The sequence below is a fragment of the Schistocerca nitens genome, chromosome 2, assembly GCF_023898315.1.
Source record: "Schistocerca nitens isolate TAMUIC-IGC-003100 chromosome 2, iqSchNite1.1, whole genome shotgun sequence".
NCBI lineage: Eukaryota > Metazoa > Arthropoda > Insecta > Orthoptera > Acrididae > Schistocerca > Schistocerca nitens.
The window spans coordinates 660,685,961-660,758,049 of NC_064615.1; positions in this window are offsets into that span (position 1 = coordinate 660,685,961).

Genomic DNA, 72,089 nt, shown 5'->3' on the forward strand with positions numbered 1-72,089 from the left:
ATCGGCCATAGTGATTCGAACGTGTAGATTTGACCCAACTGACACGTGGCCCATCGTTTTATACGTATTGCATGTGCAGACGTATGCAAGAAAGTCCAAAAATAGGATAGCATTTACAAACGGAACTGTTAGAAAAGAAATTTTGTGCCGTGGCTGTTTGGAAATTACATAAATAATGTAATTAGCAAAAAAGGAAATGACAATGTATAGGAGTATATAATCAAAAACTTCGGGAAACATATTAACAATGCCGTTTCATAACCGAGATACTGGGTAACAGATTAACGAGGTAAAAAGAAAGCATCAACTTGCAACAAAACTATTTTGTCCAGATCAAAGTGAAATAAGCAGCGATCACCGATAAACGCACCTTTAAGTTGATGAAAAGCTTCTTGCCACTCATCTTTCCAAACAAAGGGGACATTCCTGCGACGCAAGCGATGCAATGAAGCTCCGATTTGGGCAGCATTCGGTATGAACCGCGTAAAATAGTTTATTTTCCCTAAAGCTGACCGCAGTTCCCTGACATTCCCGGAAACTGAAAGATCACGTAGAAACTGGCAGATCACGTATGGCTATTAAATTTGACTGAAAAGAATGTACACTGGACCAAGATACAGCAACTCAGGTTGGCTCTGAGCACTATGGGACTCAACTGCTGAGGTCATTAGTCCCCTAGAACTTAGAACTAGTTAAACCTAACTAACCTAAGGACATCACAAACATCCATGCCCGAGGCAGGATTCGAACCTGCGACCGTAGCGGTCTTGCGGTTCCAGACTGCAGCGCCTTTAACCGCACGGCCACTTCGGCCGGCAGCAACTCAGGTTTAAGAAATTCACACTTCTCCGGGCTACATCTTAGTCCTGCATCAGATAAAACACGTAACAAAGCACTCAAATTTGCTGTATATTCTTCAGGTGTACGACCTGCTACGAGAATACGTCCAAAGAGTTTCTACAGTTGCGTACTTGAGCAGTCAGCTGTTCCAAATACTTTTGAAAAATCACGCGTGCGGAAGCAATGCCAAAAGGCAAACGCAAATATTTAAACAAGCCCAAATGACCGATTACAGCACACCCTCTTTGAGATTCTTCATCTAGTGCTATTTGAAGATATGCGCCTTGCAAACACATTTTTGAAAAATGGCGACCAGCGTCTAATCTGTCCGTGAGATCCTCTGGGCGTGGCAGTGGATAGGTATCGCAGTTCGTGGCTTGACTGTAGCCTTAAAGTCAACATAGAGGCGAATGCAGCCTGAAGGTTAGGAGAGCAAAACCAATGGACTTGTCCATTGACTAGCTTGTATTGGCGCAATAGCTCCACTACCTTGCAATTTGCAAGTTCAGCAGCTACTTTGTCCCGTAATACAATGGGAATAGTTCTGGCACGGCAAAATTTCGGCTGAGCAGTATCTTTAATAGTAATTTGTCTACAACAAAATTGTTAGCCTTGCCTAAACCTTCAGAAAAGAGTTCAGGGAATTCTTTCAGGAAGCGAGCTACTTTGTCGTCGGCATTGAATGCAGTCATTGACAACACATTTTCCTGAATTGTGAAGTCAAACAAATCAAACGAATCAGGTTCAAATAACTTCTCACAATCACGTGATTGTAGCACATTGAAAGTCATAGTTTGCGTATGCGAGCGATGAACGCCAGGCAAAGTACATTTTCAGAGAACAGGAATGTCTTGTCCATTGTAAGTCATCATGTGCGTGCTAGTTTTATACAGACGTGGTAAACCTAACAGTTCATATGTGTTATGATTGAGAAATGTAACAGAAACACCCATGTCCAACTGAAATTTCACACGTTTTCCAGTAATATGCAAATGAACAAACAGTTTGTTGGACTGGCATTGCACTGAAGAAACTGTCTGCTTGCAAGTTTTGCTAATGCCTGCAGCAGGCTTTGAATGCACTGCATTGATTACTTGGATCTTCTGACTACATTTTTGTGAGTGGATAAAATTCTTATGTTTGTTCCTTTGTAATTATATGGACTGTACATGACATTTCTTACCACAAGCATAGCACTGTGCATATCGGGGCGGGCAGCCTTGGCCTTTGTGCCAAAAAATGGTTCAAATGGCTCTGAGCACTATGGGACTTAACATCTGAGATCATCAGTCCCCTAGAACTTAGAACTACTTAAACCTAACTAACCTAAGGACATCACACACATCCATGCCCAAGGCAGGATTCGAACCTGCGACCGTAACAGTCACACGGTTCCGGACTAAAACGCCTAGAACCGCTCGGCACCGCGGCCGGCCTTTGTGCCATGAGTAGCCTCGAGGGTACGACTTAATTCCGTTCACCTATTTTGAGAATTGCTTATGTGGCAAGTAGAGTTGTTTACGTGTTGTGGCATGTGCAGACTGTTGCTACCCATTTGGCCGGTCGTGAACAAAGACGACTCGACAAGTTGGTGTCTGTTGAAATTTATTATTGCCGACCGGGGTGGCCTAGTGGTTCTAGGCGCTACAGTCTGGAACCGCGCGGCCGCTACGGTCGCAGGTTCGAATCCTGCCTCGGGCATGGATGTGTGTGATGTCCTTAGGTTAATTAGGTTTAAGTAGTTCTAAGTTCTAGGGGACTGATGAAATGAGAAGTCCCATAGTACTCAGAGCCATTTGAACAATTTGAACCATTTTTTAATTGTTTAGTCACGGTGGATGGGCGAAATAACAATTCCTGTAAACTTTCTCGTGTTACATGTTCGCTGTCTTCGAGAAACAGCGCCCGGGCCGGCCGCTGTGACAGAGCGGTTCTAGGAGCTTCAGGTTGCTGCTAAGGTCGCAGGTTCGAGTCCTGCCTCTGGCATGGGTGTGTGTGATGTCCGTTGGTTAGTTATGTTTACGTAGTACTTAATCTAGGGGACTGATTACCTTAGAAGTTAGCTACCATAGTGCTTAGAGCCATTTTTGAACCGTTTTGAACAGCGCCCTGAGTGACAGGAAGGAAGCACAACAATGAACTGAAAGCGATAGGCGTCGTGCCTGAAGGAGGCTCACATATGGGTGTTATAAAAGACACAATAACCAAGTACTTATCGAAATAATTGATACGACGAGCTTGCCTTAATAATCGATATTTAAAGCTTGAGTCATAGCTCATTGTGCTTCAATTAAGTATAATATAACGTATGGTGGATGACTAAGGTAAATTTGTCACGTTGTCGAATAGATATTGTAGCCCAGACAGTATTTGTGTGTTGTGTATCTGTAGTAGTGTTAGTGTTTATTGGTGCTAATCTTTAGTATTTAAACATGTTAAAGAACTCCTATAGGTTGAGATCTAATGTAGAGGATGTGGACCAAGATATGACTGATGAGCAGATGTATGGTAATAGGACAGCAAACATATTCCCTGAACACATGAATAGGGCAGGAGAATTAGAATCATCGAATGCATCCTATATAGACACGTTGTTTGTGACGGAAACACCGAAAGTAACAACGTCGGACTGTCGATACCCAATAGTGATCCCAAATATACGCCCTAGCAGAATGGGTAAAACTACAAATGGAATTAGGGTGGATGTTTTGTTTGACTTTTTCATTAAATTTAAAGAGGAAATACACCCTGGAAATTGAAATAAGAACACCGTGAATTCATTGTCCCAGGAAGGGGAAACTTTATTGACACATTCCTGGGGTCAGATACATCACATGATCACACTGACAGAACCACAGGCACATAGACACAGGCAACAGAGCATGCACAATGTCGGCACTAGTACTGTGTATATCCACCTTTCGCAGCAATGCAGGCTGCTATTCTCCCATGGAGACGATCGTAGAGATGCTGGATGTAGTCCTGTGGAACGGCTTGCCATGCCATTTCCACCTGGCGCCTCAGTTGGACCAGCGTTCGTGCTGGACGTGCAGACCGCGTGAGACGACGCTTCATCCAGTCCCCAACATGCTCAATGGGGGACAGATCCGGAGATCTTGCTGGCCAGGGTAGTTGACTTACACCTTCTAGAGCACGTTGGGTGGCATGGGATACATGCGGACGTGCATTGTCCTGTTGGAACAGCAAGTTCCCTTGCCGGTCTAGGAATGGTAGAACGATGGGTTCGATGACGGTTTGGATGTACCGTGCACTATTGAGTGTCCCCTCGACGATCACCAGTGGTGTACGGCCAGTGTAGGAGATCGCTCCCCACACCATGATGCCGGGTGTTAGCCCTGTGTGCCTCGGTCGTATGCAGTCCTGATTGTGGCGCTCACCTGCACGGCGCCAAACACGCATACGACCATCATTGGCACCAAGGCAGAAGCGACTCTCATCGCTGAAGACGACACGTCTCCATTCGTCCCTCCATTCACGCCTGTCGCGACACCACTGGAGGCGGGCTGCGCGATGTTGGGGCGTGAGCGGAAGACGGCCTAACGGTGTGCGGGACCGTAGCCCAGCTTCATGGAGACGGTTGCGAATGGTCCTCGCCGATACCCCAGGAGCAACAGTGTCCCTAATTTGCTGGGAAGTGGCGGTGCTGTCCCCTACGGCACTGCGTAGGATCCTACGGTCTTGGCGTGCATCCGTGCGTCGCTGCGGTCCGGTCCCAGGTCGACGGGCACGTGCACCTTCCGCCGACCACTGGCGACAACATCGATGTACTGTGGAGACCTCACGCCCCACGTGTTGAGCAATTCGGCGGTACGTCCACCCGGCCTCCCGCATGCCCACTATACGCCCTCGCTCAAAGTCCGTCAACTGCACATACGGTTCACGTCCACGCTGTCGCGGCATGCTACCAGTGTTAAAGACTGCGATGGAGCTCCGTATGCCACGGCAAACTGGCTGACACTGACGGCGGCGGTGCACAAATGCTGCGCAGCTAGCGCCATTCGACGGCCAACACCGCGGTTCCTGGTGTGTCCGCTGTGCCGTGCGTGTGATCATTGCTTGTACAGCCCTCTCGCAGTGTCCGGAGCAAGTATGGTGGGTCTGACACACCGGTGTCAATGTGTTCTTTTTTCCATTTCCAGGAGTGTATTACAGACTAATTAAGAATATGATCGAAAGGATCCAGAATTTAAAGAGGAAATTAAACAGACGATTAAATAGTTAGAGGCTCAAAGTAAGGGGAGAGATGATAGGGTGGCTAAGAAACCCGTTAAACTGAGACTGGACCTAAAATCAGCAAAAGTAAACATGATACCTTACAGGGATTTCTGAATACCTTAGAGAAGGATGTGAAAGAGATACGTAAAGAGCAGTGTAGAGCGTCGAATAGAATAGATGATCTACCGATCAAAGTAAAAGACCTATAGTTAAGAAGCCAATAGTATATTGACGATTATTTAATGGGTCAGGCGAGAAAGATTGATGAAAGAATTGTCCGAGTGGATAGAGACAAAATCAGACGAGGTACGATCTCAAGTACACAGCGATGTAGATTCAGTTAGCAAGTCGATCAAGCAAGAATCATCGGTACCCGGAAACACCGAAGTCATGAAGCCGAGTTTAAGAATATTAAAGAGAAGGTAACCTCGGAAATTCGCGCTTGACAGAGTCAAGTCAACAATCGATTGTTGAGTATGGAAGGCGAGTCACCCGAGATAAAAATTCCGGAGAGATTGTCCGATCAATGTTCGCCAATCAATCCAGAGAGAGAGACAAATGAGGTGGAACGAGTGCCGGAAGAAATCGGTTAGCAGTAGCGAAGATTCAGATTACAGGAATCGACATTTTGACCGTCTTACTGCCACTTCGTCGGCAAAGGTCGCAAATAGTATATTTAAAGCCAGACAGTTCCATATGTTTACATGAGAAAAAAATTTTGTTTCCCTATGGTGTTCATAAATAGTTTTTAAATATGTTAACCTGGACTGAGCAGGACAAAATTCGGTTTATAGTGTCGAAAATCGGTAGTGAAGTCTCGCTATGGGTATCTGAGGTAGCTGTGACTTGTACGTCATGCTATGAGTTTGGGAAAACTGTATATTGGAAAATCTGGTCCAAGAGTAAACAAAATTGGCTTAGAGGCGAGATTTACAGTCCACAACTTTTCAACCCGGAAAGGGCACACTTCAAAAGTACTTCGAAAGGTACATAAATTAGACCCCAGACTGTGATGAACGCATCAACCACAGGGAAGTTTTAAGTTTTAAGAATTCTCAAAGGGAATTTACCAATTCACCTGCGATAGAAACCAATTAATGTATCCGGTGGTGACTTAGATCAATTCCTGTAAGTAATAGACTCGCTAGATGTAAACCAAGAGGACGTTCGGCAGTTCTGATATCAGTTATATAGTGGATGTAATACGCATCCTTACAATGTATACCACGGTAACTGCTGCAGTGAAAACTATCCGAAAGGAAAGTCGCAATATAATAACGGTAAAACGAACAATCGAAATTACCATCGTAATAATAATAATCATTCAGGAACAGAAGGTCCAATTCAAATGATCATCAGCCGGGTAACAGCAATAACAAGAATGGTGCTGTGTACAACAATAATACTTGGCATTACAGGCAGAGAACAAACGACAGTAATAGCGGTTCATTCAACTATACACGGAAGCGAAACTATAACGATCATAACATGCCGCCGAAGAATATATAACATGAGACACGTCCAATGGGGTAACCAATCGATCGTCCTATGGACAGCGACTGCAAACGTAATAGAGACTTCGGGGCAATACATGCCACCTCAAATGATAAATGAAACTGAAAATAGTCCGTGTAATCAAGACCGCGAATGGGCGGCTCAGAACCGTGAAGTACCAATGTTAGTTGTAAAGGAAGGTATTGATAACAGGACAACTGAATCGATAAACTAGAGACAGCCTCTTTGTGCCTTCCGGAAATAGCTGGTTGTAAACAGGAAGGCGAAGCATCATTAGAAATAAGAGTGCTAATATACAACGATTGGATAGACATTCGAGATGAATTACTAGAAAATCGGAGTGGACGTCGAATAAAACCTATTGAAATGGTACAGGCAATGGTCGAAGTTTTAATAAATAACAACCTGTAAATTTCCTGCTCGATACTGGAGCGACTTTTAGTGTGATAAGAGTTTGTCTGTCTAAACAACTGAATAGTAACAAAAATTGCCTGTGTTGCCAGTTTCAAATTCTATGCTATCAAGTGCGTTGAGTGCTCATTCTCATTCTGTTCCTGTGAAGTCTCGGGTGCAGGTAGAAACTGTTGCAGAAGAGGAAACACTATAACTTCTTGTTAACTCCTACACTGTCTTACCCGTACATCTAGGGTTGGGACTTCCTGAGTGACAAAACTGCAATAACTGACCTCTTAAAACGGATATGCAACGTAGCCAATAACGGACGAATTAATGTTTTGAACCTGGAGAGGGAACTGGAACTGCACGGTAGATTCTGCCAGAGAATAAAAATTAATTATTTATGTACTACTACATTGTATTTTATCAACAGACAACTCAACGGACATTGAATACGTTATCAAGAATAAAGCAATCGAATCTGAGTACTGACCTGAAGCACGACAGAATGAATTAGCTACCTTGTTCAAGGAATATTTGGAAGTCTTGTATCAATAACCTGGTGTTATCAAGGATTATGTTTATGAGATTGATGTCTATCCACATCAAACTTATTTTACAGCCTCTTACTCCATTCCGTGGGCCAAGTCACTCCCGACTGCAAGGGGTAGATTTAAATATGTAATTTCCTTTTATGACTTGTTTTCAAAATACCGTAGTTAAAATGTTGCCAATAAGATTCAGCAATGTTAAGCCTATGTTGTATCACATAATTAAAGACAACATACCTAAGATTGGTAAGCCGAGTGCTATTCTATAAAATAATGCATGATATTGTAGCAGTAAAGCTTGGGAGGAATGTATATTAAAAATTAGACATAAAGTGCATCTTGATATCACGATATCACGCAGAAACGTCGCTAGTTGAACGTATATTTAGAGACTTTAACAGATTTATTCGCACTTACCCAGCTACGCAACAATATTAGTGGGTGGAGTACTAGTCTGTCTTTGAAGAGATTCACAATATCATGCCGCACTTATTCACCAGATATACTCCAAGGAGATAATATGAAGCACGCCGTGGTCTAATGAATGGATTAAACCTTTACCGATCTTGGTTTCTTGTAAGACGTGCGTGAATCGCTAAAGCTTGCTGCGTGACTGAGGAAGGCCAAATTCGATCGTAAATCGGGTAGAACTGAGACATATAACGTAGACGATAAGGTCTTATTAAGAAAACACTCTAAGTCATTGGTCTTAAGGGATTAAACAGGAGAGGGCAACAGCAAGTTGACATAAGAAGTTTCGATGAAGCTCAGGCACCATTGTCAAACCTTACATGTATGAAATAAGTCTGTTATTCATTATGAGAACCTGAAATATAAGTAAAATCTATATTTTACTTGTATTTCAGGTTCTGTTAATTTCATTCTATTAATTATACTAACCTGAAATATATGGCTCTTATAATTAATGGCAGACTTAATTCATACTTCTTAATTTGATAATGGTGTCCGAGCTAGTAATGTGAACTTTCTGTAACTTACTACGACTATGGCTTGACTACTATATTGACGTCAAATAAATTTCGAAAGAAATTATCGTACAATCTACTGTCCACCAGGTGGCACAATCCGTCATCAATTCAAAATTTAAGTCGTCCTTTCAGGTGTACTAATTTCTTTTTCCAGCAGTGTAGAACGATTGCAAGAAACTACTCGCGCACTGGAGCGTCAGTGAATACCACCAACAAAATAATTAAAGAAAATAAATTGACAGCAATGTACTCAGAGTAATTTCCAATAAGAAAACCTCTCAGATAGTGGTAAAAAAATTTGCAGGTTGGAATGGACCCCGCCCAATTGCCCCTGTAGACTGGAATAAGTTCAAACGCCTACCGTTAATCAACTTCAAATATTACAGCTTTGGTGCGGATCAGAAACATGATCACGTGTCATCACGTGGGTCAGAATTCAGGTCGCGTGAGTAAATACTGCCGAAATTTTGAGTAGAGAACTTCCTCCAGGCGGAGCCAGAAAGTTATTACTCACGAGCGTTAGTAATTTATAGTTCACGAGAATTACTACAGAATACAGGTAGACTTATGTCTCAAGACACTTGTCAGTATCGGATGGGTATCAACATAACACATCAATAATAATACATAAAACTAAAGTAAACAGGAAATGTATAAAAGTTTACAAACTTTACCAGAATAGCTTATGAAGATTTAAGGCAAATGCAACATCAGTGTTACCCACAGGGAGGAGGTTACAAGTGCCGTGCATGACTTCATAGGATGTTGCATTTAACTTTGGAGAGAGTATACCGGAGGAAGATACGAAATTCTAAATCTGGAGGATGAGCTGAACCACGAATACGGAGGCACGCACCTTGCTAATCCAAATTAACGACCAAAACAGAGGTCTGTACCTAAACAGAACGGTGTGCTGACCACATGCCCCTCCGTCTTCGCATCCGGTGACGCCTAAGGTCTGAGAATGACGCAGTGGCCGGTCGGTACCGTTGGGCTCCCATGGCCTGTTTGGACGGTGGTTGTTACTTTGAACCACAACAGGAGAGACACTAAAAACAGCAAACACAGAGACGTTGTCACCATTTAGAGATGATCCTTCCTATGTTGAAATTATTCCCGAAAAATACGAGTTTTCCCAAAGTGCTCACTGGGAAAACATTGTGACCTGTCAGCTGAAGATTAACTCTTGGTGTTGTCCGAAGCTCGAGGAGAGCAGCAAACGGAGTCCTCCCTCGAGCTTGCCCCAAGAGTTTGCTCACATCGATCCTTTGAGTTGCCTCCCCATGTCCTCCGGAAACACTTCTAGCGTCTTCAGGAGACAAATTGTGGAACGAACCGAGGGTTCGGCAAGACGAAGCGCCACGGCCGACACGCACGTCGATCGCTTCCCACGTGCCTTACGCGACCTCCGCCGGAATACGTTGGCCTCCCTACACCAAGCTCCAGCCTCGCCACTTCTCAATCTGGTCGTCGTGCTCGAAAAACAGGTCTGTATGGTGGTGTGGTACGACCTATTGATTCGCATAACGGCTCAAGGTGAAAGACTAAATGGCATTTTTTAGAACGGTTCAAACATTTCGAAAGGTTCACAGGGGTGAATACAGAGACTGAGTTTCTTCGAATGTCCGCCCCTAGTAGCTGGGTTGTCAGCGCGACGGAATGTCGTACCTAACAGCCCGGGTTCGATTCCCGGCTTGGTCGGAGATTTTCTTCGCTCAAGGTCTGGGTGTTGTGTTGTCATTATCATCATCATTTTATCCCCATCGACACGCAAGTCGCCGAAGTGGCGTCAATTCGAAAGACTTGCACCAGGCGAAAAGTCTACCCGACGGGAGGCCCTAGCCACAAGGCATTTACATTTTATTTCTTCTGGACGGGTGATAGAGTCACACAACATGTTTGGACCCAACCGATTTAGCAAAGTACAATCTGGTTATATGTATGTGTTGGCTGCACACGTATCACAGACTTCAGCGTTTGGATGTAGCCATCATGAAACCCCTTAGCATGTGTTACGAAGGTGCAATTTGTAAATGGTTGAGATCAAAATCTTGAAGATTATATTAGTTTAGAATTACGAAATTGTCTGGCAATGCATAGGCCTATTTGCACTTCCCAACAATGTTACGCGCTGTTAATGCCTTTCTAAATGGTTTAAATGGCTCTGAGCACTATGGGACTCAACTTCTGAGGTCATCAGTCCCCTAGAACTACTTAAACCTAACTAACCTGACGACATCACACACATCCATGCCCGAGGCAGGATTCGAATCTGCGACCGTAGCGGTCGTTTGGTTCCAGACTGTAGTGCCTAGAGCGGATCGGCCACTCAGGCCGGCTTTTAAATTTTAGATTTTTGTGATAGAAGGGAGCGCTTAAGTATGAGTAGTGTGGCAAAGTAGCATCTCTTGCCTACTGATATTCTCTTCCACCTCGCTGCCGATATCATTTACCTCTGTGATATTCGATCCAAGGTACTTGAAATCACTCAGTTTCGAACACCTTGTCGGCTTTCGTGAGATTTGGTAGGTTTCGTTCGTTGTTCAATGCCATATACACTGGTGTCCAAAATTAAAGCAACAACGGAAATTTTGCCAAGTTGCGTTTATTTTGCCACAAGACAGTATAAACAGGTAATGGTAAAGTAGAAACACTGTATCGAATACAAAATACAAACAACTGCATAACGGGAGACAAAAATTTTCTTCGTTTTTTCCAAATCAGATGCAAGTTGCCGTACAGTACTAAGGTGGTACCATCGTGCCCTTACAGCCAAATAATGTTCCTCTCTTTCTGATGTTACATGTTGTCTGCGGTGCCCTGCATTTCGGGATACAGTTTTACTCTCTATAAACTGTCACCACATCCGGAAAACAGGAGAACAATTCACATTAAGCTATTCGGCCACATCTGTTTGTCACTGTCCTGCTTCCATTCTACCTACTGCCTCCACCGCAGAGTCTGGTAAGCGTCTTCTCTGTACCATACAGCACTGTCTTTGACTGTGTCCACAGCGATTGTGGATGTGGGACAACCCGACAAACACTACCCAGTTAAACAGATGCCCAGAAGCCATCGCTGCCATGGTTGACCGTTGCCTGGAATGTCATATTCCGTGCAGAACACGACCATACAGACATCTCCTGACAGTTATCCACGTCTTCTCCTCCTGTAGTAACACGGCATCATAAGTCTGTCTGGGTGCTGCTGCTCGTGCGGCTGCTCGACGACTGATGCCATCTTCTGACAAACGTCACTTATATAGCACGAGATAAGGCTCGGCTGGCGCAGACCGCAGAGCGGTCTTATCAACTTCCGGTCTAGGACTCTTAGCCCCGGCGGGGCGTAGTAAAACTAAGAGGCCCTGCCGCCGGGCAACGTCAATATAGGCAACCCGCAAGAGCCGCATGAGCTGGATACGAGCGGGCCCGAGACTTAAGTCCCGTTCAGAGTCACGCTGTACCTCACGCGCAACAGAGCGCGTGACATAATACATAAGTGAATCAATGTTATTGTTTTTTTAAAAAAATCACTGGATAGATAAGGAAAGGATAAGAAAAATTTATTTAATTTCTGTAGTAATGAGTGAGATCAGCCACTACCTCAATTTTTGCACAACTAGCTAAACCTTTCACAAAAATACAGGCAGATTCACACTCACTTATTTTCCGACGGTTCCTTGTGCGAAGAACCAACGGCGTCGAAGACACATAACATGACTTTCCTCTTGTTCTCTCGAAAATTTCAGATATTTGAAAAAGGTGTGATTAGAAATGTCTGTTTCATTAAATCTCTCAAGCAGCAGCACCGAGACAGACTTACGATGCCGCGTTACTACAGGAGGACAAGACGTCCTCGTCTAACAGTTTATGAAGCTGTCGATGATGTTGAGCTTAATACTCAACCAGTAAGTGTACAGCCGTTTTTGCACGGTCCGTCAGTTTTTTGTGGAGCTGTGTTTAATTTTACTTTGGATAACATTGAAGCAAATGATCATGGAAATGGTTGGGTGACTAGTTATATATAGTACGGTACCCAGGAGACAAAGTGTCCAGTGTTGGAGGACTTGGAAGGAAACAGGACGAGGAAATAACGATTTGTTGCTTTAATTTTGGACACCAGCGTATTTGGTCTTTACGACATTGACTACCAAGCCAAGGTCCCTTGTACTGCTCTCCAGTTGTTGATAGTAAGCCATAACTTATCTCTGGAGCGATTAGTGTGTCGGCTCTTTCTTGTGCCTTTGCTTTGCATCGGTGCAATTGGTCGAGGTCGCCTGTTTAGGCGCGCTGAACGATTCGAAGGGAGTCGGCAGCAGCGACGAGGCGCGGTGTAAGTTACGCTGGTTACCACGAGGAGGGCAGTGACCCTGTCAGTCAACGTCGCTGCAGTCCTGGTCGTGCCGTGGTCCGTGGTGGGCCGTGCGAGCCCGGAGTTTGTTTTATCCGAGTGCGGAAGCAACGTTCCTGAGTGGACGACGTGGCGTTTACTGATATACGATTTTTTTCTAGGCAGAGGCTGAATAGCGGTGAGGAGATATTGTTATCCTGTCTCAGACTTTTCTTCACTTCCTCTTGTCTGAATATTTCACCCTTTATTTTCATTTTACTGTTGGTTTCACTGAGGCTCATCATAGTAAGTTTAACGAGCTTCTTAGCTTTTCTGTCGTCTTCCATTACATTCGGCAATGACACTTTTGAGATGCTATCATAGGCTTGTTTAAAGACGATATCAGGATGGTGTGTGTTTCTTTGATGTTCATAACATACAACATTTGTCATGTAGTATGGGCAGTGTGAAAATCTGGTCAACAGTTGACCTTTTTCTTCTAAAGCCACACTGTCCCCAATTCTCTCTTGCACAGAGGGTGCAAACCTCCTAATTAGGAAGATGGAAAACACTTTAAATGTAGTGTTTAACAGGGAAAGTCCTCAATAATTCTGCCAGTTTAATTTATCTCCTTTTTTATATAAGGGGTACATTACAGCCGTTTTCCACCCCAGTGGCATGCTCTCTTCCTATCAGAGGCTTAGTATTGCTTTATTTATTGTTTTCCACAATGATTAAACACCATATTTGAGAAGTTCCGTACGGATCTGATCTTCTCCAGGTGCCTTGTGTTTTTTCAAAGTCTTATTACCTGGCATCACTTCCACCAGTGTGGTTTCTAGTGTTAAGACCTCTGGTCCTATTTCCACGAGTTCTTCTCGTTCTAATTCTTCTACATCTCGGTTCAGAGAGTATTTTGTTTCTCTCACCTATCAAATTCTTTTCTTTACTCTTACAGATATTTGTTCTGGCTTATAACTCGGCCTTTCCTCCTTTAATCTTTTGGTATATTTCATGTATTTGCTTCTCTTCTTCTATCTGTTCAATTTCTTCCACACTGGCCTCACCCCCAGGCTTTATGGACTGGAGTGCGATAAACTACAATCCTCGTTCTCGTCCATCTTTGGTATATCTGGGGTGGAGTTGGGGGAGGGGGGGTCTAACAAGCAATGGGTACCTGAAGAGTGTGGCTAGATTGATTCTTTGGCTGTTGTTGTAAATGGAAGGTGATGAGTTGTACCAACAGGACAATGCTCACCCATACACTGCCCGTGAAATTCAACGTTCTCTGCAAGACACGCAGCAACTTTCCTGGCCAGCAAGATCTACGGATTTGTCTCTAATCGATGTCGTGTGGGATTTGGAGTGACGAGAAGTGACGCCTGCGATTCGTTAACCATTAACTCTTACAGAACTGCGTGAACAGGTCGATCAGGCGTGGGATAACGCGTCCCAGTACAGTATTCGTAATCTATACGTTCGAGTTGTAGGCTGACTCAGTGCCTTCATCGCTGCCTATGGAGGCTACACAACGTACTAATACGGTTGTTTCAGAATGGGTAGATACCAGGTACTCCAGAACCGCTTCTGCTACTGATCTGCCGGCCGGAGTGGCCGATCGGTTCTAGGAGCTACAGTCTGGAACTGCGCAATGTCCTTAGGTTAGTCAGGTTTAAGTAGTTCTAAGTTCTAGGGGACTGATGACCTCAGCAGTTAAGTCCCATAGTGCTCAGAGCCATTTGAACCATTTTTTTACTACTGATCTGTAAATGTAAACATTTCGTGGACTCCATATGCACTGTTGCAACAATAAATCTTGAGTGAATAGAAAACTTCTGAAAGGTGGCACTAATTTTTCCGTGTGTATAATTGATGCGCGTATTTTGCAGTTATCATGTAAGTCTCCATTATAACTAGCTTGATCATTATGGCGTTGAATGATGCACTCTCTTCTATCTTTCCTTTGATTTCACCTTGTCTAATTGTTAGTTATGTTGTGTACCTGCACATAATCACTTGTCCTACATGATCTCTATAACGTTAATCCGTCGATTTGTTAGCTGTACTGAGTCGATCCAGTGGTGGCGCCCACTTTGAATCAATTGGGTTTATATTATTATTTCAACAGGATTTGGTAATATTCTGTTGATCAGAGCTTGGTTCAATTGCGCTTTGGAGACTTTTGCTGTTCTAATTTATAACTTAGATGTCATGTTAATAATTTCAAAATTTTAACGTTAAACCTTTTTTGGACTGAACTTATTGGATCGCATGTTTTGATATTATTGAAAGTTATTAATCTTTCCAATTCATTTTTATGTTTTAATAAGTAATGAAGTTTTTCATTTTTAAAAGAACTCGCTTAAACACTTTGGTTAAATTACTTTCAGTTTCATTATTGGTAAACGTTAAACTGCGCTACTCAACTTTCATACTTGAAGTATTAACTTGGTATCTGTGTTTCACTATAGGTCTTCGGATGTTAATAAATGTCATTATGGAAAGTCGTCAATGTTTTGGACGATGTTCATTCCCACCCTTTCCTCCCAGTCCTTCGATATGCAGGCAGCCAGGTGTAGATTTTCTGATGCAGCACGAGCCAGGAGAACTGTGTGAAACTCCAGCCACGTCCGTTCCTTCGAGAAACGTAACTGGTTAGGGACATACATAAGAGATGCGGAACTGCAGGTGTCCACTGTCGCAATATCACCTCCTTCATCTGAGGTGAGAGTGCCCACTCGCCTCCGCTCTTTCGTATCGAGTCTGCTGGGCTGGGTTTACTAATATTCTTGTATCATCATCATTCAATATTCTATCCTCAGTAGGCTTGTACTCATCAACAAAGCTACCCACCAATTCAAAGAATGTGTCAGTTGGTGATGTATTAAAGCACATTGCTCGAGACGCTGAAGAAGCTTCTGGGTTCTGCAAACTCCGTTTTTCATCCCGCTTCAAAAATCCTCTTACCCACTCTATTTCTTCTATATATCTTTGTAATATGGATTAGGCAATTATTAAGATTATCCATTTCTTAGTTTCATCCTCGAAAAATAAACTTTAGTGACAATAGTTGGGTTTCAGTGTTACATATTCGCCTAGTTCAGCATCTTGATGTACAAATCTGAGCCATCATAGCTCTTTTAACACAACAGTCTTTGTTTTCAAATTTTTTCATTGCATTACACTGTAATATGGTTTGACAGCTGTTGAACTCAGTTACCGTTCCCTTATTGCCCGTTCTTCCAGTTTCTAAAGCTGCTACAGCCTCTTAAGTGGATGTATAGGCCAACGTTAACATTTAATAATACACTAAAACCACTCTGTACAGGAAATAGAAACTCCTTTACGTACAGATTACGTAATGTTCAAAGATCACCATGACACATACTTAGATTATAAACAACGAAATGAAACTGAAGATACAGTCAAGAGAATGGTAACGACTTAGTTTTACTGTAACTAACATACGTCTACTTACCTCTGAGATCTTAACACCTGAAGATTGCAGAACAGTGTTGGAGAAATGCGTCGACGTAGAACATGAAAGAACGCAATAAATGGTGGTGTGGATGCACTGTTAGATGGTTCGCCTCAGCCTCTCGATATCTAATGATATCCGAGAGATTTGAGCACATACAAAGCATAAAACGTCGTTACCCCATTCTGCTACAGTTTACCCCATCCTCTTTGCTGATACTGGCAGAACGTCGATGACACCTAATAGTGGAAATCTTCGGCCGCCGCTCCTGATGGCTTTTATAAAAAAAGGACGCAGTGGCTGTTGTCCAAATTCAGACATTTTCATTACTTTTTATTTGTCCATCCTTGAGACTGATGGTCTACGGGACTTCGGCTGTTCACGTGATGTTATTTAATTATGCTGCAATCAGTTTCGGTGACCAAACAGGTTTGGTACGCTCTATTGACGTAAGGTTACCTAAAAGTTGAAGGACTGAGCAAAATAAAGATTAAACATCATACATATCAAGATTTTTCTTAGCACTTTACCAGTTAGGTAAATAAGACATTGAAATATTAAGATAAAACTATGCAGTTAATTACCAATATAAAATAAAAAGCATAATCTTTTGAATGTGAAATCTTCTACTAGAGCTAGGATCCTGCGACCAGGCCTTTCTGCCTGGGATATTATCTCCCAACCTTGAGAAAATCTGAAAGTCAAATACATTAAATTATTCGTAGCGGTCGCATAGCTCGTGGAATCTGAAAAAAACCTTAGTGTCCTAACCGGCGGCACATCTTGAAGAGGAGCTGAAAGAAAATTACTAATTATTTTGTATTATGGCGCCTAACAATGGCCACTGTTCCGTTAAGGCCACGTCTACTCAGAACAAGTAAGCCTCAGGTTTACACGTAATTGCGCACCATACACAAATTTTAGTTCATGAACAACTATATTGTAGTATCGTTTACAACTTACATAGGCTGTTACAGCAAGATCAACATCAGACAATCGTTCTTTCCTCTTCGAGTCCAAGAACAGAAGACGACTAAAAAAGGAAATTTCAGTCACAGAATCTCGAATGTTCATTGAATATATTGCAAAACAATGCATTTGATTATTCTTTCGTGTACATCGCTAGCTATTCATACAATAGGTATCACTACATGACATTTATAAATTTCAAATTCATGACCACCCCAGGAGATACAGTACAACATTTACAGCTAATTTCAGTAATAAAAGCCAGATAATATTTCATTAATTGAAGTTATGTAACAATCTCTTCGAAGGTTCTAGGAAAACAGTCTTCAAAACAAGCAGGCCACAGACGTCTTTAGAATGTGTTTGACCAAAATGCAACAAATAATTAAGTTTTACGTGAAAAGGAGTTCATGAAAAGGAAACAAAAACGACTTAAGCTGGTTGTTTCAAAACACCATGCTTTGGGCAATGTGGTCCAGACGAACAGGTTCGAAATTACTTAGGGCAGACCCAATACGCTGTTCACAGCAGTCCTACTTTTCTAAACAACCAGTGGGAACACGTTCCAAGGCACAAGCATACAATAGCCTGAGGAACAGAGAAGTAATATTTAAGTGCAACAACTTAAGACTTAGGTCATCAGATTACACGCTAGATGCGTTGACAAAACAGTTGTGAAAAGTCACTAAAAGAAATAAGGTAAATGGCTAAGGTAAACCACCTCCACTTATAACTGATAGCAAAGAAGTTCAGTGGACAATTGAGATTCAGCTTCAAAACAAGCCATTGGGTGGAAATGGTAAATACTTAACCTTCGAACGGGACGGAAAATATAAGTGGAAGGAAGTAGCGAATGGTTGGCTGATGAACCTCACCTACGTAAACACAAGCTTGGGGTGTAAGTATAGCCCAACAAAATAGATGGAACAAGACTTTCCCCGATAAGATGCATAAGCTTGCGGGCTCCAAATAACTAAAGAAAACAACTTGGTGATTTAATGCACAACGTTCCAAAAAGAAAAAAAAAATTGCACGTCATGAATAATGATACAATGAACATAAATGAAATTTACAAAACACCAATTATTTAAAACACATAATAAAATCACAGTTCTAGGACAGTTACCAGATGGACCTATCAAGTTCTGATACGACCGATACGCTCCTCAGATCACATGGCAAGACACAGGAACAGACAACAACAACAACAGCACGTTGAACCGATTCTGATTTAGAAGCAGCAGAGCACAAACAAGAGCACGATGCAGACCAGTCACGCTTACCACACTCACAGTGGTGGGCAAGGTCAGTATTTACGAATGCTGCGTGGTCTCAGCACAAAAGCTCACCAAGTGTGCAAAGCCACTGTGCGAAAACAAACGGTGAGAAAACTTGGAGCCGCCATGAGATATATGGATGACGACGACCCATCGCTCGTCTCCAGACATGGTTTCCTGCGCACGTCTCTCGTGTCCGGAAGATGCTCATCCAAATCACCTTGGAATTCACACTGGCAGGAGAAGAAAAACCGGCCTGTTGACCCGCATACTTATGCTGCCTGCGATACTTCACTAACTGCCTCTTCCGGGAAGCAGACTCAACGGCTTTCGTGGTAAACTTGCCACGCCTCCTTCACGCGCAACTGTTCAACGCTGAGACGGTGACCTCCAATCGTATAAAAGTGGTTGTAATATAATAAAGTAATATCAAAAGGACGGCTGAAGGTGTTTCACTTTATTACGTTTTCATTACTAGTTACAGGTGATACGCCTTGATAACTGGTAAGAATCCGGCAGGCAAGTACTGATTCACGAAACCTGTAAAATAAATAACTGTAACATTAATTTTTAGAGAAAGTGCATTACAATTGCATTTATTTTTCTACTACTTTCAGGAATAATACCGAAATACCAGCTTACATGGCAACAACTGTTACTTTCGAAAATCAAAATCTCCTTTCACACCTATTATGGTTTGTTCTGTCAACTTATAAGAGTTTCGTAATGTAAATGCATTGTTAAAAGTTACTAACTAAGGACAATTTAGCAAAGGCAATAACTAAAAGATTTATGAGTTCCATGAGTTGATGGAATCTTGTGCAAGTCTGTCCATGTAACCACTTTAACCAAATTCCATCTAAATCTAGTCACTGTACATAGCTCACCGTAACGCAAAATATAAAGACAAAGCAGCCTTATAGTTTCACTCTTCATTTATAGAAGAAATGATTCCTAGATTGATACTGACTAACAACTCAAAAATCAAATTATATCACTCATAATCATCAGACACACCATTTGTTATTAGATCTGATACATGCAGGTCGAAATGGAGAGCAAGACCTGTTACCGGGCAAGGGGCAAAGTATGCAGTAAGGGACAGTGCATGGAACATTGTCATTTTAAGGGTGTGACGGAGCTGCTATACAGATGCCAACTTAACTACAATCTAAGGAGAGCGATCTGATGCTGGTGGTGTTTCTGGCAAAAGTTTCGACAAGGTTTTTGTCTTCAGCCGTATTGCTGTATAAACTTTGCAGCTGTTATTACCATCGCCTCCACATAAATTTCATTACACAACCACTCATCTGTAAGAATACATGCCACTATATGTGCCACCATCAATTATAAACAACTTTTTAGGGTAATTCGACTTTACTGCAAGTCAATATGTTGATAAGCACCAGCACCCTCATAAGTAAACTAAGCACGCAGAATTGCTGCTACTGTAACTTACCCCATTGCTTTGACGAAAGTCCACTTTGCATACAGCTCAACTTCTGCTTCCGACATCGCTCATACCATTCTTCATACTCGCGTCCCCACTGGATGGATAAAGAATCACGACATCTCAGAAGATATCGCGCAAAAGCGTGGCCGCTGACGACAGTTGCGATACAGAATCCATTGTGACAGCGCTGTGCCATTGTTTTGAAGGGAGGAAATGAAGCTGAGGCTCGAGGCGACGTGGATGTCACAACCACCCCCCCCCCCCCCCCCCCCGTCATTTCCAGCTCCCTATCCGTGCCGGTATAACTTTCACGCAGGTGGCGTGGCCCTTAGGCGAACTTTTATACACTTAAGTGAAGGCTCGCTGCTCGGCCGATCGCGGCCGCAGCGGATATCCAATTTCCCGCAGAGCTCTGGATGTAGAGCAGAGAAGACGGCACAAAAGGTTGGATGATACCAGAGAGAGATGGTCAGAAGGGCGACACGTAGACGCGTGTTCGTGTTTCTTGGATACCGGACTTTTTACAATACATAGCTCCATATTGCAGAAAACGCTTTACCACAGCTTAGCTCACCTAAGCATTTCCTTGACGCTCTTGTGCATTATTTAACTAAACCATGTCGAAACGCGTCGCTGTTCTGCCTCCCACAGTGATCGCAGTTGGCAGAAGACAGAACAATATTGATCAATAATCCTTAGATAGAATATATCTTACTGTTTATGTGGCCATTACGGCTAAAATTACTCCGTATTCACGCTTTTCGATATCTACCGATTCTTCGACTTTTCTGCGGATCTCCAATAGTGTAATTAAACGTCAATAGGCATAATTTTTTATTTAACTGCGTTGATCAAAAAGTTTTTTGAGCAAGATTCTGAACAAGATATCGGCTGTGAAGTAGCCATCTTCAGAATATAAAGTAAAACTATGGGAGAAAGCGGTACTGTCTACTACACGAAGAGGTTAAAAACAGAAAACAGAAGATATAACACAAATGCAATATACCTCTTATTCTCCTGCACAGCTACAATTCATAAACACGTAAAAAGGACACGAGTTAAAGTTGCCATGCATACTTCAACCAGTATACACAGGCTGCAATTCCAATCCTAGAGGTCGTTAATGCTAACATAATATTACAGGTAATTGCAGAAAGTAATAAAAAGATGATTCATTTAGAGGTACCGCTAAAAATATGCTGAATTGCATGGAAGTATGTAAAAACTACTGTATTTGTCGATATAAAATCTATTAGTTTACTGACACAAACTATTTTGTACTCCGGGCAACCGCAGCTGTTGAAAGGCATGGTGTTAGGAAGAACGCAATCGGCCGGTTAATTAAAACACAACCGGTTTCGCGGCCGAAAGCCACATCGTCAGATGCAACGTACATAGTAAAAAGTAAAGCACACTGTGTATATTAAAATTGATAAAGGAATGTCTGAAATATACTCACAACGTTACAAGATCATAGGCATACCCATCGCTCCTAGTCAAAATTTAATTTTCAGGTAATATCGTCAGTACTATGGCGAGCGAAAGGTAAAGAAGATGTGCTCCATTCTCTAAAATTTCCCTGCATCAAAAAAAAAAAAAAAAAAAAAAAATGAAAAAGGAAAATATTTTATAGAGAACGAACGTTAAAGTTAAAAAATGAAAAGAACTGGCAGACGTATGAGATCTAAAAACATTATTTCAGCTTATTTTACATTTTAAGACCAAGACAGAAAATTCAGCCACAAAGAGAAAGCTTTGGTAAATAAATAAAATGAAGTTCATTTATACTAAATTATATGCAATGATTGCCGTAAACAGGTACGTCACTTACAATAATACTTCAGGAACACCTTAGCTTAAGTAATCCATGTTCTGGATTAACAGCGCACTTACATGAAAGGTGGTACAGCATCACAAGCCAATCAGAAAGTTTAGAAATACTTAACAAGAAAGATAAAGCCTTATTCTGAATATATTAGGGGAAGTAGAAATTTTTAGATATAAAAACGAAAACCCACTGTTCACATTTAATAATTAGAATTAAAGCACGATAGCATTCTGACTAGTTTTGATTCTTTGTATGTTTACGCGACAGTGTGTAATAAAATTGTGCATTATTCTCACTTGTAAAGGCAGAAACCCAGCGCTCCTGGTTACGAGTATATGCCGTCACACTGCCCACATGCATAGCTTCCGTTCCACCAGCCAAGTAGTCTGTCTCTTTCGTTCTCTTTTGTCTCGAACTCCACCGAGCTGCCCTGCCGTCAGACTGGTAAGACAATGCCGCCTGATGCTTCCCACCTATTAATTTGTGTTGTGCCGGAACTAGCCATATTGGCAGGGTCAGTTTGTTATCGCCAAACGGGCACCTTCTTTTTTAAAAAAAAAAAAAACTTATAGCGTCCGCGCACTATAGAATATTTTTTTTTTAATGCAGGCAAATATTAAAGGATGGAGCACGTCTTCCCTATCTTTCCCTCACCATAATATTGACGATATTCACCGAATAGTAGATTTTGACTAGGAGCGATGGGTATGACTATGATCTTTCGATGCTGGGGGTATATTTTAGACATTCGTTTATTAATTTTAATATCCATAAAATCTGGTGACGCCGTACTTTGCTATTTACAGTGTAGGCTGCACCTGATGATGCGGCTTTAAGCCACGAAACCGATTGCGTTTCAATAAACAACAATGTTACCAGCTGTTTGCGGAGTTCTTCCCAACATCACATTTACTGACAGCTTATAGCTGATCAGAATTTAAATTTGACTACAGAAATCAATCAAAAATTTAGTACATTTCTGTGATTTTAAAATTATTATTTAAAAAAGAAAAAGAAGGAACAGTCTTCAAGGACATGCATATTAATCTTTTTCACATACTCCAGTCTATATTTTGGTTAGAAAAAGAAGTGAAACAAAGGAAAATGCAAGTTAAATCTGTCTGATAATAAATGAACACACCACTGACAGCTGGTAAAACATGGTTTTAATTGATCACACTTCCCGCTTGACGGCTTACAGCCGCATTTTCAGGTGCAACAAAAATTATTACATGAATTCGTCATAGGTGACCACAACGATTGTAGTCATTCAGAGAATATTTTAAATATTTAAAAACTAGACGAACGGAGGCTACTTGGGAAGGTGCTCGTCAAGTGATAGTACAGTAAATTACAGCAACACTTTAACAAATAAATCATCATAACTTCTAGTGGGAAGATACGGAAATGTTGCGGTCGGCGCTAAATGGTGCAGACTACTCGTAGCTCCATCCTGGTTTATCTTAGCTACAGCACTTGCTGTGCTCTTCGCTGTAGTGGACGTTCTTGTAGGGAATGGCGCGATGCCCGTATGTCGAGCGTCCACACAGGGCTGTAGGTGGAGGTGGCAGTGCTGACATCTACAACCACTCTACAGCCACGATGGCACTACACGCTAGGAACTCAGTGAATAAGTTTTTCAAAGATTTCGAAATAATAATGCTCGCTGAAATCACTTTGCTCGTTAAGAACACGATCAGTATGCTGTCTCGTACTGAAAAAAAATTCACATTCTTCCAAAGTGCTGAAGTACGTGCTTTTAGGAGAGTGTGCAAAATTTTCAGATTATGTTTCCGACTGTTTAGGTGATCACCAAAAGGTGTGATTTGAGGGTAGATGAGCAAATTAAATCTTGTTTGGAAAGCACGTCACGTCTGCCCAACATAAAAGCAATTTCAGTCGTAACGTGTTATTTTATGAACACCTGAATGAGAAAATTTTGCTGCGCTACTGGCCAATTTTGTGGGAAAGACGCAAGACTACGTAGTGTTGTGAGTTAGGAAGCCAACTTTTACACTGCGTTTGCTAAAATGATTTTCGTTTTTTGAGACCCTTTGCCATGACATCGCGACTAATGTTGTTCTGTTGCTGTTGTTGAAGCATTCGTGACATATTTGAATCATGCTATTCTTACATGTTTGTGAGTTATTTAAGTGCAGCACAATGAGAGATATATCATAATTTCCGTGTTCTTCTTACTGTAGTAGTGATGTTTCTTCTTTTACTCCTGGTATTGCACAACCGAAATGTTGCGATCAATACTGTTAAATTTAAAATTATGTAAGACTACTCACCAGATGGTAATGTTATGTCACATTTTAAACAATAGGCGTTTCAGGTTGTTACGGAGAGGAAAAACTAATAATTAAGTAAATTTGGTACTGGGTACAGTGAAAGGTAGCGGACAAGTATGTGGTAAAACGACAGTGACACGGAAAAAGTTCTAACGATCTATTGGAGACGAAAGGATCTTGAGTTTTCATATAATTTATCTTCATTGATTGCAATACACGAGTAAAACTCTGCGATGTTCATTGTATGGCAGCAGGACGTTCAGACAACACAGGAGGGTCGGAACCGGATAAGCATAGAATGGCGCCCAGTAGCTCCTGTCAACATCCGCCCGACACAAGGGAGTGTGGTTGCAAACGGACCAGAATGCGGCATCCTTGCTTTGCAGTCGATGTTTCTGTGCACGCAAAATTCCGTGCGAGGTAGAATCATAATTTCTCCTAGTTTAAATGACCACCAGAGAAGAAGGTCGGACAGTGGTTACAACAACGTCGTCCTTTATCAGAGCGATGCAACGCTTGCACCGTCGCATACTCGGTCACTTCGCGTAGGACACAGCTAAGAAGTGGACATGTTTCAGTTTGCCTTCAAGATAGCAAGGCAAATGGTGAATACAACCCACATTAAAGTCCACTAATAAGTGTCTGGATACTTTTGGTCAGATGGTGTATAAAGTTCTCAACAGTAATGGGAGTTCCGTGCGCCACTGCTCACCAACCACATAAATTACCCCTACTGAAGCACGCCCACTTCTTAGCTGCTGATGACACTTTCAGTGACCTGTCCCATTGTCTGTGGTGGAATACCAGTAAATTCATCGTCAAGAGCCGAAACGAGAGACGGTAGTGATGTTGGAGGCTGGCGTCTGGAGCGAAGTCAACTTTCCAACTCATCCAAAATGTGTTCCATCTGGTTCAGGTCGTGACCCTGGGCAGGAGAGTCCATCTCAGGAACGTTGTTGTCCACAAACCACTGGTGTTTAGATGATCTGTCTGTACTGTACGCGCCGGCCGCTGTGGCCGAGCGGTTTTAGGCGCTTCAGTCCGGAACAACGCGCACCGCTACGGTCGCAGGTTCGAATCCTGCCTTGGGCATGGATGTGTGTGATGTGCTTAGATTAGTTAGGTTTAAGTAGTTCTAAGTTCTAGGGGACTGATGGCCTCAGATGTTAAGTCCCTTATTGCGCAGAGCGTTTTGAACCATTTGTACTATACGCAGTGTACAATACTGTAAAATGGGTTCATATCATTCCCTATTTATAGTTTCTTTTAAGCGTAATGAGTGGGCTACACGAAAGAAACCCGCACGAGGTATGATCTCCTCCGTACTTCACTGTCGACACTACACATTATGGCAGGTAACCTTCGCCTGCATTCACTCTTCCACCGAATTTCTTCAGGGTGTAACGTGATTTATCACTCCATATTATTTCCAGGCGTCCAGTATCCTTGCGGCCTACCTTTATAACATAGCATTACATGAAAACGACAGCATGGGACAGCTGCCATTCTCCTCCTATTTACATACACACGTTGGGAGCCGTAGGATTCCTGTGACACTTCTTTAGGACACTTCAGGAGTTACATTCAAATCCAACGATATATCCCCATGAAGAATGAAGTGTTGTGATCTTTATGCTGATAAGTCTGCAATTGCACCTCAAAATATGTAGTATTTCTCTAAGCTTATATTAATTCCAGTTATGGGGTGTCGGTTGCTCTGTTTTGCATACCCCTATGATGTCTCCTCTCTGGTAATCTACAAAGAAGGGAAACAACCCATATGATCATGACAGTAAGTAAATGGAAATAATAACGCCGCACCTAAGAAACGACTTACAAGGAGACCCTTGAGCGCGTGGTCGCATGTTAAATCTTTAGTAATGTCTATTTGAAAGCGTTTTGTTAACAATTACGACAGTAAAAATATTAGCTGCTACTGACTCACCATGTGCATCAGAAGGGCGACAGAAAACAAGTTTCCAGGACGGGCACAGATCGACCCACTGTCGTAGGTATGTATTACACTTCACAAAATGGAGATCTTAGACATTCAAGAAATATTCGACAAACCATTAACTTGAACCATTAACATAGAATGGGAAATGGCGCGCCACATTCTTAGAACGCGTAGACACAAGTTTTTATAACAAGTGTGCCTTGTTCTCCTTGATACCCGTAGTGTTTTTATTCATTACACGGTAATATTGCTGCAGACTTATTTTAAATATCTGTGCACTTTTTTTTTGTACCACCGGCCGGGCCAGTGCAGTAGTTATACCACACTGGACATGCATTTGGAGGAAGACGGTTGAAACCTGTGCCCAGCTATCCGGTTTAATTGATTTCCCTAAATCACTTAATGCAAATTCTGTTATGGCTCTTCAGAAAGGGCACAGCCACTTTCCTAGACCGTCCTTCCCTAATCCGAGCCTGTGCTGCGTTTCTAATGACTTCGTTGCCAATGGGGCAACAACCACTAATCTGTTCCTCCTCCTCTGTATATTGACTATGTTGCAGATGGTCTCCCGTGTAGTAATTATTTCTAGTATCCACTCCTTGGACAACGATCTCCCTTTACTAAATTTCTCTGGAGACGGTATCTGTGTCTCCCTGCCCAACAAGGATGATGAACTGTTGTTGTTGTTGTGGTCTTCAGTCCTGAGACTGGTTTGATGCAGCTCTCGATGCGATACAGGAAAGCTGCATGCCCTCGGGAAAAATTACGGCTGTAGTTTCCCCTTGCTTTCAGCCGTTCGCAGTACCAGCACAGCAAGGCCGTTTTGGTTATTGTTACAAGGCCAGATCAGTCAAACATCCAGACTGTTGCCCTTGCAACTACTGAAAAGGCTGCTGCCCCTCTTCAGGAACCACACGTTTGTCTGGCCTCTCAACAGATACCCCTCCGTTGTGGTTGCACCTACGGTACGGCTATCTGTATCGCTGAGGCACGCAAGCCTCCCCACCAACGGCAAGGTCCATGGTTCATGGGGGGAGTGGGGGATGATGAACTACGTGGTTCGAAACATGTTTCAGTTGCACTTTCAGTTGTTAAGCACGTTTTGTCGGCATTGTATTCCTAATGTATGTTGCTCACATAGTCGAGTGTATACGTCACCGCATATTCCACTGACTTATATTGCAGAAGTGCTAATATTTCACCTGCCACATCTTCCTCACTCTGTGAAATTCCTTGGATTTCTATATGACGAAATGTCAGCTTCGGCAATTGTTGAAGTGTTGTGGCTGGGTGCCAGGAGGTGCCGTATTAAAACTCGGCGAAAACTTTCCAAATGAATTATTTGTTTCCACTACAGCGCTCCGTTCACCTCAGTCTGCGTCACTGGGCCTCATAAAGCTGAGGAAGCATCCCAGCAGCCCGTGCAATGCAACGCTGCGTCATGCCGGCCTTGTATGCCAGCTGCAGAGTTCCGTTTACGTCAGGGTGGCTACGCCAGCAGTTGACTCAGTGCTGCTCGTTGTCAGCCGCACTGCTCCGCCGGGAGCCGTAGGCCAGCCCCCCCTGCTACTTCTTCCTTGCTGGTGTAGCTGAGAACGCGGCGTCAACGACGACGTGTGCCGGGAGCCGAGACGATTGCCCACGGTAGCGAGCCGAAGAGTGGCCAGCCCTCGCTGGCTGTAGACCCTGTGTCGGCCTCATGGACTGGGATGTTGTCGCCCCATGTGTTGCTGCGTGTAGCCTGGCGGTGTGGCATGGCCCGTCGTCCAGGAGAGCTGCCACACTTGAATGAATCTCGTTGAAAACCGGCACCTATTTATACTCGGCTGTGCGCCTCAGTCTTGCCAAGCACGCTGGTTCGTGTCACGTACTTGTAACACTTAGGTTGGCCAGTGGCTCTCTTCTGCCTGTGACTTGCGCCATGGAAACTGCCATATACGCCCTCTCCGGCGGTTCTGTGCCTTCGCAACTGCTGGTATGCGTAACTTACTGCAATCTGCCCGGCACCTGGCTGTAACTCGTGCTCCAAATATCGCACAAACTAACTTTCCCGATCCTAAACGGTGGTGTCACTACATTATTCTCCTCTTCGAAAAGACCCAGTCGCTGGGTCGTCCTTTAACTATTAAACTTGTTTGGATTATGACATAGTTACTTACTATTAGAAAACTTTGACATGGTCGAGTGCTCCTAAGCACATGACATGAGGGGAAAAACATAAAAAATCCTTAATGGATGACCACTCCGCTGAATGACCGTTCTACTCCGTACCTACTCCCTGGGTATCCAATATACTGCGATTTGGACTACACTCCCATCCCTCTGGGAATTGGCTCTCTGCCTGATAAGAAAGAAAACAACACATAACAAAGTTAAGGCTTCGATGAAACCTGGTACAGAGATGCTCAAAATGATCCTTATTTGCCGTTGCCTTTCACCATACTGAGCGACACGTTGCACAAGCTGTTCGGCTGATATGCGCCCCTCTTGCTCTAAAATGAACTGGATTCTACCTTTGCAAAAACTTTGAAGTGGCTACTGGCCAGTACAACTGTGGATCCATAACATTCAATTGCGTGACTCCTTATATTGACGCTGGCAGATGGAAGGTTGTTCCTATTATGTTACACTTTTTCATTGATTAAAACTACGCTTCCTTCCAGCTCTACACGTTTCGCTTCCCTAAACACTCCTTGCTCAAAACAGTTTGCTATTACTACCAAATTCTCGTAGGTGGAGAAGATCCATGTCATCCCGTCCCGTTACAAGCTCAATTTTGGTTCCAAGATGTCCCTTCGACAGTCTATTTCTTTCCCCCTGGCTAAAAATAACTGCACCGTACGTGTGTTCCATATTTGTAGCTTCACAGATTTTTCTTCAACATTCACTATGTTTGATCCAAAACCAACGCCGATTGTGTGACTACTCTCATCCTTAAATTTAGCTTATATGACTGGTGGAATAAACACGACTTTCCTGACCCAGCATTGTCGATAACTAAAAATTTAAACAAGAAATCGTACGACTCTGACGTCGTTCCACACATATTTATTACGGCTTTGCATCAAATTTACTCCGACGCATCTATTTCTCCAGAACTGTCTTCGATTTCTCCTCCAACAACACTCCACATACGTCAGTCACTACACTTCCCTTTTCAGTGACCTGACAAGGATCAACATCGTCCTTTCTCAATCTTCAAAAAGACTGCTGCCCCTAGCAGGCTTACAATATTCGAAAACACATACAACGCATAAAAAGACAATGCCCAATGAATCCACACAAACCCAATAAAAAAAATGGTTCAAATGGCTCCGAGCACTATGGGACTTAACTTCTGTGGTCATCAGTCCCCTAGAACTTAGAACTACTTAAACCTAACTAACCTAAGGACATCACACACATCCATGACCGAGGCAGGATTCGAACTGCGACCGTAGCAGTCGCGCGGTTCCGGACTGCGCGCCTAGAACCGCTAGAACACCGTGGCCGGCCGCAAACCCAATAATACATAACAAGAAAACAAAGAAAAATACAAGTTCTCGCCTACTTTCTAGAGCACAAAGCATACGATACTTCATGCTGTACGCTGTTTTCCTGGTTTTCTAAGCGCTTATCACCTCTCTTCACTCTCCCTTTCTTCCTTCTTCCTTCCTGTGACAGGCCAGCAATCACATCCAGGCAACGCTTAAATGACCGTAACCGCCCAACGTGTACAATCGTCGTTGTAGTTGGCAGGTGAAGCTTAACATTAATGGGGGATGTGGTTTCAACAACTTGGTATGGCACCTGATATATCGTGAAGAACTTCTTCGTTTTCCCTTTTTGCGTGTAAGGGCTGGACAGTATTACCCATTGCCCCACTTTATACTGCAGTAAACTTTCTTTCCGCTTCAATGCGTCTTCCTGCCTTTCCAAACCCTTCGTATTCATCTTCTGTACTCGTTTCCAAACATCCCGAATTGTTCTCGCGAATTGACGCACAAATTCACCGGTCCTTCATTTCCGTAGCTTCACTAAATCAAACAGTGTCGGCATTTTTCGCCCTTACACTACTTCATACGGAGACAAACAGGCATTTGTATGGACTTTTGCATTGAACGCGCATACAATATGCTTCAAATACTCGTCCTACTCGTGGTGGTGAGAATCCACATAAAAACTCAGCATCTTCCAGATTGTTCTGTGTATCCGTTCTGTCCTTCTGTTCGCCTGTGGATGCAACGCGCTCGTCCTCAACTTCTTTACATTCAATAATTTAAACAGCTCCTTCATTAAATCCGACATAAAGTTCGTCCCTTGGTCAGTAATTATTGTCTCCGGTACACCAAATTTCAAAATCCAGTTGTTTGCTAACGCTTGCGCTACCATTTCTGCCTGTTGATTTGGCATAGCCAACAACTCCACATACCTTGAAAAATGGTCTATTATTGTCAGTACGAATCTGTTCCCCGATGGTGTTCGCCTAAAAGGCCGTAAGACATCAATCCCCAGCAAAGATAATGGACATGTTGTAACCTCCCCACAGAAATTTTGAAAAGACAATACTTAATGGAAATGGAGCCAAGTGTAACCTTCCCGCAAAAATATTAATGACAATGACAATTAAACAAAAATTAGCAATCTGACGCAAGTATAAGTTCGCATAAAATAATGAAACATGATCCCATGACAATGGAACTACAGTGACAATCAAAACTCAGCTTAACCGAAATGTCGGTCTTTGGCCCTGTGCAAAAATCAGAATTAATTTCTTACCTTAATATAACTGCATGTCAAAATTCTGCTCTTATTCTGCGCCACAGCTTGCAGCAGATGTATCCCAATAACTAAATTTTTTGAAGTTAATTGAATTTTTTTTTGTTTAAAGGAAATGGAAGGAAATCGAATGATTCTTTGTTAAAAAATTGCTTTTAAATCAAAATTATTATTGGGGCGATTCTTTAAAGTTCATTACATTTAATTTACATTACTAGCTGAGCGCGATGCTGCTTAATAATATACCTTGTCCTGAATCTCGACCATTGCGGTGCCGACGCCCGCCGACTGCTCTGCGCTACCACTACTGACAGACTCCCGCTCGCTACCTCACTCGGCTACTACTTCCAACAGACTACTGTACTGCACTGCGCTTCGAGCGCAACTGCTCTGGTCAGAGATTCTACAATGCCTCATCATCGCTGCCAACGAGTACATACGCCTTACATAACCCTCCACTGGGGGGCAAAAAATTTGGCAGCGATGGTGAGTCATTTGGACTTGCCATCGTAACAAATTTTTCTTTTAATTAATTAACATTTACAAAATATTTGGATGTAATACATGAATTAAATGTTGTGCGCATGCACCGATTACAAAACATTACAGACAAGACAAAATATAAGTACAATGAGTAGAGAGCGTATCAGCAAATCAGAAAAATGTATATACAAATTATTTGACAAATAACAAAGTGCACACGCACTGTAAGATTCTATAGCATTTTTTTTTGAACAAAATCATGTTGACAAGGGACATGAGTGCACATGCACTGAAGTGGAGAACATATCAGCAAAAGACGAAATGTATATACAATGAGTAACAAATGACATAAATCATAAAAAGTATACAGAATGAACACGAATCATATCGAAAATTGAGAAGAGTGCACCGGCACTGGAGTTCAGTTGAAAACATATTCACATAAGTGCACATGCACTGAAAACTTTTGAACATTTTTATAACAAATAAACGCAAGGGTAGAAAAATCATCAAATCACAAAAAGTATATACAATATAGATGACAAGAGTGCACACATACTGCACTTCAGAACAAATCAAAAAATGTCTTTAGTATTTTCACAATAAATAAACATAATAGCAAAAAATCATGTCGACAGGTGACATAAGTGTACTCGCACTGGAGTTCAACAAATCGAGAAAAAATGTATAGGCCATGAACATAAATGGTGTTAGTTAAAAATGATTTTCACTATTAGGATAGGAAAGGAAAGGATTGCATCATGGTTGTAGCACTTTAGTTTGCACACAGCTGCACTGAAAGTCCATATCTTTCCACAGAATCACAACACTAAGTGATACAATCTGCAGTTCCGTTCCCAGAAGTATTTATCAGCGTATTAAGACACTGAAACGTCGTAGTAATATTCCATGCTATCATTTGGCAGTATACCAGGTACACCAAACAGTGGGACCATAATAACGTCTTCATCGCTTACGGTGGTGGACAGCATGTCGTGTCAACACCACGCTCTTAAGAGGCACACCAACGTAGAATTAGTGCAAAAACCAAATATAGTGCTCCATGATAATGAGGATGGACAAGACAAATGGATGTTACAATAATTTCAGGTAGTTAGGTCAGAAGGTGAAGGACATTAACTGACACACAAGTCTGGATTAGTGATTACATAAGTAGTTTGCGGCATCCATACTCTAGTTATTGAACATTTCTGTACCAAGTATTTTAGTATTACAGAATAATGTTCATAAAATTAAATTATTGCCATCATGGGTAGTCGTATTACAATAAACAGCGGCAATCTTTGTTCAGTTACACAATTACAATCATAGCATTAATAATCATGGGCATAATAAGTAGTCTCATTACAATAGACAGTGGCAGTTTTTAGCCAGTTACACAATTACAATCATAGCATTAATAATCATGGGCATAATAAGTAGTCTCATTGCAATAAACAGTGGCAGTTATTAGCCAGTTACAAAATTACAATCAGAGCATTAATAATCATGGGCATTATAAGTAGTCTCATTACAATAAACAGTGGCAGTTATTAGCCAGTTATAAAATTACAATCGTAGCATTAATAATCATGGGCATTATAAGGTGCTAGGAATGCATTGCTTTGGGTAATTATAAGGGAAAGCAAGAAGAAATATGAGAAAAATTGCTTTTAGGTTGTTCCTATAAATGAAAAATGTGTAACGTCATTCGTCATGAGTCAGCTGTAGCAAGGTTATGCAACAAGGCAGTATATGTGATCACATAAATGATAGACACAAATGGGTAAAAAAAATAAAATGCAAGTACTAGAACAGGTATAATAAGTAACAAGTTTAGTAAGTATCATGAAAAGCTTATCCTGGAAAAAATACAAAATGGATTATTGAGCTGAAAGAAGAAACGCAGACTATGCTGAAAAGTAGTGAACTTCGAATTAACAGGTAGTGAAATGTGTATAAAAAATGTGTTCCATAGCTGTCCTTTCCAAAACTTTCAGTCATCCTACTATGCAATATAACACCTGCTGTCAAGCAAACTGCAACAAATACTTAAATAACTACATAGCATAAATTCATAACTTCAACATTATCCTCATCTGTAAAGAAAAAACTTCATTATCCATATTATCATAACTTCATTATCATCATCACCTGTAAAGAAAAAACTTCATTATTAATAGTACCATATTCTTCATCATTATTCTTCATCAGCATTAACTATCATCTGCAAAAATCACTTCATTATTCATTATACAACTATTCCTTATCTCTAGCATATCTCATCACTTAAAACTAAAATGTGTAGTTCTGTCTGACAGCTTGCATCAATCGCCTTGTATTCTGAAAGAAAAAATTAGTTAAGACTGCTATTCTGCGATGTGTATAGTATATTCTTGTTAATGCTTGTTAATTCTGATCCATTTACTCGTCCTCATAAGGTTTTGTATCTTCTGTCATCTATTCCGTAGGTGAAATTCCCATTTCTGTTTAATTTATTTCCTTTACGCATCATTTCTTTCTGAAATTGATGAACAAAGATTAATGTCTTGCATTTAAACCATATACCCATTAGATAATGGCTGGTTAATGGTGACACAATTAAGCATACAGCATAACATGACAGAAAAACGTAATATGTCAAAAGCATAGACAGTGTTCAAAGGCAAAAAGTGTACAGAGAATATCATAATGCAGCAGCAAAAAAAGAAAAATGTAAAACAGTCACGATGTTGAGATATCATAGGGCAAAAAAAATGTCAAAGTCAACTGGTGTGTTATACCTTAAAAATTTCACAGTGCATACAAACTAAACATGAAAACAATCGTACATACATAAAAATTGAAAATGTGCACGGTCTGATGTGTAACGACAAGTAAAGCGACCTGCTAACCTTACCTTGCCGGGCACTTGCCAAGAAAAAATACGATAATCATCAATAATTGTTCACATAAATATCTGGAAAATGTATTACAGTGTGATAAATCATAAAGTATGTTCATGCAATAAACGGTTTAACATTGGAGATATGATGATTGCCTTTCGATTTTCTGGTTCTCAAAGTTTCGACGTGTACAACATTGGGGTGAGGAATACTGCGAATCCGATATGGACCTGCGTACAGAAGTTCAAATTTACTGCACTTACCTTTTAATTTGCTGGATAAATAGTGTGTACGTACTAATATCTTCTGTCCAACGTGAAAGTCTCGGCGCCTACAAACCTGTTTTTGCTGTCTTCTCCGGCGCTCTGCGGCACGTTTGATGTTGTTCAGCGCAATGTCAATTATTTCGTGGTGTCGTAATCGACGAGATGTAGGAAATGTTACTAATTCTTTAATTTTGTTTAGTGGTTCAACATTTTTCAGTATTACAGACGGAGATAGCATAGTGGATTCATTTGGAATGGAATTAATTACATCTTGGAATGAGTGTATGTGTGTGTCCCAATTAACATGTCTTTTGTGGCAGTATATTCTACACAGTTTACCAATTTCTTTCATTATTCGTTCACAAGGGTTCGAAGAAGCGTGGTACTTGGATATATAAATCGGAGAAATGTTTCTAGCTCGTAACATGCGTGTCCATATAGCAGAACGAAATTGTGGTCCATTGTCAGAAATTGCTTTCATCACATGCCCTACATGAAATAGAAAATGTTTTACAAATGCTTTCGAAACAGTTTTGGCAGTAGCTTTACGTAACGGAGTGAAGGTAACAAATTTTGAAGTGAGTTCAACAGCGACAAAGATGTAGCAAAAACCTCTGTTAGTTCTCGGAATTGGACCAAAAATATCTACTGCGGCCATATGTCTTAATTTAACTGGTATAATGGGATATAATGGAGGAATGTGTGAAGTCGTGTCTGACTTAGCTTTCTGGCAAATTTTACATGACGCTAAAACTCGTCGTATACGTTTTTCCATGTTTGTAAAATAACAGTTCTGTCTCAGTATAAGAAAACATTTTCTGGCTCCGTAATGTGCATAACTTAAATGGGTGTACCAGATTAATTTGTTAATCAGTTCGTCAGGAATGCATAATAACCAATTGTTGCTGTCAGGATGAGAGCGGCGAAACAGAATGTCATTGCGTACAGTGTAGTGGTTCCTAATTGTAACATTATTCTTATCGTGCCAAAGGTGTTTAATTTCTTTCCACACATTGTCTTTACTTTGCTCTTTTGCTATGTCCTGTAATGACGACGAAATAAAATTTTCAAATGCTACTTGCTGAATGTACATGACACTGAAATTTGCTTTGCAGAAGTTGGTTGCGACGTCTTGCTGATTGTTGCTGAGAGAACGAGAAAGTGCGTCTGCTATTACATTTTGTGTGCCGGGAATGTGAACAATCGTAAAATTAAATTCCTGTAAATACAGTTTCCATCTGCTTAATCTATCATGAGTAAATTTAGCCGAAAGTAAAAATTGTATCGCTCTGTGGTCTGTGTAAACGGTCGTGTGTCTGCCATAAAGAAAGTGCCGAAATCTCGTAAAAGCCCATACAACACATAATGTTTCTAGTTCAGTAACGGAATAATTTCGTTCAGCAGGTGACAAAATGCGGCTTGCAAATGCGATGTTTTTAATTACTGTGGAGCCATCTTCTTCAATTTCCTGAAAAATATGTACGCCTAAAGCTGTGTTGGAACTGTCGGTGGCAATAGAAAAATTTCTGGTAAGATCTGTGTGCGATAAAAGTGGAGCATTCAACAAAGCATGTTTCAGGTTCATAAATTCAGAATGTGCTTGCTTATCCCAAGACCAAATAGTGTTTTTACCTGTTAATTGGCATAATCTAGGCGTGTCAAAAGTATTGTTTGCCGTTACTGGAATATGCAATCTGTGCTGTATCTGGTTAAATTCTATCGTACGTGTTATTATTTTCGGGAGGATGCTGTGATATACCGACTATTTGAACTGCTCTGTTATTTCTTACTGACGTGTTACGTTATGGATGACACCTATTGTCTGTTTCATTCGTGATAATATGTTGTTGCTGATGTTCTTGCTGCTGAAAAGATCGACTGTAATGAAATGTACGCTGAAAAATTGTGCTCGTTAATTTTACGTCTGTCATAATAGTCACTTCTATACGGCGCATTACGATACGAGTCTAAATAGTGTGTTGTCTGTACGTAGTTATTTCTTTGCTGCTGTGTGTTACTATTTATTGTAGCTGGGACTACACGTGCACGCAGCGAAACATTAAAGCTTGGTTGACCTTGTAGACTGCATTGTTGGTTACGTATGCTAAGCGGCTGACTTTCATGCTGTTGTGGTGAAAAACGTCTATTGTTACAAAAATGTGGTTCCTGTTACTAATAATTTTACACATACTGATGATTACTATTTTATCTGTTATTAAAATTACGGCGGTAGTTGTCATTACGGTAGTGCCTACTGAAAATTGTCACATTCGGTAAAATTTTGTCTTATCGGGTTCTCATTACTCATTTTTCTTAATTCTAGGAAGAGCAATAGTTAAAGAGCTATTTTGATAGATATAAAGGATAGTAGAAGAGAAGGCAGCAGTGCAGAAAACTAAAGATGAAACAGCACTACTACAGCTCGGGGCCCTATGCTCGCTACGGCACATATTCATTAAAGCGTAATGAATCCCCTGAGGTCTATTACGCACTGCAAATAAAATTTAACTTTTGCGTTACAGGCAATAGCGGTAAAATTTCAGAAATAAATTGCTGTCTCAATGCTAATTGTCGTTTCTGTAGTACACTCAATGCTGATGAAAATACAAAAGCAAATTGTCGTATCAGGTTCAAAGTTTGTTTCACTGTTACAGACCAAGCTGGTGAAAGTACAAAAATAAATTGTCGTATACAGTTCAATGCGTGTACCTGTGTTCTGTCATTATTAAATTCCTTAGATTTTCTTACAAATGCAAATTGCTCATAATCTACGTTCTCGTCACTGATTTTAAGAATACGTTCAGGTTTGTGTGAGAATTTGTTTCTCTGTGTCATTTCTGAATCTAAGTCCCGTACTCTCTGTTGATTACCCAAATTATGCGCGCTGCGTGAGTCTGGCAAATGTTCGAAAAGTGGCGTCTGCTGTGATGTGTTATTAACTGAAATACTTTTCATCTCTGTTACTTCTTGTTGTAAACTTGACAACTTTCTACGCAACGTGTTATTAGACGAATCGATCTCATTAATTGCCTGCTGTAAATTTTGAAATTCAGGTGTTTGGTTAAATGAAACCGGTGAAGTATCGTCTGATTTGCTGTCATTATTAGTTTCAATAACGTCAATACGACTGGCCAGTTCATCACATTTTTCAGGCAGTATTTTTACCTGATCGCCGGTTTTAGAATCAGACGCATTAATCTGTTTTTGCAAATTACGTGTAGTTTCATTCAGTTTTTTAACATCAGCTTTGACGACATCGGAATCCTGTGTTAGTTCTAATTGTTCGAATCTGTCTGTCACTGTTTGAAAATCTGTTGTGTATGTGTCTGTTTTCGATTTAAGATCAGAAATTTCGTCACGTAATTCAGTGTTCAATTGTTCAATTGTATTAATTTTGTCCGATACTGTAGCAATATTGTTGTCCACGTATGATTTGGCTTTCGCAAACATCTTACGTTTGTCTTCTTGTCTCTGTGCAGTGATTGTTTCCATTACTTGACGTTTTACTTTATATTGATCATCAATAAATTTGCGGAAACGCGTATCACTGTTTTGTATGTGAAGACTAAGACGTTCGTTAATCTGAGTGTTCTGTTGCTCGAATTTCGCGTCAATCTTTTCATCCATTGTGCGCGAAAGTTCTACTGTCATTGCTTTAAACTCGTCGCGTAATTGTGTAGCTTTTTCAGAGCATTGTTTAGCGACTCCGCTAATTTCGTCTCTGAGTGTTTCTGTTGCAGCTGTTTGCAATTCTCTTAATTCCTGAGCAACATACCTAATTTCTTCGCTACTTTTCTTTGAACAAGCCTCAATTTCCACGCGTAACTGTTCTTTAGTGTCATGACACTGCGCGGCAACGGCTCTAATTTGTTCACTAAGCTGTCTGGAATTTTCGTCTAATTTTTCATTAAGATTGTCTTGTTTTTCACTCTGTTGTCTGACCTGTTCACTAAGTTTGTCTTGTTTTTCACTCTGTTGTCTGACCTGTTCACTAAGTTTGTCTTGTTTTTCATTAAACTGTTTGTTCTGTTCACTAAGTTGTCTGAAATTTTGTTGCAAAAATGCCATAATTGGATCCGATAAAAAATTAGCATTTCTGCTCTCTGTGTTAATCAATGCTGGATCTGGAATTGTCTCATTTTGTGTAACCATTTGGTTATTCTGAGATTCACAAAAAGGTTTGTCAGTCGGATGTGTACTGTCAGACATTATTTCGGAATTAAATAAATCCGGCGTACTTTGTGTACACTGCCCATTTTCATTAGACAAATTTGTCTGTTCGTTACTTGAATTTTCCAAACCGGGTGTGTTAACCTGGGCAGCGCTCAATGCAACAGAGCGTCCCTCGTCATCGATTGTCGTCAAATTAACAGAGGAGACAATTGAGTTCTCTTGTTCATCATTAGGGTAAAAGTCGTCATTCGCGATTGGAACGCACTGACTGTTAGTGAACACAGCATTGTCATCATTACACTGCGTGTCACTAGTACTATTGGTCACGTTGTTTAACTCGGTAATTTCGTTCACAATGCCTCGCGATACACTATTCACTGTCTTTCGCGGCATTTTCACAATAGACACAAATATTCACAAAAGAAATAAGCACAATACAAAAGCAACACACAAATACAACAGAGCAACGAATCGCCGATGATCTGAGGAAAGAAAGTCACAAATTAGTAAAAGCGTTGCGCCAAATTATAATTATATTTAAGCAAATAAGAGCAGATATCTGACTGTTTTTCAAAAGATTCTCACGAAATACGATCCTGGACTGGGTGTCGCCAAGTGTAACCTCCCCACAGAAATTTTGAAAAGACAATACTTAATGGAAATGGAGCCAAGTGTAACCTTCCCGCAAAAATATTAATGACAATGACAATTAAACAAAAATTAGCAATCTGACGCAAGTATAAGTTCGCATAAAATAATGAAACATGATCCCATGACAATGGAACTACAGTGACAATCAAAACTCAGCTTAACCGAAATGTCGGTCTTTGGCCCTGTGCAAAAATCAGAATTAATTTCTTACCTTAATATAACTGCATGTCAAAATTCTGCTCTTATTCTGCGCCACAGCTTGCAGCAGATGTATCCCAATAACTAAATTTTTTGAAGTTAATTGAATTTTTTTTGTTTACAGGAAATGGAAGGAAATCGAATGATTCTTTGTTAAAAAATTGCTTTTAAATCAAAATTATTATTGGGGCGATTCTTTAAAGTTACATTACTAGCTGAGCGCGATGCTGCTTAATAATATACCTTGTCCTGAATCTCGACCATTGCGGTGCCGACGCCCGCCGACTGCTCTGCGCTACCACTACTGACAGACTCCCGCTCGCTACCTCACTCGGCTACTACTTCCAACAGACTACTGTACTGCACTGCGCTTCGAGCGCAACTGCTCTGGTCAGAGATTCGACAATGCCTCATCATCGCTGCCAACGAGTACATACGCCTTACAATGTTGCTTCTGGTAATCGTTGTAAAATGGTTCAAATAGCTCTAAGCACTATGCGACTTAACTTCTGAGGTCATCAGGCGCCTAGAACTTAGAACTAATTAAACCTAACTATCCTAAGGACATCACACACATCCATGCCCGAGGCAGGATTCGAACCTGCGACCGTAGCGGTCGCTCGGCTCCAGACTGTAGCGCCCAGAACCGCACGGCCACTCCGGCCGGCTAATCGTTGTAGCTGTATATGTTCCTGGCTCAAATATGCTCATGGTATACAATTCTTGACATACTGATCCACATCTACTTTCCTACCTCTCCACCAATATGTCTCCGCCACTCTCCTATTCGTGGCTCTACACCCTCCAAGACCAGATAACACGTGATCATGTGCTTTCTTTAAAACCTCATACCTCAACTTCGTTGGCACTACTACCATTGGCCCTAACTTCGTTTCCCTGCACAGAAGCCTGTCGTACACATTAAACTATGGCTGTGTCCGATACAATTTTCAAACGTTGTCCGCGTCCTGTAATTTTTACCATACTGCTTGGTCATAACGTATGACTTCTACTTTTGCCACCTTCCTACTTAGTGCATCCGCATTACCGTGCTTCTTCCCAGGCTTAAGCACCACATCGTAGTCGAATTTACTAAGCCTCACACCCATCTATCGAGTCTAGTGGACGGATCCTTCAATCCCAACAACCACTTCAACGCAGCATGATCTGTCACTACTCGAAATCTTCTCCCTTATAAATAAATTTTAAAATATGTGATTCCATAGATTACGCTAAGCATCTACCTCTCTGCCGTTGAGTAATTCTTCTCTGCTTCGTTCAGCTGCCTAGACGCATAGGATCAGGATGTTCTTTCCCATCAATTTCCTGACGAATAACACACCCTAATGCTTGATTCGATGGATCGCATGCTACTATAAACTCATTTCTAAAATCTTGAAACGCAAGAACCGGACTTGATGTTAACACTTCTTTCAGTTTGTCAAACGCTTTCTGACACTCTTTTGTCCACTCAAATTTCACAACCTTCCGTAACAATCGCATCAACGGCTGTGGTAAATCTGCGAAACCCTTACGAACTTTCGATAGAAATCGCAAACTCCGATGAACGACAGCACTTCCTTACCCGTTTTCGATTCCCGAAAATCCCTTACAGCCTGTACCATCCTCGCATGTGTTTGCACTCCGTCGTTACTGGTAATATGACCCAAATATTTTACTTCTTCTAGTGCGAAATGACACTTCTCCCGGCTCAACGTCAAACGAGCTAGTCTTACCTTCATAAAGACTTCCCGTAACCGCTGTCTATGTTACTCCATACTACTTAAAAACAATATAATGTCATCCAAATAAACAAGACGCTGCCGTGGTTTCAAACCCCTCAAGACACTGTCCAGCAACCTCTGAAACAATGCCAAAGCGTTTTTTCATACCGAATGCCATTCTAATGTACTGTTAATTGCCTCCAAGTGTAGAGAAAGCAGTTTTTGGACGATCCTCTGGAGGCGCCTCTAACTGATGATAACCACTTGTCAAATCCATCGTAGAAAAGTACTGGTACTATCCTAAGTGATCCAAAGTCTCGGCTATGTAGGGAATGGCATATGCAGCCGTTACTGTCCTATTATTGAGGTATTCGTAGTCACAATAGAACCTGTATTTCTTAGTTCCATCCGCAGATTTTTAGGCACGAAGATAATGCCTGCTCCCCAGCAACTATTACTATACTGTATAATACCATCCGAAAGCTGCTGATCAATGAAATCCTCCACAATCGGCTGCATATATCTCGGTATTCTGTATGGTTTACAGTAAACAGGTGCTTCACTTCCTATTGGTATCCTATGTTGAACTAATTGAGTTGCTGGCAACGACCCTTGAGGAAAAAACAAATCCCTAAATTCCCACAATAATTCTTCCACATTCTCTCTTTCTCCTTCTTTCAAATTCTTAATTTTGTCATGCAATGTAGTTCTATCTGCAGCCAGTGGTTGATCGTTTCGCCTACCTCTCAAACACCAGTCTTCGTCATCTGGCACATTCAAATTTGCTACTAAAACTTTTTTGCTCAAATTACCGTGTACAGCGCTAAAATTATGCATGTTCACGGGAACTACTCGCCCGTCGTTCCCCTCCTGTACACGAACAACACTACGTTTCACAAAACAACCCAGCGATCTCAACTCTTCATTATCCTCCAATGGTTCAATATCCCATACTGTACCCACAGGTAGATTCGACTCCACACTTACCCAAAGTGACTTCCCGGTGTCACTAGACACATACTCATGCGAATTAAGCCTTAATGCTAATGTACGCGGCTCAATTGCTTTGTTCATTACGTTGAACGCCACTCGCGACAGCTCTGCATTGACAACAGTTTCCCCTAGCGAAAATAACATTCTACCAAGTTCCACAGTTCGTTGTCCAAGGTCAATTTTGGTAAGATGTTGATGCAAAAAATCTACTCCTAGGATCATGTCGTAGCCCTCGCTTACCCATGGAATCACTTCCATGCACGCATTAAATCGGAATTTCCCTATGCGAAAGTCAACTGCCACCGACCCCAATGGCGTGACCTCCTTATCCCCCCCCCCCCCCACTCCACGCAACCTATAACGTGGTGGGTCTAACTTCCTTCGTCCAATTATATTCTTAGTAGCCACTGACACTTTCACCCCTGTGGCGAACAAAATCTTAAACTTTTTAGTTCCTACATATCCTACCACTGAACATCCCACCTCTGCATGCATATTAGTAGCATTGAAATGAAACGGGAGCTCCCTTAGGTGGGTCTTGGGCGCCCTCTGCCGCTAAACGTTTGTCCACCTCTCCTATCTCCACTTCTCCATTTTCCACGCTGCTGATTTCCACCCCTTCCTCTATTCCTCGGTGACTGGCTATATTGCCTCTGCACATGTCCTGTACGACCACATTTAAAATATTTCACACCCGCACACAAACACTGTTTGCCTCTCGTGTGGCCCTGTTGCCACGTCTATTACCTTACATTGAATTGCCAGCTGAATGGCCGAATAGAAATCTTTCGCAGTCCCTTCACGCACTTTCCATGACATATGCGCCGGTAACCCTCTCAAAAATACATCAAGTGCCCTTTGCTCGGCCTTCTGCAACAGAACACTATCCGCTTCATCACTCTGAACCAACTCGTAAGTGTACTCATCATTTTCCCCTATACTGTCCGCAAATTTCTCCACCGTCTCCCCCTGTCCCTAACTAATGTACCGAGCGCTCTACTCTTTCTTGTACCTTTGTAAAAGCCATTCCTTTTACTGTTTAAACTGTCCTGCCTTCCTTAAGGTCACAGAACACCTTACATAAGTTTTTGCTTCACCCGTTAATCTAAACTTGGCTATAGGTAACCACTGTTCATCAGACCAACCATCCATTACCGCTGAAGTCTCCCAGTCCTCCACAAACGAACACACATCCTCAGATGCCTTGCCAGAAAACGGAATAATCAAACTCATGGCAGCTGGGCGAATCCCCTGCACCCTAGGCAACATCAACTGATCAAATGTGTTTTCCCGCTCACTTCTAGATGTTAACTCATTTCTCAACTGCGTATTGTCCGTTATCAATTGTGCTACGTTTTCCATCAGTATTCGCACAGCTTCTGGTTCCGACACACCTTGCGTCCTTGACTCTGCCATTGTGTTGCTTTCGATCCCAGTTAGTCCCATTTCAACTTATAAAATCCCAAAAACCAAAACATTTAACTACAAAAATAATCCGATTCCTTACAACTCAGTACCGGTACCATCATACACAGTAACATCATACTCAATTTAACACAGAAGTAATTAAATGTCACAAAATATTACTAACCCTTACTCTGACAACAAAATAATATGCCCAAACAAAACATCTAAAAATGTGGCTTTTGAAACTTCATACTCAAAACACAAACAAAAAAGAAATAAAACGTCCAACGCTCAAAAGAACAATTTTGTCAGTACTCACCACACCTAGTGACTGTAATGCAGGCAATGGGCTAGAACATCGTACTGGACAGATGACGTCCGCTATTCTGACACCAAATGTTGTGGTGTCAGATGACAAATGTGACGTATTGACACCAAATGTGGTGGGTTGGTGCCATGAGTTGCCGTATTAAAACACGGCGAGAACTTTCCAAATGATTTATTTGTTTCCACCACAGTGCTCCGTTGACTTCGGTCTGTGTGCTGAGGAAGCACCCCAGAGTCCTGTGCAACACAACGCTGTGTCGTGCCAGCCTTGTACGAAGCTGCAGATATCCAATTACATCAGGATGGCTTCGCCAGCAGCCGACTCAGTGCTGCTCGGTGAGAGCCGGGCTGCCCTGCCGCGATCCATAGGCCGGCCCCGCTGCTGCTTCTTCCTTGCTGGCATAGCTGAGAACGCAGCGGCTATGACTGCCCGCGATCCGGCGTCCGAATCTGCGGCCCTTGCCTCGAAAGTCTCCAATGTGTGTCGGGAGCCGAGACGACTGCCTGCGGTGGCGAGCCGAAGAGTGGCCCGCCTTGGTTGGCTGCGGACACCGTGTCGGCCTCAGAGGGTCGAACTAGCGACCCCCCGCGGACTGGGATGCTGTCGCCCCATCTGTTGCTGGATGTAGCCCGGCGGTGTGACATGGCCCGCCGTCCAGGAGAGCTGCCACACTTGAAAGAATCTCATCCACTCCGTCAGTTCTATGCCCCTGTGGCCTCTATTTGCCTGTGCAACTGCTGGTATGCGTAACGTACTGCAATTCGGCCCACACCTGGCTGTAAATCGTGTTCCGAATATCGCACAAAACTAGCTTTCTCTTTCCTAATTGTTGTGCCACTACAGTGGATATAATCCAATGTCTGCTTTGTTTATCGTTTCCATTACTCTCCTTTGTGTCAAAACCACACACAACCTATCCTGTTGCCATTAGTAGCCGATATTGTGGTTGCGTGGTAGACAGTATGTGGAGCGTCGAGTTTCATAATCGTCACGGGCCTTTTGCGACCTCGCACTCAACCCACTCATAGTTACTGAGTGGAAATTAAGAGCTGTGGTATAATCAAACCTGACATTATGGATACCACACCAAGTATATAAATATGTTAATGAGACTAGGGATCATCTACTCTACAACCTGCGATTTGAAGTATGGTTAGTTATTACAGGTAGAACATAGAAAAATAAGATCAGAAACTAGAAACATACTGGAAGCAAACGATGTGGCAGCGAAGTATTAGAACGGAGGAATAATATGGAAAAATTGTATCGGACACCAATGAGATCGCGAAACGCCATATTGAAACCAAACTAGTTGTCTGTGAAGTATTAACGCAATAGCTGGCTTCTGGAGGGAATATGAACTAGTATCGTGTCCTACTGAACAGAAGATTCCTATAATGGCGCAATCGTACCATAATCACAACAAAATACAGAAGGCAGTGGCAGCAGCAGCTGGATTCTTACAGTTATATTCTCTTTCTGCTCCCAGTACCCGAGTGAAATCAGCCTTCTCTGCGACCACAAGATCCACCTCATCAGTAATCCAGCAACAAATCTTTACTCCATGATCTCTAAGGGGCACTATTTCTGCCCCTGTCCAGCCTTCCTACGACGACAGCCACTACACCACACTGTAGCCAACCTCTTCTTGCCGTTGTGACCAAATGTTAATTTCATAAAATCACTGGTGGTGGAATCCATATTGTTCGCCACAGAGGTAGTTGACATGATGCCACTCAGTTGTCTAAGACATAGATGAACAACAAGACGTTGTGACGTCAGTTACGTCAAGGATAGCATGGCAAGTACCAAGCCTCAACACACCAGCGATTTTTTCAGGTTACGTTGGAAATCGTTGAGGGGTAGACAAGTATTCAGATTCCAAATGCTGGCTGGCTACACCAAGGAGCATCTCAGCTATTTTTGGTGTGGAGCCCTCGAGACGAGCAATACCTCAGGTAGTCATTACCCGTGTCCAATACCCGGCATTGATAGGGTACTATTGTGTACAGCTTCGTACACAACGGTAAGGAGAGTTGGGCTAGAGAGCGGTGAGCCAACTATCGTCGTAGGAATGATGGACATGAGCATAAATCATGAGTTAAGAAGTACCACACCAAATAGAAAATTTACTTACCTTGTATTTCTTCAAAGATACGAAGACTCATTACATATGATATATCAATATATAGAGTCCAGCTAGCACAGTGTCCAGAAGGAAAAATCTTCGAGTACTAATACACGGACGATGGAGCCGCAACCACGCGGAGTCTTAGTAGCATCTCGTACGAAGTGGTTCCAGCGCTAGAGGTCTGAGTTGCTGCCGCCGGCCCTCCTATACCGTAGCAGCAGAGAGCGCTCGAGGTACCGAGCGAGCTGAGGCACATCTCAGCAGGCGTGCTCTGTTGGGTCCACCGGATCCCTCAAGACCGCTGTTGGCTCCTCACGGAAACTTGCAGTTGCGTTGGTGTGACGCCCGTTGGTTGGTATCGATATGTGATACTACCACACTCGTAAGCACATCCGTCATCCTGAAATATCTGGACAGCTGGTCTATCGCGCGACAGTGTCCATCGGCAGGTGGGAACTGCTGCCAGTGGGACGAGGAACCCAGCAGTCCCTGCAGACCACCGCTCGACGCTGGCGGCCGTCTGCAGCGCACAGTAGGGACACGGCCCGGACCGGGTCGCGTCGTAAAGTATTCAGGCTGTTCCCAATTTGGGCCGCGCGGCGGCCAGGTGTGGTGTTGCGGGCCCGGCTGTAAAGAACGGCGCCGAGTTACGGCGCGCTTATATTGCTCCCGGCTGCCGCCTGCCGGCTGCAGTGATATTGCACGGAGGCCCGTCTGCATAATTTGTACCGCGCGCTCGCCCATACATTATTCGCGGCGTCCCCGCGCGCGCCATCGCCTCTCTGAATACGAATAACGCCGCAGCACGGCGCGGGCCCTCATATCTAGCGGTATAAGTAAATTGCCGCGCCGCTGTTTTCTCCGCGTACGTGCGCCTACTGACTCTAAACAGCCGCGCGGGGGAACGGGCGCTGTTCTCGGGCTTTTTATTCCCTCCTTTCTCCTTGTGTGAACCGCCTGGCCAGCGGCGCGGTCTGCCGTCGCTTTGAGATATCTTCGCCGGTGCGCTCGCCGTCTTTAGCAGGAGGAGAGAATGTGCGAAATAAATGCGCAGTGGAACTGGTGTGGCTTGCGTTGCTCCAGTGGCGACTTGTGTACAACCCAGCTGAGATTTCGTACACGACGTCGCCCATCTCTTTGAAAATCACTACAGTATTCGTATCCATCACTTATTTTAACACGTTCCTATTGGTCGCTTTCTTGTCTATCTGTCTGTACAGTACAAATTTTACAGTGGATTTTAAACTAACTCCACAATGCACAAAAGACTTAAAATATGGAACTGCGTGACACTGCTATATTAACTCGCTGTCTTGTTTGTCAGCTTAGATTCACAGGGCTTTGACGAGACCATATATATGGCTGATACGTAGTACTTACTGGAATTAAGGAAATCCTGGAAAAATGGCCCACCCATATAACTTTTTCCACACAACCTGTTTATTTAACAATACATAACCATACAATTTTCTTGAACAAAATGAACAGTTTTGCAAAATCATTTTGACCTTAAACCTTAAAGAAGCTTTTGCAAAAGAAATCTGAAGTGCCGTATTGCAAAACAGCAAACAATATGACAATGATTACAAGACAGCCGCACCTGCAGCCTGCGGTGTTTACTACCGATCTAGACACAGTCTATCCCATTAAATGCCCTTCTGCTGCACATAAAAACTGTATAAGCACCACTGATGACAAGAGTGATTCATTTACCCAAAACAGATGAAGAAACTTTTAATTTGAATGCTATATCTCGAAAGGTTCGGGATTAAGATATGCATCTGTGCTTAAAGGTTAAACAGACTAGCAAAGAGTATGATGATGATAAGGCTTACTTCAAAGCAACCAACCTCTTAATTTCAATCAGCAACCAAGGTGCGACTGGATCCCAACCTGTACCTTCCGACAATTTTATTTTGACTAAAGCCCTGGTGATAGTTGGCTGTTAATATTTTCAAAGTTAAACTGATTGCCAGTTATTAACACTGCTCGGAAGGAACGTCTTAAAACATTACTTGTCAACAATTATTACAAGAGAACACTCACTCGGCGGAACCACGAGATCCAGCTAAAATACACTAATACTGACCCAGTCTTTCAAACACAGAAACAAACAACTTATTACAGCAGCAATGACTGAGAAATGCAATTACAATCAAAGAATTGAACCGGTTAACATCTAAAGCTAACCACACGCTCCCTCTTTTGTTTAACGTCAACCTGACCTTAGTACAATTGTTCTGGCTGTATTTACAATCAACAGCCGATTGACTAGAACATTAATGATCTGGTACAAACCAGAAAGGAAAGGCAATATAATAGCGGGACAGATTTTCAAACGACAACTAGTGTCTTAGTAAAATACTACGGATTATATTTACGACCAAACAGCCGACCGAGTAAAACTCTGATGGTCAGATACAAAGCAGAAAATTATAAGGAGGGCAGGTAGACAATGGCACAAAACACCACGAGGATTACGGAATGTTTCTCCCCGTTATCAGCAAGCAGTTCCATGGATCGAAGGTGCGTCGTGGCGGTTACTGAGTGCTGTCGATGAAAGCCAGGTAGAAGAGAGCAGACAGTTCACGAGCGGTCGTCCGACACGAATGTTGCCAACCGACCGACGGGATGTCGGCCTGCTACTTGTAGTCGACGATGACCCCGGTGAAGTACTCCGGTATCTTCGCTCTGTGCAGGCCCTCCTTGCGCAGCTCGCGGCTTCGGCTGCTCGGACCTCATGACCACCTCTTGTCGCGACGCTACCGCCAATCCCCAAACTTCGTGCCTCTCTCGGGCTAGTGAGCCCTGTATATATATCGGCAGGCAAAGACATTCTAAGGACACAATCTACATATAACAACTCTTCCCCATAGATATTTGCAATGGGGCCGCAAGAGGGATAGTCATTACTACACATGAGCCAATGGTGCCAGACAGAACAGTGTACTAACTCAATGGCATCACGGCTCAATGGCCTCACTTCTGCAGGTAAATCTTTAATCACTACGACAGTATATGTAGAATTTACAACGAAAAACGTGGGGCGCATGCAACAGATAATACAGTAGTAAGGAAGTGAACTATTCATGCTTTAAATACTCTGAGTCATGGGATGGCGATGTGCACATACATAGATGGGGGTAGTAACGCGGACACAAGGTACGAAAGGGTTGCATCTTGGCATGGCCTTTGTATGCGGAGTGGTAGTTGAAGCTAGACGCATAGACAATTAAATTTCGGAAATCGTTAGGGAATTCAGTATTTCGAGACTCATGGAGTCAGGAATTTGCCGAGATAACCAACTTTTAGGACCGACAACCAGTGGTCGACCTCCTCCACGTAATGACCGAGAGCATCGCCGTTTGTGTAGAGTTGTCTGTGCTCTAAGACAAACAACTACAAATATCAATGTGAGACGTATGACGAAGTTATCCGTTAGGATATTACGGCGAAATGTGGCGTTAATTGGCTAGGGCAGCAAACGACCGATTCTAGTGCCTTTGATAACAGCACAACATCGCCTGCAGCGCCTCTCTTGTGAGTGCGACCACATCGCTTCGAATATATGACTGTAAAACCATGGATTGGTGAGACGAGTACCCTTTTTAGTTGGTAAGAGCTGATGACAGGTTCGAGTATGGCGCAGACCCCTCGAAGCCCTAGACCCAAGTGGTGAAAAAAGCGCTGTGTAAGATGGTGGTGGCTCCATAATGATGTGGGCTTTGTTTACAAAGAATGGACCATTTGCAGTCAAACTACGATGGAATTTTTATGGGTGACAATGCGCCATGTCACCGCGCCACTGTTGCTAGTGATAGGTTTGAAGAACGTTCTGGATAACTTGAGCAAATCATTTGGTTACTCAGATCTCCCGGTATGAATCCCATCTAACATTTATACCACATAGTCGAGATGTCAGTTCGTGAGCAAAATACAGCACTGGCCCCACTTTCGCAATCATGGACGGCTACTGAGTTTGCATGGCTCACTGTTTCTTAAGGGGACTTCCAAAAACGTCGAATTACGGCACTACGCCAAGAAAAAGCGTGTCCGACGCTATACAACGTGGTACCCCATAACTTTTGTCATCTCAGTGTTTTTGTTGCATGCAACTCTCATTTTCCTTTATTTCTTACAACTATTTCCCTATCTAGTAAATATTCAGAAGCAACAATTTTCGGGTCTATCTGCAAGGGGTTAGAAATCTGTATGTTGCTACGACAAATAATTTTATACTGTTTGGTCCGATTTAAGATCGTGTTAAATAAACAATTTATTTTAAACTAAATAACTGTTTTCACAGGTATCTTTAGGCGATGCATGCTCAGTTATCGATTCCAGCTACTGAACCTCTCTGGATTTGTTCTTGAACCACTGCGTACCTGACGTCTTGCGAGGGGGAAAACTTGTGACGGCTTGATGGGTTCTTAACGGCATGCGCGGATCTCTGTGGGTGTCCCGCACGCCAACAGGGCTTGCTTATCGAGCGTGGAGATGTGGTCGCCGTGTTGCGGTTGGCAGCTGTTTCCTCTGGACAGTATGCCGACGCCATCTGAAGAAGCATTGATTCCCTCTGTCTTTTGAATCGGCGGGTTCCCATTTCTTGTGCTTTGGTTGATGGACGTGGTTCTGTCAGCATTCCTTGTGCTCTGTTTTCTTCTGGAATCTGCTTGCGATATGCATCTTTACTCCGTCTCCTGAATATGAGCTAAGTGCTTCCTCAATATGCGTTGCCGGAAAAAATGATTAGATCTCCAGTCTGAAAAACAGTTCAGTTATTCTTCATCAGTTTCACAGATTTTTGTTACAGCACATTCATTTCTGACAACGAGTTGAGAACTGACCGGTTGTGACTGAGCAGTTGCATGCGTGGGGAGCTGTGCTAAGGTATTTGTATTATCGTGAAGTAGGAGAGATAGTGCCACAGACATGACACGTGATTTGGAGTGGCAATCATTAAAACAAAGGCGTTTTTTGCTGCGACGGGATATTCTAATGAAATTTTAATCATCAGTTTTCTCCTCCGATTGTGAAAACATTCTGTTGGCACCCACCTATATAGAAATGATCATCACGATAAAATAAGAGAAATCAGGGCTCGCACAGAAAAAATTAAGTGCTCGTTTTCCCCGCGCGCCGTTCGACAGGGGAATGGTAGAGACACAGCTTGAAGGTGGTTCATTGTACCCTCTTCCAGTCACTTTATTGTGGATAGCAGAGTAATTACATAGACGTAGATGTAGACGTACCTCCAGTACTGCGGCGTGCACTGAATCAAAAATGCTTAATCAACAGTAACAATCTTTACTAGTTGATTCGTTCCGTGCCTTACTTACGTGCCACAGCCCAAGAGTCGGTATCGGATAATAAGCAACTCATGAGGTCCCCAGCAAAGGATGAGACAGCAGCGGCTGACGGAGGAAACAAACATGATGACGCAATTCGCCTTGGCGCACGGTGCCGGAGCACCACCTGCGTCACGTAATGCTGGACGTGGGAAGTATGCAGGCCCCACAATGAGCCCAAGAGCCTCGGAGACAGGCTGGAATGTCAGGCTGCGGCATCCAGTGGGTGGATCCAGTTCGAAGGCCGGAAACATCTAGGCTAGTAAACATTTCATATCACCTGCTTCGCCAAGTTGTTGACAATGCTCGGTGAGGCAGGAACAGCTGAACAGTACGTTCGACCGATGGCAGCTTTGGTGATTGCGCCAGTCAAATTATGATGCTGAAAGGTGTGTTATAACAAGAGATAGCCTTCCGTCACTTTTTCAGGCTCGTAAACGCCGCGTTATGTATACATAATGTAGCAACCCGGTCTATTACTGAAGGCAGAACGTTGTGTAGCGGGATGCAGTACTAGCACTACCTCAGGTATCGGCTGCGGAGTTCCGTCAGTGCCTGGCTCGATTACCTCTTTGTTGATTGGCTGCGAAGGCTTGACTGAAGTTCATGGCGCAGCTTTAAGTAAACGTATCTGTTTCTTTACGGATATGTTTGTACGTTGTTAACTATAGTTAATTTCTTAAGTTTATGTCATATATCCGAAAGTTTGCCGTCCAGCAAAAAAAAAAAAGGTAAATAAATAAATAAAAAGAAAATATTGGCCAGGTGCGAGAGAGATTCGCACCCTGAGAGCTCCGTACTAACTCCATTATGAATATAGACAGTTCATCCAATCTGGGTATCGATATTCTCGACGATTTTTGCCTGTTATCGACACTGATACTGGTAACATATCGGTCCCAGGTATTCAAACATTTACGAGAATGCTTTAATGTCAGTAACATAAATGTGACATAAAGTCATCCAGAGGCAGGATAAAATTGTTATAATAATTAGTAGCTGTCCATTCAGGCTGATGGCTCGCAATAGAAAAAGCCAAACATCAGGGAAGGATTGAATTTGTCTCTCATGTGTCGCGTTTCGGAATTTATCTATCATCAGATATCCGCGAGAGATTACTGCATGCAGATATGGCATTTCAAGTTTTATGTAAAGCAAACGTTCGCAGATTAGTCTGTGGTTACATTTTAACAACTTTGTCATTTTTTTTTCCTTTACTTGTGCTGTGAAACCATGCTTCTTGAAAAATTGCATGATTCTAGGCCAATGAGAAGTACTTTATGGGAGTGAGTTTGTAAGTATCAATATATGTCCGCATCTTTTGGTTGCACTGACTTAGAAGCTTATATTTATTATAACGCCAAAGGCCTATACACCTTAACACGTGACATAAATTTCAACTTGAGACGTCTACCCATTAATCAGATAAAGGGGTCTTAAAAGACGGACGGGTAGGTAGTCTAATGAGAAATGACAAATTATTTTTTCTTTCGTGTGATTTACTTACAAATTTACAGTTTTTGAATTTTTTCCGTTGGTTGTACTGTAGAGCTTTCCTTTTTTCCATATTTCGTGAATCTATGCTTACGGCAAGTACTTTATCGGTCTTGAGTATAAAGTGTGAAACAGAAATGGCAGCAACTTTTGACTGTAGTGACTTACAAGCTTCAATGTTTTACACCGCCAAGAGGCCGTAGACCTTAGCTGTGCTACAAATAGTTTCAACTTGCTATGTCTCCCGGTTCCTAGGAAGATGAGATGTTAACGGCCGGACTAACAGGTGGAATGTTGGATAAGACATAACCAAAAATTTTTCTTTCATGTGATATAATTACAAATTTTCAGTTTCTGTGTTTTTTTTCTGTTAGTTGAACTGTGAAACCTTGCTTCTTGCCAAATTTCTTTATTCTAGGCCAACGGGAGGTGAGTTTGCGAGTATTAAAATGTAGGCCATAAATAGTTATACTTTCTGATTGCATTGACAACGAAGATTCAGTGTCTTGCACCAACATGGCACCACAGCCCTCAGTATGCGACATAAATTTCAACTTGATAGTCTACCCACTTCTGCTGGTTCAAATGGATCTGAGCACTATGGGACTTAACTTCTGAGGTCATCAGTCCCCTAGAACTTAGAACTACTTAAACCTAACTAATCGAAGGACATCACACACATCCACGCCCGAGGCAGGATTCGAACCTGCGACCGTAGCGTTCGCGCAGTTCCAGACTGAAGCGCCTAGAATAGTCGGTCAGACAGACAGGCGGAGAACAGAACGATCCTATAAGGGTTCCGTTTTCGCATATTGAGATACGGAACCCTAAAAATGCGTAACTTTGCTGGATCTTCTAATTACTAAAAATAACAACGAGCACCAATTCGGTCGACACGCGAAACAGACCAGTGGAGATGTGCTCTTAAATGCGAAATCATGTCATCCTCTAAGATATAAGTTGTTGTTGATGTCTTCAGTCCTGAGACTGGTTTGATGCAGCTCTCCAAGCTACTCTATCCTGCGCAAGCTTCTTCGTCTCCCAGTACTTACTGCATTCTACATCTTCTGAATCTGCTTAGTGTATTCATCTCTTGGTCTCCCTCTACGATTTTTAACCTCCACGCTGCCCTCTAATACTAAATTTAAGATCCCTTGATGCCTCAGAACATGTCCTACCAACCGATCCCTTCTTCTTGTCAAGTTGTGCTACAAACTCCTCTTCTCACCAATTCTATTCAATACCTCCTCATTAGTCACGTGATCTACCCATCTAATCTTCAGCATTTTTCTATTGCACCACATTTCAAAAACTTCTATTCTCTTCTTGTCTAAACTATTTATCGTCCATGTTTCACTTCCATACATGGCTACACTCCATACAAATACTTTCAGAAACGACTTCCTGACACTTAAATCTATACTCGATGTTAACAAATTTCTCTTCTTCAAAAACGCTTTCCTTGCCATTGCCAGTCTACATTTTATATCCTCTCTACTTCGACCATCATCAGTTATTTTGCTCCCCAAATAGCAAAACTCCTTTACTACTTTAAGTGTCTCATTTCCTAATCTAATTCCCTCAGCATCACCCAACTTAATTCGACTACATTCCATTATCCTCGTTTTGCTTTTTGTTGATGTTCATCATATATACTCCTTTCAAGACACTGTCCATTCCGTTCAACTGCTCTTCCAAAGACATAAGTAGGCCTTCTTTAAGTCTATAGTACACAGGATTTAGAAGTTATTTTCAGATTGGGGCGAAATTGAGAAAGAACAAGTAGTTACGCAAATAGGTCGTGGATACGGGTGTAGTGGCAGCATCAAAACGTACGATGAAATGAAACACAAAGAAGCACTCGACTTCATAATAATATAAGATGTGCAATTTTAAAATCTATTTGCTTCCAATCGGAAAACAGCTTTAAGAAAGCTAATGATAGTATAGACTTTCAGACCAGAGGCAGCGTGGGAAATATCACACCGAAAAATTGAGAAAAAGAACGCTACTCCTACAGTGGCGCATAACTACATAAAATTACCTGTAACGATTTTGAAACGGTACGAAGTTCATGGTAAGGTTTAGAGAGAACTCGTACGATGTGAGTGCTATCGCACTGACACGAAATTAGAAATGGAGACATTTAAGTTTGATCAGGTTTATTAACGAATGAAAAAAATGGTTCAAATGGCTCTGAGCACTATGGGACTCAACTGCTGTGGTCATAAGTCCCCTAGAACTTAGAACTACTTAAACCTAACTAACCTAAGGACAGCACACAACACCCAGCCATCACGAGGCAGAGAAAATCCCTGACCCCGCCGGGAATCGAACCCGGGAACCCGGGCGTGGGAAGCGAGAACGCTACCGCACGACCACGAGATGCGGGCTATTAACGAATGAAGGTATTGCACAGAGCTCTACGCGCACATGCCTTAAAATTTACACATAGTAGCAGAGCTTCACAACCAATTATGTACGAACGGAGTTAACTGAGCAAAACGATTTTTCGAAATTTTTCAGTAACTGCTAGTGAGACGTATGCTGGCTGCTGCGTCTCTATCACCTTCCACCTGCTGGGTCGGCGGAATTCCCGCTGGCGAGGCAACCTACCTGCCTTGCGGAGCCAGTTGCTGGATCTTCTGCAAGACGGAGCTGCCTTCCAAAATATTTTAATTTAATAAGCAGTCTGTTTTAATCTCTATGCACCGTTATTTAAGTCTACATACTTTCGTGTATTCTTTACTCAGTTTTAGTTCGTAGGCCACAGCTACGAACACGTGTAATTATAACAGCAAGTAGACCATTTATAATAACAACATCATGTTAATACAGAATGTATTGAATACGAAAGCTCATGTGCTCAATATCCCACCCGCCAATCACCAATGTAGGTACCCTTCTGCGCCTTACATTCATAATCCACCTTCCATGCATTTACCCGTCTAACTATCCTCTTCGGCAGGAATTTTAAGCAACCTCCACTCCCTAATGATGGAATCCACCTCTTTTTAACCCAATTTGAAACGATCCCCTTCACACGATCCTTCAATTTTCTCCATCCGTCTTCCCCCAACCTACTGATTTTTAGTCGCTGCCTGTGGTTCTACAGGGCCCCATAGTCTCACTCATTACTCCACATTCATCATGATCAGTACCACTTTCATGTATCTGCATGCATCTGCACACCATGATGCCACTCACATCATGATATATTTCAACTTCAATACAACATCGTCAATCATATTTTAAAAATTTTCATATTGTCCACTAATGTGTTTAAAATATCATTTATTGACACGTATATTTGTATATTTTACTCATCTCTTAAACATATGTAACCTGTGGCTAAAAGCAGTTTCTCATCCACTGAAAATCTACCCTCTTTGTGGTGAATTCCAATGACGACAAAACAATAGAAAACAGCTGCTGTATAGTTATTATTGTAAAGTAAATTCAGAGAGTACTTGTCCTCAAGTTAGGTGAACTTCGCGTAGAATAATCTTCACTATGTGGAAATCGAATTTTGTGAATATGCGACTGTATTTTTATACGTCGTAATATTAAATTCTAACTTTGAATGTTAATCTGTTATTAATCTCTGACCCTTGGAACAGTCAGAAACAGGGGAAGGTTTTAGTCCAGGGCGGTCAACAGTATATGACATCTTAGTTCTCCGACAGCTCACTGAAAATTTTAAAGAAAACGGCAGACAACTACACATCTTATTTGCAGACTGCACTCACCGCAAATGCATGCTCACTTGTCTAAGAGTTTTCTGGATGCCAGAGAAGCTCAACAACCTGATAAAGACCTGTCTAAGTGAACTAAACGTAAGATGAAGATGGAAATCAAAGTAGCAGGTTGTAACCTCCTCCTCACTTACCGACCTTAATGACAGTGAAAAATTAAACCGCGTGTACCTAATGGAAATTTGGGAAAAGCAATCGTCACCGAAGTTAATCTGTCGGTGAAGAAGGAGGAAAGGGTTACATCTAAGTGAAAGGAAAAATGCAAATGAAACTGGTGGAAATTAATTTTGAAAAGGGGTAAAGTTAATAAAGAAAGTAAATGTGCGGCAGATACGTTAACAATTAACTAGCGGTAATTAGATATTTGAGATTTGGTGGAAATTACGGTCGCCAGTCCTATGGGCAATTACTACAGTAACTGAAAAAGAAAGGTTATTACACATGTATTTAGCACTAGAAGTGTGGCAACTGAAGGTTGACACGTGTAGTGTGAGAACTGAAAGTTTGTCAGAAGTAATAAATTTCGCTACACTCTGACTTAATTTAGCAAAAGAATTAATAAAACCGGAAAATTGAAAGTTACTTTAGTGACAGAAATTAATAGTGAGGTTTGATTCTGAAGCACATCGAAATTCAGTAAAATACGGTTAGTCTTGGGCTACCTCAACTATCATTTCAAAAGCTACTTCATCTAGGCAATTTAGAAATAAGAGATTTAACTTTGAATTAAATGATTCTGAACAATTAACAATAGTAAAATTTAGTACGTACCAAGCTGAGCTGCAGTCACAGGTAAGCTAAAATACGGTAACAAAACTCGCACTCTTAATTTGTGCTTGTGTAATCTAAATACCTTAACTAAACTTTGAAATTAAAGCAGTGAAATCGAATGATATTATTTTAATGCTGGCGTTTGAATTTCGACACTCGGGTTCATTCCGGAAAAGGAAGGGACCCTGGCTGGTAATGCAATTGGGACAATCAGCAACAAAGGTTCATGCTACATTGCTGTAATTTAGTGAGAAAAATTTAACAGTTTGAAAAGCTGTCTGCCATACAGTTCTAAAACTTTACGTGCTTCCAGTATTCCTTGTTGGTTGATTGAAGGTTTGAAGCCGTCGATCGAGGAGGTGGCGACAGTCACTCATTGTCGGCCGTCGCTGTTGCAGAAGCTGGATGTTGGCGCGCCTTCTTCTCGACACGGTCACCAGGCGAAACGGGCTCTTGATGTGTGCCTGCTAATGTTTCCCGTCCGTGACACCGTGTCAGAAATTATCATAGCAAGTCGAGCGCAGTTACATGCTGCCAAACACCGGAAACGTGGCAACTCGCAGGACCGTCACTCCACACACCTGCTCTACCGCCCTACCCCTGCCAGACTCTCTCTGCCCGCGCTCTATGTGGCAGAGTTAACATTACCAAAGATCCTAAACACTGTGGTTCTCCACACGACCTATTGATGTATTCGTTCGATAGCATAGTTTTCCCTAGGCAAGACCCAGCGTAAAAATACAAATAATATTTACAAAACAAACCAATTATACATCGACATAAATGCATATATATATATATATATATATATATATATATATATATATATATATATATATATATATATAAATTGTATAACAATTACATTATATAAGGACACAGAAATGTCATATCTTGAGGTAACAAAACAAGGAAAAAAAATTATAGCACAAGAGATGGAAGTAGGAGGATATGCATTTCCAGCGTTACAAGGTGACTTTGATACTGGGACCAGTCGAGGAAGATCATAAGTGGCACTTTTATAAAGAGGTTTGAAGGAATCTTTGAGAAGAGGCAGTCTTATCTGGCCTACGCAAATGATATCTGCTTAATCAGCAGCTCTAAGGGGGAACTGAAACAAATGAGCAAGACGATGGAGATGGCTGTATATTTAGGCTACTCATAAACGACGCCAATACGGATCACACTGTTTTGACTCGTTGACAAAGTCAGGATACCGAACTAAGTTCATTCACTACAGGTGTCCTACAAGTTGTTGTTGTGGTCGTCAGTCCTGAGACTGGTTTGATGCAGCTCTCCATGCTACTCTATCCTGTGCAAGCTTCTTCATCTCCCAGTACTTACTGCAACCTACATCCTTCTGAATCTGCTTAGTGTATTCACCTCTTGGTCTCCCTCTACGACTTTTACCCTCCACGCTGCCCTCCAACGCTAAATTTGTGATTCCTTGATGCCTCAAAACATGTCTTACCTACCGATTCCTTCTACTAGTCAAGTTGTGCCACAAACTTCTCTTCTCCCCAATCCTATTCAATACCTCCTCATTAGTTACGTGATCTACTAACCTTATCTTCAGCATTCTTCTGTAGCACCACATTTCGAAAGCTTCTATTCTCTTCTTGTCCAAACTGGTTATCGTCCATGTTTCACTTCCATACATGGCTACACTCCATACAAATACTTTCAGAAACGACTTCCTGACACTTAAATCTATACTCGATGTTAACAAATTTCTCTTCTTCAGAAACGATTTCCTTGCCATTGCCAGTCTACATTTTATATCCTCTCTACTTCGACCATAATCAGTTATTTTACTCCCTAAATAGCAAAACTCCTTTACTACTTTAAGTGTCTCATTTCCTAATCTAATGCCCGCATCTCGTGGTCGTGCGGTAGCGTTCTCGCATCCCACGCCCGGGTTCCCGGGTTCGATTCCCGGCGGGGTCAGGGATTTTCTCTGCCTCGTGATGGCTCGGTGTTGTGTGATGTCCTTAGGTTAGTTAGGTTTAAGTAGTTCTAAGTTCTAGGGGACTGATGGCCAATGATGTTAAGTCCCATAGTGCTCAGAGCCATTTGAACCATTTGAACTTAATCTAATCCCCTCAGCATCACCCGATTTAATTTGACTACATTCCATTATCCTCGTTTTGCTTTTGTTGATGTTAATAATATATCCTCCTTTCAAGACACTGTCCATTACGTTCAACTGCTCTTCCAAACACATAAGTAGGCCTTCTTTAAGTCTATAGTACACAGGATTTAGAAGTTACTTTCAGATTGGGGCGAAATTGAGAAAGAACATTGCCAGTCTACATTTTATATCCTCTCTACTTCGACCATAATCAGTTATTTTACTCCCTAAATAGCAAAACTCCTTTACTACTTTAAGTGTCTCATTTCCTAATCTAATCCCCTCAGCATCACCCGATTTAATTTGACTACATTCCATTATCCTCGTTTTGCTTTGGTTGATGTTCACCTTATATCCTCCTTTCAAGACACTGTCCATTCCGTTCAACTGCTCTTCCAAGTCCTCTGCTGTCTCTGACAGAATTACAATGTCATCGGCGACCTCAAAGTTTTTACTTCTTCTCCATGAATTTTAATACCTACTCCGAATTTTTCTTTTGTTTCCTTTACTGCTTGCTCAATAGACAGATTGAATAACATCGGGGAGAGGCTACAACCCTGTCTCACTCCTTTCCTAACCACTGCTTCCCTTTCATGCCCCTCGACTCTTATAACTGCCATCTGGTTTCTGTACAAATTGTAAATAGCCTTTCGCTCCCTGTATTTTACCCCTGCCACCTTCAGAATTTAAAAGAGAGTATTCCAGTTAACGTTGTCAAAAGCTTTCCCTAAGTCTACAAATGCTAGAAATTTGCCTTTTCTTAATCTCTCTTCTAAGATAAGTCGTAAGGTTAGTATTGCCTCACGTGTTCCAACATTTCTACGGAATCCAAACTGATCTTCCCCGAGGTCCGCTTCTACTAGTTTTTCCATACGTCTGTAAAGAATTCGCGTTAGTATTTTGCAGCTGTGACTTATTAAACTGATAGTTCGGTAATTTTCACATCTGACAACACCTGCTTTCTTTGGTATTTGAATTATTATATTCTTCTTGAAGTCTGTGGGTAATTCGCCTGTCTCATACATCTTGCTTACCAGATGGTAGAGTTTTCTCATGACTGGCTCTCCCAAGGCCATCAGTAGTTGTAATGGAATGTGGTCTACTCCCGGGGCCTTGTTTCGACTCAGGTCTTTCAGTGCTCTGTCAAACTCTTCACGCAGTATCTTATCTCCCATTTCATCTTCATCTACCTCCTCATCCATTTCCATAATATTGTCCTCAAGTACATCGCCCCTGTATAAACCATCTATATACTCCTTCCACCTTTCTGCGTTCCCTTCTTTGCTTAGATCTCGGTTGCCATCTGAGCTCTTGATATTCATACAAGTGGTTCTCTTCTCTCCAAAGGTCTCTTTAATTTTCCTGTAGGCAGTATCTATCTTACCCCTAGTGAGACAAGCATCTACATCCTTACATTTGTCCTCTAGCCATCCCTGCTTAGCCATTTTGCACTTCCTGTCGATCTCATTTTTGAGACGTTTGTATTCCTTTTTGCCTGCTTCATTTACTGAATTTTTATATTTTCTCCTTTCATCAATTAAATTCAATATTTCTTCTGTTACCCAAGGATTTCTATTAGCCCTCGTCTTTTTACCTACTTGATCCTCGACTGCCTTCACTACTTCATCCCTCAGCGCTACCCATTCTTCTTCTACTGTATTTCTTCCCCCCATTCCTGTCAGTTGTTCCCTTATGCTCTCCCTGAAACTCTCTACAACCTCTGGTTCTTTCAGTTTATCCAGGTCCCATCTCCTTAAATTCCCACCTTTTTGCAGTTTCTTCAGTTTCAATCTGCAGTTCATAACCAATAGATTGTGGTCTGAATCCACATCTGCCCCTGGAAATGTCTTACAATTTAAAACCTGGTTCCGAAATCTCTGTCTTACCATTATATAATCTATCTGATACCTTTTAGTATCTCCATTACTCTTCCAGGTATGTTGTTGTGGTCTTCAGTCCAGAGACTGGTTTGATGCAGCTCTCCATGCTACTCTATCCTGTGCAAGCTTCTTCATCTCCCAGTACCTACTGCAACCTACATCCTTCTGAATCTGCTTAGTGTATTGATCTCTTGGTCTCCCTCTACGATTTTTACCCTCCACGCTGCCCTCCAATGCTAAATTTGTGATCCCTTGATGCCTCAAAACATGTCCTACCAACCGATCCCTTCTTCTAGTCAAGTTGTGCCACAAACTTCTCTTCTCCCCAATAGTATTCAATACCTCCTCATTAGTTACGTGATCTACCCACCTTATCTTCAGCACTCTTCTGTAGCACCACATTTCGAATGCTTCTATTCTCTTCTTGTCCAAACTGGTTATCGTCCATGTTTCACTTCCATACATGGCTACACTCCATACAAATACTTTCAGAAACGACTTCCTGACACTTAAATCTATAGTCGATGTTAACAAATTTCTCTTCTTCAGAAATGATTTCCTTGCCATTGCCAGTCTACATTTTATATCCTCTCTACTCGACCATCATCAGTTATTTTACTCCCTAAATAGCAAAACTCCTTTACTACTTTAAGTGTCTCATTTCCTAATCTAATCCCCTCAGCATCACCCGATTTAATTTGACTACATTCCATTATCCTCGTTTTGCTTTTGTTGATGTTCATCTTATATCCTCCTTTCAAGACACTGTCCATTCCGTTCAACTGCTCTTCCAAGTCCTCTGCTGTCTCTGACAGAATTACAATGTCATCGGCGAACCTCAAAGTTTTTACTCCTTCTCCATGAATTTTAATACCTACTCCGAATTTTTCTTTTGTTTCCTTTACTGCTTGCTCAATAGACAGATTGAATAACATCGGGGAGAGGCTACAACCCTGTCTCACTCCTTTCCTAACCACTGCTTCCCTTTCATGCCCCTCGACTCTTATAACTGCCATCTGGTTTCTGTACAAATTGTAAATAGCCTTTCGCTTCCTGTATTTTACCCCTGCCACCTTCAGAATTTGAAAGAGAGTGGTCCAGTTAACGTTGTCAAAAGCTTTCCCTAAGTCTACAAATGCTAGAAATTTGCCTTTTCTTAATCTCTCTTCTAAGATAAGTCGTAAGGTTAGTATTTCCTCACGTGTTCCAACATTTCTACGGAATCCAAACTGATCTTCCCCGAGGTCCGCTTCTACTAGTTTTTCCATACGTCTGTAATGAATTCGCGTTAGTATTTTGCAGCTGTGACTTATTAAACTGATAGTTCGGTAAATTTCACATCTGTCAACACCTGGTTTCTTTGGTATTTGAATTATTATATTCTTCTTGAAGTCTGTGGGTAATTCGCCTGTCTCATACATCTTGCTCACCAGATGGTAGAGTTTTCTCATGACTGGCTCTCCCAAGGCCCAATGTAGTTCTAATGGAATGTTGTCTACTCTTGGGGCCTTGTTTCGACTCAGGTCTTTCAGTGCTCTGTCAAACTCTTCACGCAGTATCTTATCTCCCATTTCATCTTCATCTACCTCCTCATCCATTTCCATAATATTGTCCTCAAGTACATCGCCCCTGTATAAACCCTCTATATACTCCTTCCACCTTTCTGCCTTCCCTTCTTTGCTTAGAACTGGGTTGCCGTCTGAGCTCTGGATATTCATACAAGTGGTTCTCTTCTCTCCAAAGGTCTCTTTTCCTGTAGGCAGTATCTATCTTACCCCTAGTGAGACAAGCATCTACATCCTTACATTTGTCCTCTAGCCATCCTTGCTTAGCCATTCTGCACTTTCTGTCGATCTCATTTTTGAGACGTTTGTATTCCCTTTTGCCTGCTTCATTTAATGAATTTTTATATTGTCTCCTTTCATCAATTAAATTCAATATTTCTTCTGTTACCCAAGGATTTCTATTAGCCCTCGTCTTCTTACTTACTTGATCCTCTGCTGCCTTCACTACTTCATCCCTCAGAGCTACCCATTCTTCTTCTACTGTATTTCTTCCCCCCATTCCTGTCAATTGTTCCCTTATGCTCTCCCTGAAACTCTCTACAACCTCTGGTTCTTTCAGTTTATCCAGGTCCCATCTCCTTAAATTCCCACCTTTTTGCAGTTTCTTCAGTTTCAATCTGCAGTTCATAACCAATAGATTGTGGTCAGAATCCACATCTGCCCCTGGAAATGTCTTACAATTTAAAACCTGGTTCCTAAATCTCTGTCTTACCATTATATAATCTATCTGATACCTATTAGTATCTCCAGGATTCTTCCAGGTATACAACGTTCTTTTATGATTCTTGAACCAAGTGTTAGCTATGATTAAGTTATGCTCTGTGCAAAATTCTACAACGCGGCTTCCTCTTTCATTTCTTCCCCCCAATCCATATTCACCTACTATGTTTCCTTCTCTCCCTTTTCCTACTGACGAATTCCTGTCACACATGACTTAAATTTTCGTCTCCCTTCACTATCTGAATAATTTCTTTTATTTCATCATACATTTCATCAATTTCTTCATCATCTGCAGAGCTAGTTGGCATGGGCTTTGTGTCTATCTTGGCCACAATAATGCGTTCACTATGCTGTTTGTAGTAGCTAACCCGCACTCCTATTTTTTTATTCATTATTAAACCTACTCCTGCATTACCCCTATTTGATTTTGTATTTATAGCCCTGTAATCACCTGACCAAAAGTCTTGTTCCTCCTGCCACCGAACTTCACTAATTCCCACTATATGTAACTTTAACCTAGCCATTTCCCTTTTTAAATTTTCTAACCTACCTGCCCGATTAAGGGATCTGACATTCCACGCTCCGATCCGTAGAATGCCAGTTTTCTTTCTCCTGATAACGACGTCCTCTTGAGTAGTCCCCGCCCGGAGATCCGAATGGGGGACTATTTTACCTCCGGAATATTTTACCCAAGAGGACGCCATCATCATTTAATCATACAGTAAAGCTGCATGTCCTCGGGAAAAATTACGGCTGTAGTTTCCCCTTGCTTTCAGCTGTTCGCAGTACCGGCACAGCAAAGCCGTTTTGGTTAATGTTACAAGGCCAGATCAGTCAATCATCCAGACTGTTGCCCCTGCAACTACTGAAAATGCTGCTGCCCCTCTTCAGGAACCAAATGTTTGTCTGCCCTCTCAACAGATACCCCTCCGTTGTGGTTGCACCTACGGTACGGCCATCTGTATCGCTGAGGCTCGCAAGCCTCCCCACCAACGGCAAGGTCCATCGTTCATGGCGGAAGCTTCCAGGTATACAACCTTCTTTTATGATTCTTGAACCAAGTGTTAGCTATGATTAAGTTATGCTCTGTGCAAAATTCTACAAGGCGGCTTCCTCTTTCATTTCTTCCCCCCAATTCATATTCACCTACTATGTTTCCTTCTCTCCCTTTTCCTACTGACGAATTCCAGTCACACATGACTATTGAATTTTCGTCTCCCTTCACTACCTGAATAATTTCTTTTATCTCGTCATACATTTGATCAATTACTTCATCATCTGCAGAGCTAGTTGGCATATAAACTTGTACTACTGTAGTAGGCATAGGCTTTGTGTCTATCTTGGCCACAATAATGCGTTCACTATGCTGTTTGTAGTAGCTAACCCGCACTCCTATTTTTTTATTCATTATTAAACCTACTTCTGCATTTCCCCTATTTGATTTTGTATTTATAACCCTGTAATCACCTGACCAAAAGTCTTGTTCCTCCTGCCACCGAACTTCACTAATTCCCACTATATCTAACTTTAACCTATCCATTTCCCTTTTTAAATTTTCTAACCTACCTGCCCGATTAAGGGATCTGACATTCCACGCTCCGATCCGTAGAACGCCAGTTTTCTTTCTCCTGATAACGACGTCCTCTTGAGTAGTCCCCGCCCGGAGATCCGAATGGGGGACTATTTTACCTCCGGAATATTTTACCCAAGAGGACGCCATCATCATTTAATCATACAGTAAAGCTACAAGAGATAGTGCTAATTTGAATACCTGGGTGTGCTTTTCACAAAGAACGCCTCATACGAATTCGTGTTCACTGCCAGGGTATTCGGAGGGAACCGATCCTTCCACAGCCTTACATAAGTGCTTTTGTCCAGGTGTCTGTCGAGATAGTTGAGGATTCGGCTACATAAGACCCCGATGCAACTCATACTGTATGGCTGTGAGACGTGAAGTAACCGAAAGCAGGACTTCCATAAACTACTGGAATTCAAGAGATAAGTGCTGCGGAAGATCTTTGTGGACGCAAACACTGATGAAAGGAGGCTCAGACGCAACCACGAGCTAAATGAAATGTACCGTGGCGCCAGTATAGCAGGATTGATACGATACAATCGACTACAGCGGACTAGGTATGTGGCGCAGATGGAAGACGACAGGTGGCCACAGGAGCGTCTGGTTCAGAGTGAAACCTGTAAGAAGGTGTGGGCCGTTGCAGCTGATCGCTTAAAGCTGAAGCAAGACAAGTAAGTCTGTCTTTTTATAAACAATAAATAAAAAAAAATTGAAGCATCATCTGTCCCCGAGAACTTCAATCTTTCTACAGTTTCCTGAGTCAAGTTCGTAGTTGGTGCCCAAATCAGACACAGATTTTCGATATTGACATTGAACCTTAGTAAACATTTTAAAAGTATTATTAACTCTTTTAATATTTCATCTTTTGTATCTTGATGTTCTTTATCAAACGTCTGTCGCTATATTCTTTTAATGTTGTTTGCAAGTCTGACAAAGGCAGTATCCAGACCAGCAAAATAAATAAAAAAATATAATAAACGTTCTAAACGGTTTTATTCACAGAAGAAAACGAAGTTAGAGACAAACCTAAAATCAAAATTGTTGTTCACGAAGCAAACGAAGTTAAGGGGACTGATAATTTTTAATCCCTTTAATCTCCAAACCAACGAACCAACCACCGAAGTTAAGGAATTCTGCTACCGATGGCTAACATAAGAGTTGCGTATGTAGGTTGCTATGTAGAAGTTACTAGTTACGACATACTCCTCCACCCCTCACGTGTTTATACTTCCATTTTACGAACACCCCGTAGAAGGATGATGGAAATGAAGTGTACATACAAAAAATGATGATATTCTCTGTGGAATTGGCGAAGAAAGGAGCAGTTGGGAAAAAAACTGACAGGAAGAAGGTGACAGTGACAGGACTTCAGAAAAATAGCTTCCATGTAACTAGAGGGAGCTGTAGGGAAGACAGTGATTGGAATGCGTTCATTACATAATTGACTATTTAGGATGCAAGTGCTACTGTGAGATGACGAGGTTGGGGTAGGAGTGGAATCTGTGGCAGACCACACCAAATTCTGTCAGGGCACTGATGACCTCCAAAAAGAAAATACCATTGTTTGTGCAGCACCAACGTGGCACATTCTTGTCAGACAGCGCACGTCCTGCAATGTTTCAATCAATGCGGCCTTACTGAAGCGACTCGCTGTGTTTTACTTGTTGCAGCTGCACTGCAGGAATGTAGAGCAGCCGGGCTGCGGTGCGCTGCCTGCAGTTGCCTCTGCCGCTGCCGCTGCTGCGGGGTAATGAACATAGTGGCGGCTGGCCGTGGCGTTGCCCCTGATGAGCTGCGATACGGCCGCAGGCGCGCCTTACGGCCTCGCTACCCGCGACACATAACCGCATTCTCCGCGTCACACTGCCGCAAGATCGCTGTGGCGCGCGGCTTCGCGTCGCCACTAACTTTTCCCATTGATGCTTTTATAGAGTGACGATATTGCTCTCTGCACAACTGAAGTTAGGAAGATTTACTATACCTCTTGAATGGAATGAAACGTCTAATGAGAGCAGGAAATAGGTATATCTTAAAATAAAGTGCATTCCATTAGCAGTAGACACCACTTCAGCGAAAAACTTACAATCAAACGTGGAAACCAAGTATTAGACAAACTCAGTCAGCTTAACTTCCCATGAACCAGCGAAAAACTTACAATCAAACTTGGAAACCAAATACTGGACAAAGTCAGTCAACTTTGCTATCCTTGAACAAGGGTAATTCATCACATTTGTCTGGATTTCGTTTAGTGAAAGCGTAGGTGTCATGGAGATCCTCATTCTACTCCACGGGTATACGCTACAAGCGAAACTCAGAAATTATTCGCAATATAAGTAGCATCTCTATACATTATAAAAATGGATATAGCTATGAACGTACATCTGTGAGTGAGTACCTTCAGTCTCTTCTCCCACGCCACTACGTCAATTTTAACCAAATTTGGTATACATATCACTCTATGAAAGAGGCACTGTGTGGGCAAGAACCACGTACCCTTCGAAGAAGTGGAGGTGGCACTCAAATAAACAAACCAAAAAATTCACAATATCAAAAATTAACTAATGTAACAAGTGATCTACCGGTAGTGTCTAAGATCCATAGTCAAAAGGCCTTCGGTCCTGGATTCGAATAATGCCGCTTCTTAACTTTTGATTAATAATCAGCTTTGGTGGCCGAGGGCTTCCAGCATAAGAAGTCACCCACATTATGCCTTGTCAAAGACGATGGAGGAGCGGACAGAGGTTCAGGGCACTCTCTTGTCCTGGGGGTGGGAAACTGCCCCTAAAGGCGGAACAATCAGCAATGATCAACGGCGTTAGGATGCAGAAGGCAATGGAAACCACTGCATTAAAGACACGTAACGTGTATCCACAGGACATGTGGCCTGTAATGGAAGAAGTGTCATGATGATCTCTCCACTGGCAAAAGATTCCGGAATAGTCCCCCATTCCTATCTCTGGGAGGGTACTGCCAAGAGGGAAGATACCGTCAGAAAAAGATTGAATAATCAACGGAAGGATAACGTTCTACGAGTCGGGGCGTGGAATGTCAGAAGCTTGAACGTGGTAGGGTAACTAGAAAATCTAAAAGAAAGCCTAAATCTAGATATAGTATGGGTCAGTGATGTGAAATGGTAAGAAGACAAGGATTTCTGGTCAGATGAGTATAGGGTAACTACAACAGCAGCAGAAAACGTCGTAACAGGAGTAGGATTCGTTATTAATAGGAAGGTAGGGCGGACAGTCTGTTTCTGTGAACAGTTCAGTGACGGGGTCGTTCTAATCAGAATCGACAACAAAGCAACACCGACAACGATGGTTCAGGTATACATGCCGACGTTGCAAGCTGAAGATGAAGAGATAGAGAAAGTACATGAGGATATTGAAACGGAAATACAATAAGTAAAGTGAGATGAAAATCTAATAGTCATGGGGGACTGGAATGGAGTTTTAGGGGAAGGTGTAGAAGAAAAGGTTGCAGGAGAATATGGGCCCGGGGCAGGGAATGAGAGAGGAGAAAGACTGAGTTCTGTAACACGTTTCCGCCAGTAATAGCGAATACGCTGTTCAAGAATCACAAGAGGAGGAGGTATACTTGGAAAGGGCCGGGTGATACGGGAAGATTTCAGTTAGATTATACCACGGTCACACAGAGGTTCCGAAATCAGATACTGGATTGTAAGGCGTACCCAGATCACAATACAGTAGTGATGAAGAGTAGGCTGAAGTTTAACACATTAGTCATGAAGAATCAATACGCTAAGAAGTTAGATATGCAAGTACTAAGGAATGATGAGATAATCTTGAAGTTCTCTAATGCTATAGATACAGCAATAAGGAATAGCTCAGAGGCAGTACATTTGAAGAAGAATGGATGTATCTAAAATGGGCCATCACAGAAGTGGGAAGGAGAACATAGGTACAAAGAAGGTAACTGCGAAGAAATCTTGGGTTACAAAGAAATATTTCAGTTGATTGATGAAAGGACGAAGTACAAAAATTTTCCGGGAAACTCAGAGATACGGAAATACCAATCGCTGAGAAATGAAATAAATAGGAAGTTCAAGGAAGCTAAGACGAAATGGCTGCAGGAAAAATGTGGAGACATCGAAAAAGAAATGATTGTCGGAAGGACAGACTCAGCATACAGGAAAGCCAAAAGAACATTTTGTGACATTAAAAGCAAGTGTGGTAACATTAAGAGCGTAGCGGGAATTACACTGTTAAATGCAGAGGAGAGAGCGGATAGGTGGAAAGTATATATTGAAAGCCTCCATGAGAGGGAAGATTTGTCTGGTGTGATAGAGGAAGAAACAAGAGACCATTAGGAGAGATAGGGGATCCAGTATTAGAATCAGAAATTAAAAGAGCTTTGGAGGACTCAAAGCCAAATACGCCAGAAGGGATAGATAACATTCTACCAGAATTTCTAAAACCGTTGGGGGAAGAGGCAAAGAAACGACTATTCACGTTGGTATGTACAATGTATGAGTCTGGATACGTACGATCTGACTTTCCGAAAAGCATCATCCACACAATTCCGAAGTCGTCGAGAGCTGACAAATGCGAGAATTATCGCACAATCAGCTCATGTATCCAAGTTGCATACAAGAATAACATACTGAAGAATGGAAAAGAAGATTGAGGGTGCGCTGGATGACAATCAGTTTAGCTTTAAGAAAAGTAAAGGCACGGAGAGGCAATTCTAACGTTGCGGTTAGTAATGATAGCAAGACTAAAGAAAAATGAATACAATCTCATAGGATTTGTCGACCTGGAAAAAGCGTTCGACAATGTAAAATGATGCAAAATGTTCGAAATTCTGAAAAAAATAAGGGTAAGCTATAGGGAGAGAAACGAGTCATATACACTATGTGCAACAGCACGACCAAGAACAAAGTGCTCGTATTAGAGAAGGTGTAAGACAAGGATGTAGCCTTTCGCCCCTACTGTTGAATCTGTGCATCGAGGAAGCAAAGGTGGAAATAAAAGAAATTTCAGGGTGGAATTAAAATTAAGGTGAAAGATTATCAATAACACGATTCGCTGATAACATTGGTATCTTGAGTGAAAGTGAAGAAGAATTACATGATCTGCTGAACGGAATTAAGAGTCTAATGAGTATACAGCATGGATTGAGAGTAAATCGAAGAAAGACGAAGATAATGCAAAGTAGTAGAAATGAGAACAGCGAATAACGTAACATAAGGATTGATGGTCACGAAGTAGATAGAAAGGTATTCTGCTACCTAGGTAGTAAAATAACCATTGACAGACGGAGCAAGGAGCACATAAAAAGCAGACTAGCTACGGCAAAAAAGGCATTCCTGGCCAATGGAAGTCTACTAATATCAAATATCGGCCTTAATTTGGGGAAGGAATTTCTGAGAATGTACGTCCGGAGAACAGCTTCTATGTTGGTGAAACATGGACTGTGCGAAAACCGGAACAGAAGAGAGTCGAAGCATTTGAGATGTGGTGCTACAGACGAATGTTGAAAATTAGATGGACTGATAAGGTAAGGAATGAGGAGGTTCGACGCAGAATCCGAGAGGAAAGGAATATGTGGAAAACACTGATAAAGAGAAGGGTCAGGATGATAGGAAATCTGTTAAGACATGACGGAATGATTTCCATGGTGCTAGAGGGAGCTGTAAAGGGCAAAAACTGTAGAGGGAGACCGAGACTGGATAGCACAGGAGAGGGATTCTTGGCGGGTGGCATCAAACCAGTGAGAAGACTGATGACAAAAAAAAAAAAATACATTTGTCTAGGTGACATACTTTAGTTACCTACGATGAAAGATCAAAGGTTAATGTAAACGCGAGATAAATCATTGCACATTGACATTCTGGTACATTAATAACCATTGTAACCACCAGGACGTCCGCCCCCAGTAGCTGAAGGGTCTGCTCGACAGAATGTCAATACTAAGGGCCTGGGTTCGACTACTGGCTGGGTCGGAGATTTTACCCACTCAGGGACTGGGTGTTGTGTTATCCTAATCATCATCATTTCATCCCCAACGACGCGCAAGTCGTCGAAGTGGCGTCAAATCGAAAGACTTGCACCCGGCGAACGGTCTACCCGACAGGAGGTCCTGGTTACACGACATTTTCAGTTACCACCAGGTTATTGAATAGAAACATGAAAACGCACATGCATTGTATCACAGATGTCCGTGTGCGTGGAGTTCCATTATTATTGCATTTGGTCGGTCATTATATGGACGGACAATTTTGTTTGTGGGTGACGCTGCAGTTGTCATCCGATAATCTCTGATATGAGCTCTACAGGAGACAGATCTGGTGATGCAGCAGAGCATGGCAACATGTCGATGCTCTGTAGAGCACGTTTGGCTACAACAAAGGTATCCGGAACACCATTATCCAGTTGGAAGCCATCCCCAGGAAATCTGTTCACGAATGGCAGCATGACACGTCGAATCACCAGATTTCCGTAAAGTTCTGGTCTAGGTGCTTTGGACTAGCTACGACATTGTTCCTGTTGTCATACGAAATAGCGCTCCACACCATAACTCCAGGTATCTAGCACGCTGGCAGGTTATTTCCAGACCCTCACCTGACCTCTTCCTAACCAACACACGCCCATCGCTGGCACCAAGACAGGACCAGCTGTCATCAGAAAACACAGTAGACCTCCATGCTCTCCTCCAATGAGCTCTCATCTGAAACCCCACAAGACATAAATGGCGGTGATTTGCGATCGGTGGAACGCACG